Source organism: Corvus kubaryi, unplaced genomic scaffold (assembly GCF_017639235.1).
Source record: "Corvus kubaryi isolate FWS band 111438036 unplaced genomic scaffold, C.kubaryi_AGA036_p1.0 split1-37355, whole genome shotgun sequence".
NCBI classification, from domain to species: domain Eukaryota; kingdom Metazoa; phylum Chordata; class Aves; order Passeriformes; family Corvidae; genus Corvus; species Corvus kubaryi.
The window spans coordinates 107-68607 of NW_024582078.1; the positions used below are offsets into that span (position 1 = coordinate 107).

The 68501-nt window shown below is 54.9% G+C and overlaps 3 protein-coding genes across 5 annotated transcripts; all 3 read right to left on the minus strand.

The window, feature by feature from the left end:
* Positions 1–2771: 2771 nt before the first annotated feature.
* Positions 2772–50406, minus strand: CACNA1S (calcium voltage-gated channel subunit alpha1 S). Of its 3 annotated transcripts, XM_042013506.1 has the most exons (45): positions 50148–50406; positions 48117–48256; positions 43960–44065; positions 34643–34782; positions 34008–34141; positions 33281–33433; positions 32829–33034; positions 32164–32267; positions 30408–30556; positions 29376–29457; positions 28715–28875; positions 27903–28128; positions 27135–27342; positions 26720–26840; positions 26166–26280; positions 25946–26039; positions 25144–25213; positions 24784–24916; positions 24401–24530; positions 23619–23678; positions 22909–23015; positions 22401–22488; positions 22107–22214; positions 21225–21277; positions 20827–20973; positions 20367–20568; positions 18862–19020; positions 18003–18113; positions 17444–17527; positions 14704–14760; positions 12763–12891; positions 12100–12165; positions 11478–11569; positions 10832–10991; positions 10276–10403; positions 9766–9862; positions 8305–8407; positions 7385–7486; positions 7141–7265; positions 6002–6130; positions 5176–5375; positions 4673–4737; positions 4173–4267; positions 3479–3595; positions 2772–3247 (listed from the first exon to the last, which is right to left on the minus strand). In XM_042013506.1, exons 3-45 carry the CDS (start codon positions 43996–43998, stop codon positions 2987–2989), a joined length of 5310 nt encoding a protein of 1769 aa, XP_041869440.1. In that variant the 5' UTR covers positions 43999–44065; positions 48117–48256; positions 50148–50406; the 3' UTR covers positions 2772–2986. The 3 variants fall into 3 exon arrangements, with proteins under 3 accessions (XP_041869440.1, XP_041869438.1, XP_041869439.1); XM_042013504.1 differs by lacking the exon at positions 50148–50406 and having other exon boundaries at positions 48117–48362; XM_042013505.1 differs by lacking the exons at positions 14704–14760; positions 50148–50406 and having other exon boundaries at positions 48117–48362.
* Positions 50407–56161: 5755 nt separating this feature from the next.
* LYZ (lysozyme) lies at positions 56162–58527 on the minus strand. Its single transcript, XM_042013539.1, has 4 exons — positions 58298–58527; positions 57809–57967; positions 57534–57612; positions 56162–57126 (listed from the first exon to the last, which is right to left on the minus strand). Exons 1-4 carry the CDS (start codon positions 58449–58451, stop codon positions 57066–57068), a joined length of 453 nt encoding a protein of 150 aa, XP_041869473.1. The 5' UTR covers positions 58452–58527; the 3' UTR covers positions 56162–57065.
* Positions 58528–62651: 4124 nt separating this feature from the next.
* Positions 62652–66928, minus strand: LOC121657611 (sperm-associated antigen 4 protein-like). Its single transcript, XM_042013500.1, has 7 exons — positions 66806–66928; positions 66472–66559; positions 66189–66249; positions 65704–65816; positions 64957–65124; positions 64514–64603; positions 62652–63758 (listed from the first exon to the last, which is right to left on the minus strand). Exons 1-7 carry the CDS (start codon positions 66865–66867, stop codon positions 63612–63614), a joined length of 729 nt encoding a protein of 242 aa, XP_041869434.1. The 5' UTR covers positions 66868–66928; the 3' UTR covers positions 62652–63611.
* Positions 66929–68501: the final 1573 nt, after the last annotated feature.

The window sequence follows — 68501 nt, forward strand, 5'->3', positions numbered from 1 at the left end:
GGATCGCGCTCGGAGGGGGGAGGCGCGCGCACGGACACACGGACACACGGACACACGGACACAGCTGGCACTCGCACTCACTCACGCTCACTCACACTCGTCATTCCGTGCTGCCCCCTGCCAGGCCCGCGGCCCCACCGCCGCCTGCGCTGCTCCGGGATCTTCTGGGATTTACCGGAGCTGTACCGGGGCTGTACTGAGGGCTGTTCCGGGCTGTACCGAATGGCGTGTTTCCCCGTGGTTGGCATCACTCAGACACCTCCTTGGCTCCGCTGGATCCCGTCCCCTCTGTGTGGTGTTGGGGGTGGCACCATGGAGCAGCAGGATACAAAGCAGGGCGGGGGTGAGCTCAGTGCTCCGGACAGAGCCCCTGGGCCGGGAGTCTGGTAACCCTCTGGGCTGTGCAAGGCTGTGGTGAGGGTCATTCCTAAGAGGACAGGGCATGGGGCCGGTGGCACGGCAGGATGGTGGCCAGGTGCCAGTACGGCTCTCCAGCGTGCACAGTCCGTACTGCGGCGCTGGGGTCCCACACAGCTCCGGGCACTGCCCACAGAGCCGTGCCCACAGGGCCATTGGCTCCATCCTAGGAGCTGGTCCTGGGAGGCTGGTGAGGGAGACACATCCAGAGGCCATCAGGGAGCAGGACTGGAGACGGGCAAGCACTGGGGAGCTGAAGGAGCTTACGGCTTTCCTGAGCTGCATTCGCGTTGCCGGGGCTGATGGCAGCCTGATGCAGACAGGCCCTGGCTCAGCAGGAGAAAGCATCTTCCAGCAGCTGTGGGACCTACAGGGGACTCCGAGCTCTGCAGGTTGGTGTCAATGTCAGGGCAAAGAGCAATGGAGCGTGAGGGCAAACTGAGGCACACAGAGGTTTCTTTTGAGGAGTCCAGGCTGTACCCTGGGAGAAGGATAGCCAGGACATTCCAGCACTGGTGGCCGACAGCCAGTGAGGCAGTGCTGCGCTTGGCCCAGAGCCCAGCGCCTGCCCTCTGTTCTGGAGTCTGGTACCTTCACTTCAGCAGCACTGGCCCTTCACCCCATCCACTCGTGCTCCTCCCAAGGTGTCAGGACCACGGGCCACGTGCGCACAGGACTCTGCATCCCGCAGGAGCTCCTCAGTTCTGCTGGGATGGGTAAGTCCCAGGGCACCGTATGTGGTACAAAATCATGGGGATGAGCAGGACATGGCCTGTCTGTCTTCCTGCAAGGATGTGAGGAGCTAATGTTCCTCTTTCTTTGTCCCATATTTGCAAGGACACCTGGTCCATGGTGCAGTTCCCACCCTGAGCTGCTGGTTTTCCTGAGGCTGGACTCTTCCCCACTGAAGCTCTAGGCAGAGAGGGGCAGTGACTGTGCCGTGATGTTGCTCTCTTCCTACTCCCACCCATGTGCCAGCTGTACCACAAATCACATCTGTCCCCCAGTCCAGCTAGAATCACTTTGAGACACACCACACACACCACATGAGATGGAGCAAATCATCCACTGTGCAGCCCCAGGAGAGGGTGCAGAGGCCCCACCACAGTGGGATTGTCCCCACCATAGTGTCACCCTTCATGTTTAGTCTCCAGTGAGCACTCACTTGTCTTGGCAAGTGACACACACAGTCCTGCACCTCCCTAAACCCACCAGGAGACCACGACCCCTCACCCCAAAACATGTCCTTGACATCCCCTGGCAGAGCAGCTGCCAGAGCCGAAGTGCCAACCCCCGTGCACCTCCATCAGCAGTGGGTGTGAGGGTATGGGTGTGAAAGGGCGCAGGTCCTGCCCCAGGGCAAAGAAGCAAGAGGAAGGGATGCAGCAGTTTCCCCCACAGCATCCATCTCTGCTGGCTGCGTGCTGTAGTGGAAGCTGCACTGCCATGGCCAGGCACCAGGCTGGCTCTGGTGCTCAGGCTGCAGCTGGAACTCAGACTGAGTTAATAAAAGCCATGCTGGGGAGCAGGCTGGCTCATTGATCTGCTCCTCCCCTGGGACCCATCCACTCTCCGCATTTTAATATATATTAGGTGCTCAAGAGTCCCCCAGTTCCCAGTCAGGCTGGGCCAGGGGCCCTCGGGAGCCAGATCCCACCAAAGAGCTGGGCTGGGAGATGGGGCTGCCCCAGTGCTCAGCACCCAGATCCCATGGGGGCACTGTGATCTCTAACACAACGCCTGGGCAGCCCCGAGAGGAATAACCTCGGCTGCTGCTCGGCACCAGCGCAGGCAGTGCTGGGAGCACTGCAGGAACAGCTCCACACTCTCCTGGCCCGTGCCCCGCTGAGCTGTGGGGATGGACATCATGGGCTGAACCTTCCCAGAGACTGGGATGGATGCCTGACCCCAAGAGCACAGTGTGGAAATAGTGGAAGGGGCAGAAATGGCATCACAGTGTCCAACTCTCCTCTTGGCCAGCCCCCAGGGCTGCTGCCCCAGCCTGAACGTGCTTTCACACCTCTGCCCCATACCCAGGTTCATACACAGCTGGGACAAGGAGCCAAGAAGCCCCCAGGCCCCATTTTGCTGCCCAGCCCATGGCACATCTCCTCCTCACAGGCCAGACTTGGCTGCAGGCAGGAGGCTGCAGGCTCCAGCAGAGATATGAGGATGCAGGGTCCAGTGCTGGGATATCAGGAGACCCCCAGAGCTTGGCAACCTCAAAATGACTGGACTGGAGGCTGCCACGTGAATCTCTGCCAGCTCTGGCTACACGTGGTCTCGCATTTGCAACCCCCTCCACTGGCTGTGCAGGCAGGGCAGCAGAGGAAGGAGGGGAGGGCGATCCAGAGTCACACAGCAGGAACACTTTAATGACCTGTCCAGCTCTTGCAAGACCCCGCTGGAACAGCACTGTCCTGTTCTGCACCAGCATCCCAGAGACCTGTCCCAAAAATAATGCCACAGCTGGCCAGAGGACCTCAGGACCACAGGCAGCAGCAGGGAACAGTGTGGCTCTGCTCCAGCACCCCCTGTGACAGGACGCTGGGCTATTGCAGCGGGCAGCTCACAGGCGAGTGGCAGCAACAGTCTTTTGGGAGGGGGCTGCACCGAGCCCTGGGGAGCTGCCTGGCAGCACGGCTGAGGTGTCCAGTGGGGCAGAGCGAGTTTTTGTGCCCTGCAGTGTTTCTCTTCCCTTTAGCAGCTCCACGGCTGCTTTCTCCACTTCATCCATCTCCAGCTGGCTGCTGGCCGCCATCTCGTCCCTGGTCACTGCTACAAATGATGAGTCACGGGCCAGAGCCTCGAGGCCTCCGGAGATCAGAGCCTGTGCAGAAGAGGAGAGCACAGCCTGGGTGCTCAGCCTGGGGAGCTGCCCTGGCTGCAGGCACCCACCCTCTTCTCCTTCCTTCTGCCCTCAGGGCTGGCACATACCTGCTGCTTGCCCTTGCAGCTAAGCTTTGCCCCCCAGTCTCCCATCGTGGCATAAGCATGGTATCCCTGGAACTTCCTGTCTCATCCCTGCTGTTCCCTCCGCCAGGCTGTGCCCTTGCCTTACCTCCTGAATGAGGAAGGTGATGGCTGGGGTGGAGGATGTTCCTGGCTGACCAGTTTCTGCATGCTGGAACCTTGAGCTGGATGCTGTTCCTGTCACAGTGCCATCCTCTGTGGGCAGCTGGATGAGAGTAGCACAGAGCTGCAACCTGGGCTGGGACACTGCCCAGGGAAGATCTCTCCCATGTTAGTGTGGGGGCTGCAGGTTCTGTCCCCTGTCCCTGTCCAGGGCCTGGACAGGCAATGCCATCCTGCTGGAGCTCCTGGGTCCAGGGCACCCCCAAAATGGGACCAGCAGGGCCATGTGAACAGAGAGCTGGGAACCAGCCCCAGCCCCCTGCCCTGGCACGTGCTGGGCATGAGGCACTGTGCCCAGCAAAGGGAGCATGGGGGCAAATCCGATGCGCCCCTTCTGCCTGCCCTGGCTCTGGAGGCTGATGGGGAGCCAGAGGAATGTGCTTGCAGCTGTTCCAGCTTCCAGGAGCTCCCCAGGACTGCTACAGCAGTGGGGTGGGAGCCCAGCTCCATCTCCAGGCTGATCCAAGAGAAAAGCTCTGGCAAGGCTGGATTCACACAGTGAGCCCTGGAGTGTGGCTCTGTCCCAGCACAGCTGTGACAGCCTTTCCCAGGATGGGAGGGAGGTTCCCCCGTGTCCCCCACATTACACATCCCCTCTGGACATGCACTGACCCTTTTACCTGCTGGGGGAGGAGTGGTCCTGGTGATGAGGGACCCCCAGAGGTGGCCCCTCGCCTCCTGCTCAGCCTCTCCATGGGTATGGGGCGGCTGTGCTCTGTGGGAGGGAAAGGTAGGGACATTAGATGGGTACAAGAGCAAGGACACCACTGCCAGAGATGGGAATGGGCTCGCTAGACTGGGGGAAACAAAGGATTTAGAAGTTCAGCAGCACCCAAAGTCCCTGTCTGAGGAGGTCTTGTGGCCCTGCTGCCCTGGGATGGCCAGTGCTCCCCCAGCCTGAGGCACTGTCTCCGTGTTCCATCTCCCCAAACGGTAGAAGGAGGAGAAGAGTCTCCTGGAGCTCTCCAGAGAGGTCCTGCTGTGCTCAGTGCTCTCAGCAAACCTCCAGCTTACTGGGGCCTGCATCTCCTCCTTCCACCCATCCACATCAGACCCTTCCCCCTGCCCTGGCCCCTGGGCTGGTCCCAGTCCTGCAGAAGAACAACGAAGCCAGACTCACCCCACGCTGGGCGCCTGCGTGCTGCTGGTACCGTCTTCCTCAGCACCTCATCCTCATACTGCACCCTGGCAAGGGCAGGCAGGTGGGTCAGCCTGAGCAGGGCCCACGCACTGAGCCCAGCTCCCCCTGGGGGTGCAGCCCTCCCCACCTTCTCCACCCTGGGGGGACAGACCTGTAGGGACAACTGGAATGGATGAACAGGGTGGAGACCCCAAGAAGCAGGACTAAGCACACTGGTAATCTTTGTCCCTTCTGCCTGTGCCCAGGCATGTGCTGGTGGCCCCAGCCTGGGCCTTGGCCCTCAGGTAAGGGGGAGGGATGGTTCCTGCAGTCCCTGGAGCCCTGCTGTCCACCTCCATCCACATGGCACTGAGATGAAGGGGTGATGGGATGGGAGCCCCTGGGTAGGCCAGGGTGCAGCCAGCTGCCAGGACAGCCCAGGGCAGTGTGGCACGGCCAGCACTGCCCCTCTTTGCCCATGCACTGAGGCTGACTGCCCTTACCCCTCCAGCCAGCTGCTGCTGTTGGCATTGTTGATGTTGGTGTTGCCTTCCTGGGGGAAGTCATCAAGGAACACGGGAGAGTCGAGATCCTCATTGCCCACCTCAGTGAACTGCAGGGGCCTCTGGCTGGCCACCTGGGGCTGCAGTGGGCTGCTGGGCTCCATGAAGCTGTCGACCTGGCCAAACAAGCCACCTGTCCTCTGCAACCAACAGGGAGGGCATCAGGGGAAGCCTGGAGCTGCAGGCTGCTCTGGGACCATTCCCATGTCAGAACAGCGATTGCTCTGCTCAGGCCTTGCAGACCCAAAAGCCTCATGGCCCAGGTGGGAAAACTGAGGCACTGAGGGTCGATGGCCATGCAACAGCACTGGGATAAGCCAGCCCATGACAAATCCTGTCACCTCTGTGGGACAGCCTGAGGTGGTGGCACCTCTGGACACAGAAGGAGGTGCAACGCTGCAACTCCACAGCTGCCCAGGCTGTGTCTGAGACTCCCAGGGAGTGGGCAGTGAATCAGCTCCTGTGACACCAGAGCTGTCCTGCCTTAGCCTGGCAGAAGGTGTGAGTGGGAACCTCCAAACCAGCAGGTAAACATCCAGCACAACTCTGCCAGGCACATGGGCTGGGTCCTTTCACAGAGGGGAGACTGAGGCAGAGAGCAGCTTGCCCAAGATGACACAACCAGGATGTCCTGATGCTCACAGAAAGAGGTGCTGATCATCCTTGCAGACTGCCCCCCAGTGCTAGTAGCCAAGCTGACCCACCAGCACCACTCTGAAATCAGGGCTGGGTGGGACCACCAAACCACCCTGAGGGCTGAACTCACCCTGTATATCCCTTCCTCCATGGCAGCCTCCACCATGGCTCTTTCCAGCTCCTCCTCAGCAGTCAAGTCCCCAGAAATGGCCCGATGGATTTCAGGAGCAGCTTCTTCTTCAATGCTCCTCAGCCCAGCCTGGAGGGGACAGGAAGGCAGGGCTGATGTGGCTGTGCCCCACCACCCCTCTCACCTTGGTCTTGGGAAAAGGAAACATGACAAGGCCTGCTCACCTTGCCAGGTGTCCTACCAAGGACAGGCCAGGGCTCACACCCTGCAGCTGGCTCTGTGCTTGGTGGAAGTGCTTCTGGGCTCAGGCTGTCCCACAGCTGCCCCACAGCTTCTGGGCTCAGGCTGTCCCACAAAAGGGAATGCCAGGGGCAGCCTGGCAGAGGGTCAGGCTGGTGACAGCCGAGGGCAGGCTGGGCCTCTATCCTGATCTGGGACCTGGCTCTTTTCCTTGCTTTGCACCTTTGGGGCTTGGTCTTTTATCTCTACAGGTGATTTCCTCCCTATAAAGTCAGGGGAGTCTAGGGGCATCCCATCCTTCTGGCCAGGCACAGAAATCCTCCACCAGCACCCCTCAGGCCTGCTGTGCAGGCGTCTCTGTGGTCCCACTCAAAGCCAGCCACATTGACTCCCCTCCACCTGATGCTCCACGAGGCTGAGAGAACAGAGACCACCAGGCACATGGAGCTATCCAGACACTGCTAAGGGGAGAAGAGGGAGAAGGCCCTGGGATTGGAGCAGAGCAGGTGGGTAAGGGCTTGGATGGGCAGCATTTGGCACAGACAATCGTCTGTGGTGGGAGTTTCCAGGTCTGAAAACTCCTTGGTGAGGCACCAGATCCTGCCAAGCCCTCTCTACAACTGGAGTCAGTGGAGCAGAGAGTCAAAACCCTCCTCTTCTTTCTGAGCCACCTGCACCCTGGACACTGAGGTCACGCTCAGCGCTGGGGTCTCATGGCCGGTTCAGTGTTGGTTTACCTGGGGCTCACCTCACTTCCAGAGGCCTGAGGCACAGGGGTCTCTGCCACTCTCTGAGTCACCCTGGACTTCCCCAGGCTGGGGGAGCCTCTTCCCTGACCTACAGAATTCCTTGCCTGCCTCCAGAAGGAATCATCCCTCTGGCACCACCCACACACCAACCTGGATCTCCACAGGGTTTTTCTTGGGCCGGTACCCGTAATATTCCTCCTGGCGCTTCATGAACTTTCTGAAATGCTCTTGGATCAGGAAAGTAGCATAGAATTTGCCCACTGTCACCTCATCATCTGGAGGGAGGAAACCAACATGATGATTCTGCCTGTCACAGGACCCCAAGTGGCTGGAGCAGCGAGACCCTGACCAGGAGGGGCTCTGTCCCTCTGGGAAGTGCCACCCGGTGACATACCTCCAATAGGTGGGATAACCTGGTCCAAAAGCTTCATACTTGTTCGCTTCCAGATTTTTTTGATAATAGCTCTGAGCTCCTCATTGGCCTGTTCAAAATTACCTGTGAGGAAAGCGAGCAGGACAGAGCAGTTCATTCCCAGGGATGTGAACAGGAGTGAAGCAAAGCATGTGAACACCTGGCCAACCTCCTCGAGGGTGTGGCAGCTCCTCTCTGTCTCCCCACCCAACAAAAATGAGCTTAGTAAGACAGAGGCTTTGATTTTAGCCAAAATACTTGACAGATTTTGACCTCCCCTTTGATGCTCCCACAGGGTTCATCATTCCTGAAATCCCAGTCTATCCCCAAGATCTCCTGGGCTTCTCCCAGGCTGCCATGTTCCCACCCCAGCCAGAGGGATGCACCATGCCACACTGCTGGAAGATGCTGATCCCAGCAGCTCACCACTGCCTGGCCTCGGCTCCTGCCACAGCCCAGAGCTGCTCATGGCACAGGCACAGCCCACAGGCACAGGAACAAGCTGGTGGGACACCTTCCCACAGCAAGGCTCAGCAAACTGTGCTGCTGGCAAGGAAGGGGTGAAAGCAACTCCTCCCCAGCACAGCTCAGTTCAGAGGATGGGAGCTGGAGCAGCCCCACTCCCAAGCTGTTCAGGGTGGCACTGGTTCACTCCTCAGAGCTGCAACACGTGGGCCTTCAGCTAAAACCATCCTCCAGGCTCAGCCTGAGCAGTGCAACGCCCACACCCAGGGCTCTGGTGCCAAGAGATGGGCAATGAACACAGAGCTGAGGGTTTGTCCAGAGGCTCTGATCCCACGGACAAGTGCCCTGAGATCCCTGCCCAGGGGTGTGGAACCCGCACCCAGCACCACGAGGAAGGTCCCTGTCAGGCTGTAGAGGCAGACAAGATCACTGCTTACCTTCTGTCTTGATCTTGAGGGCCGTCCTCACCAGCGCAAAGAGGGTGGCGTTGAAGGTGACGGTGCCGTCGCTGTTCAGGGGCATGTTCATGCACACCAGACGCTGCACAGCAAACCAGCACCTGTGACCCCAGGCGGCAGAGGAGGCTGGCAGCCCCCAGACTCAGGGCCTGTCTTGGCCAGAGGCTCTGCTCAGGGCATGGAGCTCTCCCAGCCCTACCTGCCCTGGCCCAGGGGCTCTGCACCACCCCTGCTACCACAACTGCCAGAGGCAGGGACATCCCTTGTCCCAGCCAGCTGAACCAGGGCAAGGGATGGGTAGAGCCAGGGGAAATAACCTATAGGGGCATGGGTGCCATGGGAGAAAATCATGGAATCACACAATTGTTGTTTGGCCAGGTCGACAGCTTCATGGAGCCCAGCAGCCTGCTGCAGCCCCAGGTAGACAGAATCACAGAATTTAGGTTGGAAAAGATCTGTAAGATCATCAGGTTCCTCCAGCACTGCCAAGGCCACCAGAAATACCATGTACACAAGTGCCACACCCACACAGCTTTTAAATCCCTCCAGGGTGACCCACGACTGCCCTGGACCGCCTGTCCCCGAGCCTAACCAATCTTTCGGCGAAAAATTTTCCCTAGTATCCATCCTAAACCTCTCATCCTGCAACTTGAGACTGTTTCCTCTTGTACTGTCACTTGTTACTTGAGAGTAGAGACCGACTCCCACTTGGCTTCAGCCTCCTGTCAGGGAGCTGTAGAGAGCAAGAAGGTCCCCTCTGAGCCCCCTCTTTCTGCAGGCTGAATCCCCCCAGCTGCTTCCAGAGAGACAGGAATCATTTTGTTTTGTGCTCTCCACTCCAAAACACGCTCCAGGCTGCTGTGAGGAATCCGGGGATCAAATTTCCCGATGTGTTTGCCCAAAACCAGGAGGGGTGGCACCAGTGCCTGAGCTCCTGCCCATGCATGTTACACACAAGCCTCACATACGCCCTGGATTTGTTCAGAAGGAGCTGAGCCAGGAAAAGTGTATTTCTGCCAAGAACGTTGGGGTTTCCTGCTCCCTAAGCGCCATCAGCTCTTGGAAACAAGCTCTGCAGCCCAGCTGACATGGCCACACGCTCAGGCCCTGCACTGCCCTCCTGCACCAGCTGCACAGGGGAGGCCTGGCACTCCCCTGCACGGAGCGCTGCGGGCAGAGCCAGCCCTTCAGTGCCACACCTTTGAGGCAGGAGGTGAGCACAGGTAAGTTCTGATCTTCAGGAGCCTGAACCACACCAGCAGCACCTCTCCTTGCCCCCCGAATACACCCCTTCACTAAAAAGGAGAGGTCAGGGCAGAGTGTAAGCCATGGCACTGGGAAGCTGGCTGAGTGTCACTCTCAGCCTCCTGTGAGGACACAGTGACAGCTTGGGGAAGGTGTCCCTGTGCTCACACACCTTGTCACCCCCTTGGCTCTTACCTTACAAGCTACACGGTGTGGGCAGAACTTTCCAAAGCCCAGGGGAGGTTGGATACGCCTCAGCAGAGTCACCACATCCAAGTGTTTGATTCTGCCCCTGCAGAGGGAACACACCAGCTCAGCAGACCTGCTTAACGATGGCCTGGGGAGGTGCTCTGGGAGCTCATCCCTGGGATCTCCCCCGTGCTTCTGCACTGGGCAAATCCCTGCTCTTCCCTGTGCTCCCCCTGGGGAAAGCAGCTGCTCCCTTTGGCTCCAGGGAGGAGGGAGAGGTGTGCAGTGGCATGGGAAGAGCTGGCGGCCTCACCACAGCTGGATGAAGAGGGAACTGAAAGTCTTATGTTCCCAAATATCCCGATGGCTTTTATCAGATTTGGACCAACTCTGGCAAGCCCACATCCACCTCTGAGATGCTGGAACCTAACTCGCAGGCAGTGCCACAGCCTACCCTGCCATGCAGGTTTCCCACTCCATGGAACACCCTCTCCTTGCTCACCCACTGGCACTCACTTGGCCTCGGGGTCGTACTCAGCCCAGATCCGTTTGAACTCGTCCAGGTGATGTGGCCCGAGGATGGACCAGTCCCGTGTCAGGTAGTCAAAGTTGTCCATGATGACAGCCACGAAGAGGTTAATGATCTGAGGGCAGAGGAATGGATGGGAAGGACCCAGTTAGGGGAGAGAGACCCAGGCAGCAGCACGAAAACATGGGAGGATGTGTTCTGGAGCAGAAGGGGCTTGGGACCTCCTGGAATCAGGGGATGCTGGGGGAGGGTCTTCCCATGCAGAGAGGAACCCCCTGCTCAAGCAGGGCTTGTGAAAGGACAGGCACATCGGCATCTTGTCCCTCTCCACCCTAGCAAAGGCCAACACAAACATCTGGAAGGCAGCACACGGAGGCTGTGGGAAGAAACTAAAAGGGGCTCCTGGGTCCCCCAGGAGTGCAGTGCCAGTTTCCAGCATGGCTGGGTAGGTGGGTTGGGGGCTCACCCCATGGGACACACAGCCAACAACAGCCTGTTATTGTTAACAGGGGTGCCAGAGGGGCCCTGTGGGAGCCAGCGTACCAGGAAGGCACAGAGCATGTAGAAGCTGATGAAATAGAAGTAGGCAAAGCCGGTGCCACAGGTGTACTCCTCGCCCTCGGCATAGTCCGACTCTGGGTCACAGCGCCGGCCGTAGCTGCAGTCCAGCAGGATCTCCTGCCAGGCCTCACCGGTTGCACACCTGGGAAGAGGGGACAGCTGCTGGTCCCTGCCTGCCCTGGGCAGGAGCTGGGCATGCAGGGAGGGCTGAGGCCGGTCCAGTGCACAGGGGAATGGGAAGCTGCTGGGAAAGGAGCAGTCAGGATTCTGGGCTTGCTGCTGTAGGGCCACTGAAAGCTTCCAAGTGAAGCATCTGGAGTCAAGAAAAGCCTTGGGCCGAGCTCCGGCTTCCCATGAGTTTCCTCACAATTCACAAATTAAAATCCAGTCTGGGAAGGAAATATTCAGAATAGCAGCCCCAAAATGCCCCTCTCTCCGGCAGCCCAGCCACACCAGGTTAACCCACGGCCTCTCCTGAAACGCTCCCACTGCTGCAGGAGCCTTTCTGTGGGACAAAAAAGAAATCAGCTACTGCAATGCTGGTGCTCCCTCACTCCAAGCTGGGCATTCCCACAGGCTCAGAGCCCGGCTCCCTTTGGAGCTGCTCACACAACAGGACAAGACTGACCTGAAGAGCAGCAGCACAGCTTGTGGAAAGGTCTGGAAGTTGTTGTTTCGGTTGATCTGGGTCCCATCCACCATGGCAATCTTCCCAAACATCTGTAAGTCCCAGTGTGAGGTCTCCAGGGTGCCATCCCTTCTAAGGCACCAACCACCCTCCAGAGCACCTCTGGTGCCTGAGCTCCCCTTCCTCTTGTTTATTTGGCTTTGGGCATGCCCAAAAGAGATTGAGATTGGGGTGTGGGAGCTCTGGGGCTTAGAAGCTACTTGGACATTCCTGCCAGTTCTGAAAACACCCCTGACTACAACTGCACTCCATCTGGGCCAAGGAGACAAGGTCTCCTGAGCCAGCACGAGCACTGGTGCCTGTGTGTCTGGGCCGTGCCACTGACTCCCCAAGCGCTCTTTGCCATGTGCCTCAGCTGCCCTGGCTAAAACCCAGGGATGGGCGGCTGCTGGGGTGGCAAACATCCTTGCAGACCAGGGTAAACAGGTCCCATCATGTGCAAAGTCCCAGAGAAGGCCTGGCAGAGGAACCAGTCCCTCCCTGTCCCACCTCCCCAGGTGCCATCAGGCTCAGGGCATCTGATGAAGACCAATTCCCACCCCCCTGCCCCTGTGTCCCTCACCTGCATCCCAATCACAGCATAGATGAAGAAAAGCATCACAATCAGCAGGGCCACGTACGGCAGAGCCTACGACAAAAGGACCACGGCTTGTGTGAGACACAACCCAGGGACAGGGCTCAGCTCTGGAGGTGCTGCAGGAGGCCAGCATCAAGGTCCCTGTGTGGGGAGGGACAGCTTACCTGCTCCTCTCACCACCCTCCTGCTGGCCCCTTCTCTGGGGTTCATGGGAGGCTGATGGCAGCCCCCACGGGGTCTCGCTGGCTGGACAGAGGCTCAGCACACCCCAGGGCTGCCCAGGGCTGAGGGAACTGCCCAGGTCAGGGCTGTGAGCTGATGCTGCAGCGTGCCCTGAGGTACCCACCTGCAGATCCCAGCCAGCTGGGACCAGGACAAATGGGCCCAGGCAGGTCCTGCCAGCACCTGGCCCAGCTCTGACACACAGTGCTGTCAGCCAGGGAGTCCCACAAACCTTTCCCCCACATGGGCAATGTTCTACACACCACAAGCCCCCGGCCCAATCTGAGGTCAGCAGCCTGCCAGTGCTGGAGCTTTCTGCCCTGCCTGCTGAGGACAGGCTGCTCGTGCTACCAGCCTGAGGACCAGCCACTGCTGCCAGCCCCGGGCCTGTGTGTGTTTGGGAGAGGAGCACTGCTCCTGACACACCTGAAAGGACTTGATGAAGGTCCACAGGAGGGTCCTGACACCTTCACCCCGGCTCAGCAGCTTCACCAGACGCATCACCCGGAAGAGCCGGAAAAAAGTGATGGAGACGCGGGAGTTGTCATCAGAGTCCTGCAGGCAGAGCACAGCAGCTGCAGGACAGGGAGTGCTGAAGCCTCCAGGCTTTCGAGGCAGGGGGGGTCCAGGTCCTGGGGTGAGGAAGGGTAAGGAGACCCCACCCCCAGGCATCCGTCACGGTGCCCACAGCCCTTCCCTGCACACAGGATCAGACTGCAAGGAAGATGTGCTGGTGCTTTTCCCCCTGGCACTTCTCCCCCCGGCACTTCTCCCCCCAGCCTTCCCAGGGATCTCATCTCCCCAGGCCCCCATGCTCACACCTTTGACACTGGGATAACGCAGGAAGGAAGACATGCTGCCACACGGGGACTGGGAGAGCTGTGAGGGCCACAGGGCCACCACACACAGGCTGAGTCCCACCAGGCTGTTGCCCAGCACATCCTGTATTTGCAGGGTGAGGTGTAGGGTGGGCACCAGGCACAGGAGGGGGTAATGACAGCTGTTTAAGCAGAGAAGGGCTGTTTTGAGAATGTTCCAGCAGGACTTTAACCAAAGGAGGGACTGAAGAGAGGAGTCTCTGGGGGGTGCTGCCCAGCGTCACCCATGCAGTGATGCCTCCTCTCTGTGGGTATCCCCCTTGAAGGGGGAACAGCCATTTTCCCAGGGGTTCAGGGTGGAGTGGGCAGGCAGGAGGTGAGCCATGAGGCATGGCTCCTGGCCTGAAAGGACCAGGTTTTGTCTGGGAGCACCTAACAGTGGTGGTTGGAGATGCTGGGGGCTTGGTCACCTGTGCCCTTGAGAGCTCCAGCATGGCACAGCCTCAGCCACAGTCTCTGCCACCAGCAGCCCTCCTGGCACAGACCCTCCTGGCACTGTCTGTCTGGACTCTGGCACTGCTTGGGATGCTTTTCCCACTGCCCCCTTAGCCTCCCAGGGCTTTACTGCTGCCACTGGATCCCTCTCACTCCCATCACTCAGGCCACCCACTCCCAGCTATTTCAGGGCAACAAAATCCAGCTGTAAATGCCCCTCCCAGCAGCTCTGCTTTCCTCAGCATCACACTTCTGAGTTCCCAGGGCTGCACTGAACAACTCCATCTCCTCTCCCACCTCTTTCTTTTGCCTGTCACTCTCCCGGTGCCTCGTGCCCATCCAGTGAGCGCAGTGGTCACGAACATCCCATCAGCCCCAGGGCACCACGTCCCCACCACTGGGATCTGGGCAGTGTCCTGTGCAGACCACCTTGCACCCTGCAGTTCCCAGCACCAGGGCCCTGGGAAGAGGCTCTGGCACGTCCCTGCAGTCAGCTCCCTCCACATTTTCAGACCAACCCAGGACACCCCATTGCCACTGCACCCCCTTGGTGATCTTTGGCCACCGGTGCAGGGCTTGGCTCACTCAGCCCTCCAGGACATTGGGCTGCACCCAGGGGACACAGCCAGCTCTGGGGGAAGGCACAGTGCAGGGATCACCCCTTTAGCCATTTCTCTGGCTGTCAGAGGCTGCATCCCTCCAGGCTTTAGGCAGCCAGGGTGATGGGCAGGAGGACCAAGGCCAGTTTTCCTGCCCCTTACAGCTGGAGAGGTCCTCCAATATGGCAGTTCCAGGGGATGGGATGGTGAAGGGCAGGGCTGGGCTTTCAGATGGGCCCAGGAGGGCTGGGGAACAGCTTTGCACCTCTCAGGGTGGGAAGGGGGGTCTGTGTGGGTGGGGTGTCACCCCAAATCCCTCTCAGCGAGGGCAGAGTTACACCCCAGAGAGAACAGCTGGCTCTGGTGTGCCTCAGGGACATGCAGGGCACATGCAAACGCTGGCCACAGGCAGAGAGGAGCGGAGAGCACAGCAGGCACATGCAGCTGATATTTACAATGCCATCACAGCCTCCACCGAGGCAGTACAATCCGCCACTGGGTGCAAGAATAGTCTGTCAAGAGAACAAGAGAGTCAGCACAAGAGAGGCAGGAAGGACAGGGAGGGAGGGGTGGTTACACAAGAAGATGGAAATTGGAGAGGAGGGGAACAGTAAAGGGCAGGCAGAGGCCCTCCATCCCTTGGGCCCAGGGACAAGGTGATGTGACTGCTGGTAGGCAGAGGCAGCATCTGGGTGAGCAAGGAAACACACAGACCATGAGGGGCTCACCCACCGCTGTGCCTGCTGTGACACACCCTCAAAGGGGCAGGGCTGTGCCCAGGACAGCTGGGCCAACCCTCAGGAATTCTGCTGCCTCCCATGGTCAGGCCCAGGGATCTGGAGGCAGCTGACCTCCTCTGCAGCCAACACACGGCTCCTCTGCAGCCAGCTGGGCTGCTCCCAGCATGGCAGCTTGGACACGCAGCCTGGCAGTGCCAGGGGTGGGCAGCAGGCAAACCCCCTGGGGCTCCTCAAAGCCAGTCGGAGACACGCTCCTCTCTGCCCGGGATACTCTGGGGCAGGGGGCTCAACACCAACCCCTGACTCCAGCCCCTGTGCTCCCTGCTCAGCCCAGGCTCATTCTTGGGGTCCCAGCCAGCAACTGGGGAGTGGGCAGGTTGTAGGGGTTGGCCCTTGCCAGGGGCTGAGCTTCCAGGGCAGTGACAGGAGCAACACAGCAGCAGGAGCACTCCAGTCTCCCACATTTCAGAGCCTGGGGTAGCACTGCCAGTGGGGCCCCCATCCCTGCTTCCCTCAGACCTCCCAATACCCCCGGGGATCTGGGGAACTCAGACGGGGACTGAAGAGCCATGAGGACCTGGGAGAGGAGAGGAGAGGAGAGGAGAGGAGAGGAGAGGAGAGGAGAGGAGACTTTTCAGAAGGGAAGGTGAGGTTGCCCCCACCCCCTCTCTCCATGCCTCCTAATCCTAATCACAACCCCCTGCACATCACCAGATGGCTGAGAAACACTTGGCAGTGCTGGGAGAGATGTGGGAAATGAGAAGACAGCACATCAGGAAAGCCCTGAGGGGACAGAGATGAACACTGCCAGAGCAGGGCTGGCTGTGACAGGGGTCCCTGAAGATCTTGGGGGACTGGGGAAGGAGACCAGTGCCCTTAGTGCTCCTGCACACAGACCCAGCAGAAAGGATCTAGGAAGCTCAGGCCACATAGAACATTCCCAAAATTCTGCCTGGCCTTCTGCACAGCCCTGCTGCTGTCAACAGTGCTGCAGCACACAGAGCACAGTACCTGGGTCAGTCCTTGCCAGCCCCGTCAGGGCACCAGACCCCTCCCAGTGCCTGGGATCTGTGTCCTGGGCATCCCCACAGACGCTCAGCCAAGGACAGCAGGATTTTGGTACCCGTGACAAGTGGTCTCTTGCTCCAGAGGGACTGAAAACCACTGCCCAGTCCAGGGCCTGGAGCACGCCTTGAACTGCATCTGAGTGGCAGCAGGCTGGGGAAGGAGGCCCGGCAGGAAACCAAGTCACAGGTGCAGAGAGCTGGTGGGCAAGGATGAGGAGGAGCCGATGACAGATGAAAGCTGTTGGCACTTGCATGAAATCTGGGAGCCCATGAAGGCTGAGAAGCCCAGAGGATGGCTGTCCTGATGGGCAGGACTGTGCAGAGGGACACAGGGCTCTCACAGGAGAGGAAGGTGGATGGTTTTTGCTCATCCCAGCTCTGTGACACCTGGACCACCCTACAGAGAAGAAGGTGACTGCTCCCAAGGGCCTCACCTTCCTGCACAGGGAACATCTGAAGGTGACCCTGTGCAGGGGCGGCAGAGGCAGCAGCAGTGCCAGACCCAGCCCTGCAGTACAGCACAGCTGGCAAGCCCTGCCCCTTTGAGGAGGCACTGCCAAGTCACTGGAGAGGGTTAATCCATCATCTGCCCCATTCTACAGCTGCTCCTGGAGCTGCCGTCAGGGCTGCTGAAGGAAGCACACACCTCCCACAGCAGGGGGGCATTTTCAGGGCCAGACACAGGTGTGGATGTCCCCGTGCTGTGGAAGGCAGGGGCATGCTGGCTTCCTAGCACTGCTTTGAAAATGCTCCCAGCAGAGCACTCACCATGCAGGCACTGCCTGAGGCACCAGCCCCACGGGTTACACAGTGCAGAGCTCCTGCAGGGATGTCTGCAGCTCACACAGGCACACAGACACCACCGGTGTGGGTATGTGTACAGGCCACTGTGTAAAGGGACACACACAAAGCAAATGTCTGAAATCTGATGTGTCTGATCGTTCCTGTGGGGACAGCGAGCTGTGGGAACCCTTTTACTCCCACCTGCACTGATCTGAGGCTGGATGTGTGGATCCAGGCATGCACAGAGTGAGTGGGGCAGGGGCTGGCACACAGCCTGCTGCTTACAGTCCTGAGCAACTGCTTTCCACAGGAGTGCAGTGCCTACAGATTCAGGAGACCAGAGGGGAGGGGGCAATGTGACATGCTGGGCAGTTGGGGATGTTTGAATAGGGCTTCAATGCTCCAAGGGCCACAGCTGTGCTCTCCATGCACTCATGCCAGGTGCTGATCCTGGCTTGTCCCTCCTCAGAACCAAGCAGAGCAGGGAGAGAGGAGAGGACACCATCCCCCTGCAGAGCTGGACACCATCCCAGCACTGGTGCCTCGTCCCAGGGCAGGTGCTACAGTGCAGCCTCGGGTGGGGACCCGAGCCCCCCGGCACTTACGTCAATCTCACTGAGGATGACATCGATGATGCTGCCAATCACTATGAGGAAGTCAAAGACATTCCAGGGGTCTCCGAAGTAGCCCTGTCAGGGAGGAGCCAGAGAAGAGTGAACATGCAAGCGTGTAAGTCAAGGAGGAGACAGATGCTGGAGCCCAGAGGAAGGGGTACAGAAGGTTCTTCAGTGACTGTGACCCTCAGAAGAAGGGATGGTAGCCAGACCTGGCACCCTCTGCTCAGTTATTTGGTCCTGTCTTGCAGTGGAGGGGAATGAGGAGGGTGGGTCAGGATGGCTAAAGCTGACCCCACTAGTGACCCTGAAGATGGGAATAATGGCCAGCTGGACTGGGTGGGATTTGGCTAGCAAGGGTAGCCCTGACAAGCAGCAGTCCCCCCAGAAACTCCAAGGTCCTGCACATGGGGGTCCCTAAAGGTCTCACAAGGAGAAGTTTTCTGGAGCTGCAGGGCTAGGGGTGCTTGTCTTCAAGAGACGCCAAATGCAGGATAAATGGATCCCCTGGCCTGGCCTGCTTTCCATGCCAATCGTGCTCTTCTCTCACCTTGACTTTAAAGGCCATGAGCTTGAGGACCATCTCCAGGGTGAAGAGGATGGTGAAGGCCACGTTGAGGATATCTGAGATGTGGTTCATTTCTGCAGACTGGTTGTAATGCTGAGGGTAAGGCAGAAGGAGCCATCAGCTGACAGCAGATCCAGCCTCCATTGTGAGCTCAGAGGTGTGTGCTGGATGCAGATCCCCCTCCCATAGACAGGCCTGTGGCTCAGGAAAAAGGAGATTTCCCCCCTACAGGCCCTTCTCTGGGGTCCCCACATCCCACTGATGCCACGATGATTTTTTGCCTTTTATACCCCTGTTATACTTTTTATAACTTCTGTATTCCTAGTGCTTTTTCCCTACATTCTTGGCCTTGTTTGTCAACCTAAGAGACTAAACATTTTAGAAGCTTCGTAGCTGAGGATTAGTGTGCCCCAGAGCCCAAGGTCCTCTCCAGAACACATTCTGTAAACCAAGATAGAACCATCCAGGGCAAGGCTCCTTGGGGAGCGAGGCTCACTCGAGCCTCTCATTGGGGAATCTTTGATAGATATGCTAATTAGTAACACCTATAATGTGAATCCAGATCTTTTGGGGGTGCATTGCAGTGGGCACTGAGGTGCATTCGACCTGGACGTGGTGCACCTAAGGACTCTTAAAATAAATACCAAGGTAAAATCCCTTTTTCCCTTCTAACCATGTCTGACTCTTGATTTTAAGACCAGGAAAAGGCATCACCACCAGTCCCATTTTGCCCCTATCACACCATAAGCAAGTACCTCCTATCAGGAGGCTCCCTTGGGGATCACTGGGCTGAGCCAGCCTGTGCACTTCCAGACACCCCTCCACCACCCTGTGCCCTTACCTGCATGCCCAGGCAGATGGTGTTCAGCAGGATCAGGAAGAACATGAGGTACTCGAAGTAGGAGGAGGTGACCACGTACCAGATCTGGTACTGGTAGGGGTTCTTGGGGATGTAGCGGCGCAGCGGGCGAGCCTTCAGCGCATACTGCACGCACTGGCGCTGGGGAGGGAGGGAGGGAGGTGTGATCCCACTGCAGGGCACACACTCAGCACCACCAGCAATGCTGCACACCCCCCCCAGAACCAGGCTGGATCACCCTTCTCTCCCAGCCCAACCACATGGGCCAGGTACAGCAGTGGGGCATGCAACCACTGTGCTTCCTGCAAAAACACCCCGGAGCACCCACAGGGGACAAATTTCCAAAGTCATCTTTTGCCTCTAACGATGGCCATCTGCCCTTGGCCTGACCCCTCCAGCCCAGAGCCTGCCTGCTTATCCCAGCATTTCCCCAGGGTCTCTCAGGACCAGCTTAGAGCACCCTGAAGACATCAGATGAACCAGGGGTGAAGGGGGCACTGAGATGGCTGCACAGGCCTGTCCCTCCCCAGCAGCCCAGGGCCATCTCTGCTGCGTTTCTGTGTGGTTCACATCACCCTGGCACCCCCAGCTCGAGCTGCCCCTCCTGCCTCAGTGCAGGAGCGTGACAGCACTCCTGGGCCAGCAGCCACTCCTGTCCAATGTCCTCCCCAGTGTGTCCCACATCCTCTGCCAATGCCTCTGCTGCTTTCAGCCTTGCTGTCCCCAGCCAGAAGGATGGCATGACAGCATCACAGAAGGGCTGGCAGCAGAAGGTACCTCTGGAGCTGGTCTAGTCACAGCTTCCTGCCCAAAGCAGGGCCAACTGCAGCATGCTGCTCAGGACACTTGACTTTTGAATAGCTCCAAAGATGGAGGCTTCACAGCCTCTCTGGGCAACCTGTTCCAGTGCTTGATCACCATCACCATTTTAAAAAGGGCTTTTTTAATGTTTAAATGGAATTTCTTGTTTTCTTCAGTTTGTGTCCATTGCATTTTTTCCTGTCACTGGGCACAACTGAAAAGAGCCTGGCTCAGCCTCCTCTGTGCCTTCCCATTGGTGTTTATACCCATAGGTAAGATCCCCATGAGCCTTCTCAACACCAGACTTGACTCCCAGACCCTCCTTAGATGCTCCAGACCCTCCATCACCACCTTTGTTGGACTCACTCCAGTACATCTACGTTGCTTTTGTGCTGGGGGGCCCAGAACTGGGCACAGCCCTCTGCTCCAGCTCACTCTGGACACCCTACCTGTCCAGGGAGACCCACTCCCTGTTTCTGGTCCCCTCTGCCCTTCCCTCAGAAGGCTTGTTTTGTGCTAGACATGGGTCCAGCTGGCCCTGCCCCAGCAGCAAACAGACCTGGGGCAGGTGCAACTCATCTGTGTCAGCAGTGTCACCACAAAGAAGGGCTGATCCAAACCATCCAGCCCCAGCAGTGCCAGACCCAGGGCTGGTCCTCCTTCTCCTGTTCCAGCACTCCCATTACCTGGTTCTTGTCCAGCTCACAGTTCTTGTACTCATTCTCCCCTTGCTCCTGGAAGGTGACGATGACAAAGCCCACAAAGATGTTCATCATGAAGAAGGCAATGAGGATGATGTAGATGATGAAGAACATTGCAATCTCCACCCGGTAGTTGTAGATAGGGCCTACGTCCTCAGCATTGGTGTCAATGGCCATGTACAGCAGCCTACAGGAGGGAAATGGAGGCAACAGAAATCCTAAGTGGGTGGGAAAGACCATGTCTCCTCTTGAAGGTTACAGAGAGCTTTGGGGACATCCAACAGCGGTGGGACAGGGTTGCTTGGGTAACCTTGCCAACTGCACAGCCACTGCCAGGGTGAGCAGTCCTGCTTCTCAACCTGGATAGCTCTCCTTTCTCTACCCTGGCCAAGGCCCATGGCAGTGCTCTGCTCCCAGCACAGACCTTCCCTCAGCACAGACTCACTGTGGCCAGCCCTCGAAGGTGGAGACTGTGAAAAGCGACATCATGGCTGAGAAGACGTTGTTGAAGTGGAAGTCGCTGTGCACCCAGACCCGCTGCTGGACCTCAATCTGCGTGGGGTCCGCGTCCACATAGTTGATGAACTGACCCCTGCAGCAGAAGGGACACAGTGCAGGGCCCCCCTCAGCCCACGTGCTGCAGCACTGGCCTCGGTCCCTGGGAGGGGAGGACAGCCCTGTGCTTGCTCCCGATTTACCCCAGGGTGAGGGAGAACACGACGACACCTCAGGTCCACTTTTTGGATGCAACATTCCCATGCAGGAACACAAGCATCCCCCACCACATCCCCCCAGCTCCCACCCCTGGCCTCTGCCCACCTGGGAGCTGCAGAGAGCTCTTACCTGCACTCCTTCTCTGTCAGCTTGGATGGGTCTGTGCACATGTAGAACTTGCCCTGCATTCAACAGAGACCAGAAGTGGTGTTGCTTTGACTTCAGAAGCCCTGGGGAGTTTTGACTTTTTCCCAGCCCTCAGTCAGTCTCTCCCCCACCATCTCCATGCAGCTTCCCACCCTGGCCCACCACCACCACTGGCCTCCCCACTGTGCCTGCCAACACAGCCCAGTGCACAAGGGGTTTCCAGAGTCATGGCAGACCTGGGGTCAATCCCAGGCTGAGATCAAGAAGCACTGCCTGGTGATGGGAACAAACCTTCCATGGCCCTGAGCTGAGGCCTACCTAGCTCACCCTATCTGGGAGTCAACTATTTGGAAAATAGGGAAGAAAGCAGTAACCAGAGAATTAACTAAAATCTACGGTATGCTGACAGGTCTGCTCAGTCTGCTGGGTGTCCTGAAAGCTCTTCCCACATCAGCTCAGAATTTAAGCTCAGTTATTAGAATAAAACTGAGCTCAGCCAGGGCCAGCTCTGCCTTAGAGCAGCCGAGGCCCAGAGAGCAGGAGTGGTGCCCTGAGAAAGGAAACCCTTCACAATCAAAGCACAGAGGAAATCAGTCAGAAGCACCAGCTGCCTTAGAAAGAGGAAACTGAGGCACGAAGTGAGGTGAGGCAGTTGGCCCCTTTGCAGGTGCAGGGCCTGGCAGTACCCTGGGTGCTTCCTGCCCTCCTCTCACTGCCAGGCCTGGAGCAGGCGGGTCCCCTCACAGAGCACCGAGAGCACAGCCTGTGCTGACCCCAGCACCGGCAGACACCATCCCCAGGTGATGTCCAGGACAGCCTGGCCAGGATGTGCTCGAGCAGAAGCCCACTTGAGGCACCGCTCACCTTGAAGAGCTGAACTCCGATGCAGGCAAACATGAACTGCAGCAGTGTCGTGACAACCACAATGTTACCTATGGTCTTGATGGCCACGAACACACACTGGACCACGTGCTGCAGAGGTGAAGGACAGTGCAGGTGTGACCACGTTTGGGGCAAGCCCCTGCTCTGTATCCCACACCCAAGGGCAGAGGGAGTGGGCAGAGCCCTTCACAGACGGGTGGTGGGAATCGGGAACAGGGCACGATGCCTGCCACATACCCACGGGAAGAGGTCCCCCAGTCCCAGCCTCTCGCTTACCTTCAGCCCCTTCGCCCTGTTAATGGCTCGCAGAGGCCTCAGCACCCTCAGCACCCGTAGGATCTTCACCACAGAGATGGTACTGGACCTGGGGAGGAAGGCACAGCTGAGACGAGGTGACCTCCCTGCCCAGGCCAGGCTGGCACAGCCCCACCAAGCAGCCATGGAGGGCAGGCTGGGGCCAGCAGTGAGGGACAAGGGGTGGCAGAGACACGCGGATGTCACCGGCTATCACCCCACGTAAGGCCAGGTGACACTGGCAGCTGGAGAAAGCAGATCCAAACTGAATTTCTACCCATAGACCTTTGACACTCAAGGAGTGTCCTTTGACCTCCTTGACCTTTGACACTCAAGGAGTTTGCGGGCAGCTGTCCGTGTCCCCTAAACGTGACATTACGAACACATGGGCAGTCATTGGGCCAGCTGCTCCTCCTCCACCCACCATCCCCAGCTGCCCCACCAGCCTGAAGAGACCAGTGCCCACTCTGTGGCACATGGAGGTGCTTACTCGATTCCCATGGAGATGAGGGAGACAGCGACCACCAGTAAGTCAAGGATATTGAAGGAGTTCCTGCAGAAGGAGCCTTTGTGCAGGAAAGCACCATAGGTTGTCATCTGGGGAGCAGAAGGAGTTAGGAAAGAGGCCAGGGAGGGCTCAGGGGCATGGTCCCTCCACAGGGGGAAGGGTGGACAAGGCACAAGGCCCCAGCTCCATGGCCTGGGGACCCTGCCCTGCTCAGACCTCTGCAGGTGACTTCAGGTGGAAATCCTCTGTGCAGCACTGGCTGGAGACAAAACTCTCCCAGTCAGTCAGCAAATTAAAGAAGAGAATAGTAAAGACTCTTGGAGTGGAACAACATGTGGCAGCAGCTTGGGTTACGACTTTGGTCCACAGGTTTTCACTGCTTTCTCTTTCTCTCTTTTTCTTAATGGCACGTCAGAATGAAAAAGCTGGTGCCACGGCTGATGTGTTCCCGTGTCACAGCACAGCTGACTTAGCTGCTGGACCCCACTAGAGAGGACACATGGCCTCTGGGACAGGTCATGCACTACCCAGAGTGCACGAAGGAACTCTCGGAGAGGATCAGCTGGCAGCTCCTCCTCACTGAGACCTTCAGGAGCATGAATGCCTAAAGAGTGTGAGTGTCCATGGCCACAACAGTCTAGACCTATGTGCTTGGCCATGCTCATGGCAGGACCATGGGGCAAAGGACTCACCTTCAAGACAATTTCGACTGTGAAGACAGAGGTGAAGCCGATGTCAAAGTATCCGAGAATCTGGGGACAGAGACACCAATACTGGATGAGATTTGGGTGACCTGGGAAATGCTTCAGTGTGTTCAAACATCCTGGAATTGTCCACTCTGTGGACTAGGGAGCCCATCCAGCTCAACAGTCTCTAAGCCCAGTACCAAGAAGACTCCAGAACTTTTCCCAGCTTTGCTGATTTTCTCCAGTGCATGATCCAACCTGCAGCTGGGACAAAGCTCTCCCTTTCCAGGTGAGTTAGGCTTGACCTGATTCACCTGAAAGCATCTGATCCCCAAAAACCCCAAGGGCCCTGGGAGGCTGTCTCATGTGAGATCCCCCAGTCCCTGCCAGACCCACTGGTACCTTGCAGGACAGGAGCCGTGGCTCCAACCACTGCATGCCAGCAGCATCCGAGGGCACTGCACACACCAAAGATCCAGTTTGCCACCTCACAGCATGTCTCTTTCCCCAGTAAGTCACCACAGTTTCAAACAAAAATAATCTTGCACACCCTGTCTGGTGGATCTCTTCACCCAGAAGTAAACTGAGACATGGAGCAGTAAAACGCTGTCCCAACTGCACCCAGAATGGAAAGCACATCCTGCCAGAGGGCACTGCCCTCCCAGGGGCAGGGCTGCAATCCCAGGCTAGGCACAGCATCTGGCAAGTAAGTCCCTGCTTGCTGGGGGGCTGGGAGTCTCCACGAGGTCTCCCCCACCCATCCCAACCCTCTACATCTCCACGGGCACCTTGTTGCGGAAGGACTCGGCCCGGATGGGATCCTCAGCCGCCAGGGAAATGCTGCTGAGCAGGATGAAGAGCAGGATGAAGTTGGTGAACCAGGTGGCATTAACAGTCCTGTGGCACAGGACCCGAAACCTGCCAGGGACAGAAATGCCTTGAGATGCTGCAAGGGGCCAGAGGGACATGAGATGGGGTCATGGCAGCATGGCAGAGGGTTATGGCTAAACCCTGAGCACAGGAAGGCCCCAGGCATGGAAGGATGTCTGTGAGCTGGTTCCCTTCAGAACTGGCTGTCATGCACAAACAGGACCCCGCTGTGAGCACTTGGTGCCAGAGGCACCTGGGCCATGCCTGGCCCTACAGGGCAGGGACAAGGGCCAGTGCCTACTTGTTGGTTGGGCTGAAGATGAAGAAGGAGCTGGCTTCAGGCATGGGCACAGCCTTCTCCTTCAGCTGTAGCTCTGCAAGGGGACGTGGCCGAGGACTCAGGGGGATTTCAGGCTCATCTTCCTCATCATCACCTGCAGGGTGGCCATGAGAAGGGAAAAGAAAACAATCATCCAGAGTGGGAAAGGGAATACAACCTCATGGACAAGCTTCCGATCCCAAAATCTTGATCTGGCATGCAAGCCACAGGGACCTCAGTACCCCAAGGCTGGTGAAAGGTCACCACATCCTTTGCTCCTCACACACATCCCTCTGCAGTGCCTGCCCAGCCTTCCTGCTGCCCTGCAGGGACAAGTCTTACCTGGGAAGTCTGCAGAAGGGTAGGGGTCTTTGATCTCATTGACATTGGATTCAAATTCATCCACTTTCAACTGAAACAAGGGAGAGACAGAGAGGAGGATGTGCCAGCTGGCCAGACCCTCTCATCCTGGAAGCCATGTGGGATAAGCAGCATCTCTACATTTGGCCAACAGAGCACCAGGCACATGGAGTGCTGGCCCAGGCTGGAGCTGGGTGAGGGGATGCTGCAATCGAGGGAAAGAGGATGGGAAATGGGAATGTGTGCTGAGCAAGAGCCTGGAGCCACGCAAATATGCCAGGGGTGGAGTAAGATATGGAGCAACTCCTGTGTGAGTTTCTAAGGGCATCTCTGCAAAGTGGACAGGGAAGTAGCTGCTGGCCAGATGCTCCTCAGGGGCAGCTCAGCACGCAGCCAGCACGGCTGAACAGAGGGGGTTGCCTATGGAGGGGCTGGTGTGGGCGTAAGGGAGGTCTGGGATGCTGCTGACTTGCTTTGCTCCACTCCACACTGGTGTGCACCAGACCATCTCAGCCACTGACCACTGGCTATGGGCAAGGAAATGGATCTGAGAAAAAGGATCCCCAGCAATGGAGCTGTGTCACCAGGCAACGTGTCCTGCCTGGGCCCAGAGAGCCCCCATCACCAACAGCACCCATCACCAGTGGATGCTACAACGAGGAGTGATTCTGGTCAAGAGCCCAGACCCAGGCTGGCTCCAAGCCTCTGTCTGTCCTGGCTGGTGGGAGAAGGAGCCTGGGCCCTCCCCAGGAGCTCTCCAAGGTTCACCTCCACCAGAACTGACCTTGGCTGTTGTGGGAATCCCTTCTCCCTTTGCTTTCTGCTCCAGTTTCTTTGCCATCATCTGCTTCTCCTCTTCAGTCTTCTCTGGGTAACCTCTAAGCAGAGAGGAGGGGAGAGCAGGAACTGAAGTTTGGGCAGGGGCCACAGGAAAGGTCATTCTGTCCCCTCATACCCAAGCACCTCGTTTGGGAGCTCCCATGGCTGGGGATGGCAGCGCTCACCTGGACATCTTCCGCCGTTTGCGTTCCTCTGCTTTGGCCTTCTGGGCTAAAGTCAGGCTCTCAGCCTCAGCCAGGTTATCGACGGCGATGGCCAGGAAAACATTGAGGAGGATATCTGGGAGAACAGTGCTAAGGACACGGACTTGGTTCCTGTCTGGGGGATGTGGCCAGAGCCATCCATGGTCTCCAGGGTGCCCTTAGAAACCCTCCTGGAGCTTGGCCCTTGTGATAACCGTGGCTGGTGATCCCTAACCAGCATCCATCCCTTGTGAGCACTGAGCTCTGAGCTGGCTGCCCTCTGTGGCTGAATCTCTGCCTGCCAGACATCCAGACCTGCTCCAGATGTGCTTTCCTCCAGACCCCAGCCTTCAGCCACCACCAGTGCAAGCCCTGAAGCCCGTGGTTTATTCCACTGCTGTTCAGAACCGAAAAGCTTAAGGCAAGCATTGAATCACTGAGGGGAGCCCCTGTTTCCCCCCTTCCCAGTCCTGTGCAGCTGATGCTATGGGGCTGGGTGCAGGGGGCCTGGGCCTGGCTTTGCAGGCAGAGGATACAGTTCCCACAAACAAAGAGGATGATGAAGTAGATGCAGACCAGCATGCCAGGAAAGGATGGGCCCCCGTAGGCCATGATCCCATCATACATGATGGAATTCCAGTCCTCTCCAGTCAGGATCTGGGAGCAGAGCAGTAATAAAGACTCAGGAGCATTCACAGCAGAGCATGACAGAACCCCACAGACTGATCCTACCCTGCTGGCTCCAGCCCCAAACCTTCACAGCCCCTCCAGCCCCATGGTCAAACCCTCCTTTCTGCTCAGCCCTGAACCTGAACTACAGCTCATGACTCCAGTTGCATTTCCCTGCTCCTGTCCCAAAGCCACATCACTCCCACAAACCCACATCCCCCTGAGACCTAACTCCTGCCTGGAGACCCCCAGCCCCCCGCTGTCCTTCCCACAGCCCCAAACCTGGAAGACACTGATGAGGGCCTGGGGAAAGTTGTCAAATGTGCTGCGGCGCACTTCCATGTCCTCGAAATCAAACTTGCCCCCAAAGAGCTGCATGCCCAGCAGGGCAAAAACTATGATAAAGAGGAAGAGGAGGAGGAGCAGAGAGGCAATGGAGCGGACTGAGTTGAGCAGAGAGGCCACCAGGTTGCTCAAAGATGTCCAGTACCTGGGAAGAGGAGAGATAGGGGCATGTGGGAGGTGAAAGAGTGGGGAAGGCTGTGGGCAGGACCAGGCAGGCACAGGGAATCTAGCCAAAGAGACCAAGGTGATGTGTCAGCAGCCCAACAAGGGGGACTCTGGACCCAGGCTGGGCTCTGGGACTGCTCCAGGCAGGCTCCAAGAGGAAGAAACGAAGCTGCAGACATGGTGTGACAAGCAAGATAACGCTGCTGCCTGCACAGGGCACCAGCAAGCAGGATGGGGAAGAGGGGTGAACACAGTGGGTTGGGGCCACAAAGAAGAGCTACGAGTCCTGGCCCACAGCACCCCCATTCACAACATCCTAGAACCCCGAGCTAGAGTGGGGCCTCAGCTCTGTCCTACTCGCCACTCCCAGTAAACCATGGCCTGGAGACAAATCCCCAGTTCGGCCTAGTTCCTCCACCCAGCAGCCACCAGCTCTGTTCACGCTGCAGCCTCCCCTGGGGACGGGGCCAGTGATGCCCAGGAACTGTGAGTGATGCCTGGGCACCGTGAGCTGCCAGTACCTACAGCTCCCTCCCCAACCTGGTGATCTTGAAGATGCGGAGGAGTCGGATGCAGCGCAGCACCGAGATGCCCAGCGGGGACAAGGTGCCCAGCTCCACGAGGATGGTCTCCAGGATCCCCGAGCACACCACAAAGCAGTCGAAGCGGTTGAAGAGCGACATGAAGTACTGGCGCAGCCCCAGCGCGTACATCTTCAGCAGCATCTCGGCCACAAAGAGGGCAAGCAGCAACCGGTTGGCATTGTCTGGGGTGGGAGATCCGGCCTGTCAGAGCAGGGGCCTCAATCCCAGCATGGCTGGGCAGGCAGGGAAGGAGGGCAGGGCTGCTCACCCTCCTCTGGCCCACCCAGCCCTGAGCTGCTGTTTTTCGCAGACCACACGGGAGGAAGGTGAGGGGGTGATGTGCAACTGTGTGCTGGTGTGTGTGAGCACACGGCTGTACAGCACCCGTGAGTCCTTGCAGGGTGGGCACGTGGGGTGTGCGTGTGCACGTGGGGCTGAGCTGTGTGTGTGTGTGCACACCTGTGCTCCATGTGCCTCTGGGTGTGTGTGGGTGAGTGGAGGTGCAGTGGCTGCACTGCTCAAGTGCGTGCCACATGTGTTCATGTGCAGAGGTGCCATGGACACACTGTGTGTGTGCTCACCAGGCAAGATCATGTCCCTAAGAGTACACACGCATGGTCAGTGTGAGTTGTGTGGCAACAAGGCTCTGTGTGTGTCTAAGAGCCTCTGTGCAGTGCCGCTGTGGCTGTGCACTCACAGCAGTTCACACAAGTCTCTGGGGCAGCAGGGTGTCCTGGGCCCTCCTTCTCTCTTAGGCTCTTTGCTTACCTTGCACTTGTGTCAGCCAGTCTGGCTGTAAGTGGTGCTCAGAGGCGATGGAGAGGGTGTTCAGTGCCACCATCAGGATGACAAGCCAGTAGAAGAACTTGGACTTCACCACATCCCTGCACTTCCTACGAAACATTCGGTTCCAACGCCTCCACTGACGGCTGGAGAGATGGCAAAGGATCAGCAGAGCTGGCCAGACCCAGGCTCCTGGGCTGTGCCTGCAGGGCAAAGCCACCCCTGCTCCCTCTTCTGAGTGCCTTCCCTGAAAAGGGATGAGGACCACAACCTGCCCCTGGAACTCAGTGCATTCACTCAGGCACTGCAGGTCATTCACCCTCCTGGCTTAATTTTGGCCTCCAGCACCTCTGGTTAGGAGCTGCAGGCACAGCTCCTGAATTACATGCCGTGCTGCACAGGCCATGGGAGGATGCTTGGAGCCTGGTCCCACAGCAAGGACACTGTTCACCTTGAAAAGCTTTTTGCCAGTACCAGCCAAATTCCCTGTTCACTGCCCGATGTTTGCATCTTCCCCCAAGCACCAGTCCCTGTCTCTCTGCCAGAAACTGGTGGCTGACCAGGAAAGCCTGGCCCAGCTGGGCCAGCAAGTGAGAGGCAGTGGAAGCCCACATACAAGCAGATGGTTCAGCCAGAGCACACTTACAAGAAGAGAATCCACTTGTTCATGCCCTCAATTTCATACAAGCTCCCTGTCTCTGACCCTCCTTCATCCGATGCCATCATACCTAGAGGGAAGGACATTTACAGGCTTTTCTTGGAGCCCTTGGGAAGAACATGTAGGAGGGAACCTCTTCCAGAAGTACACCAGGAAGAGCTTCCCCATCAGAAGGGAACTCAAAACAATGCCATCCCAGGGAGTCAGCAACCAAAAGTTGGGCAAAAGGCTCTGATCAGGTGCAAACCAAGCACGAAGCACCAGGAATCCCTGCCCTACAGGAAGAGCAGAGGCAGCCCAGAGATGGACAGCAGAAGGTACCCCAGCATGGAAAAAACTGGGGCCAGTTGGGATCTGAGCAAAGGCTGAACAGAACACGGGCCACAGCTCTGGAAGAGGCATTTTGTCTGTCCCAGTGTTTCCCAAGGCTCTTTGCACACATGCATCACTCAGCTCGAGGCATTTAAAGTGCTTTCACCAGGCAGGGTGGCACGGCAGACACTGTGGCTCTGTGGTAGAGCTCCCCAGGCTTTGCTGAGCTTTTTTAGATGCCTGTATATCCACCTCCTTCCCTGAGGTGGATATACAGGCTAACCCCTTCTAACCCCTTGAAATTGTCAAGTGATGGCAAGAAATTCATACATCTGCTAGTGTGAGAGCTTGTGGCCCTGCACGGCACCCCTGCACACCAGGGGCACACGCTCCTCATGGCCATTTAAGTGCCTCTTGCCAAAGGAGACTCAGGCCTTGCTTGGGGTCTGCAGATATTAAATACTGTGGTTGAGGTGGAGGATTAGCACCAGGGATAAATCATTGCTAGTTTGGGTCAGATCCAGCAAAATTAAAAAAAGAAGAGGAGGGAAACTGTTCTGCAGAAGCCAAAGCATTTTGTTTCATGGGTCTTTTAGGCAAAATGAGTCTTTGTGACTTCTTCAGAGATTCCCACCTTGCCTCTCTAGGTGGCCAGCATTAGGAACCCAACTCCCCCACTAAGGGTCTGTGACCAAGCAGAGCTGGTACCTTCTCCCATGGCCCGATCACTGTCCATGACCTCAGCGTGGGTGATCCAGTCCATGTAGCCCTTCAGATCCTCCTCCAGCTGCTGCTTCTCCCGCAGCTTCTGGAACGTGCCCCGCGACTTGGCCTTCTCGCGCTCCTTGGTGAACTCTCTGCGACAAGGCAAGCAGCACAGGCTCAGAGGATGGCGTGGAGGTCAGGAACCACAGCTCTGTGCCAGGCCAGCCCTTGTAGAAAGTCCTGAAGTACCCTGCCACCAGCGCTGCCCCTCCACTGCTCCGGTGACTTTCCTCTTTCTTGGCCCACGATGCAGGGTCATGGGGCCATCACCTGATGGCAGGCAGGGCTCCTTCCCCACCACTGCTGCTCTTTGGGAGCTCCTCGCTGCGGGGTGCTGCAGCTGGACACCAGATGCTGGAGGCCAGGGCAGTTCCCCTGTCCTGCTAAGCATCAGAGTGGGGTCTCACCCATCCTGGGGCCAAAAATGTGCCCCAAGCTCTCCACATGGAGAGAAGGTAAGCTCATCACATGGCAGGTAAACAGGACACTCTTTTCATGGTAACATGGAAAGGACAGGTCTGCCAATGTCCTTGCCCACTCTTCCTGCTCTCTTTCAATTAATTTCTTTTCTCTCCTGGTGTCTGGCAGGACTGTGGACCTGCTGCCCAGCCGTGCTGGTGGTGCCTGTGTTAGTAATAGGTCTCAGACATGGTAAAAATAATTTTCCTGATCTCAAACATAATTTAGCTGTATTTGCAATATTATTTCAGAACCTTTACCATGCCAGCAACTTACTCCAGGATCAGATGACTGTAGTCCAGCTTGTCCTGCTGTTACAGCCAACCCTATACAAGAGTCAGGTTCCTGTGGTTTATCTTGTGCTTTTTAACTTGTTTTAGTTATAGTAATACCCAATTTGTTTTAATGTTGCAGTGGCATGGCTCTTGTCATACTAGAGGCCTAACAAATCCAAGTAATTAGGGTATAACCAACCCTGTGAACTAACAGAGATGACAAGAGTGATCCACTTGCACAAACAAGGATTGAAACACATAAAAAAGACCCTGACCCTACACAGACTTGAGAAGAAAAGCCCCCCTCATTTCCCAGGACAACACATATTTCCAAGCAACAAAACTGGGATGGTAGCAGTCCCACAGCAATGCTTGATAGGTTGAGCGTAACATCTCAGGTTTTAACTGTACCACTGGGGGAATTAACACTAATTGAATTTGGCCTAGACTGTCATAACAGACTGATGACAGCTCATTGGTGTACTTGGACGAGGCTGTTGAAGCAGTAATTAGACTAACAATCATTCTCTTGGATCCCTTGCACTCATCAAAGATGTTCTCCTTAGGCTGGCCATGAGAAAACTGTGTGCGCTCACAGCAGGAGGGCAGCTGGAGGGACCAGTGAGGAGTGTCCAGACCCACAGCCGTGGAGTGACCACTGCTGCCCGCTCAGCTCCTTTTGCTGGGTGTGCTGGCAGAACATACCACAACCCACGTGCTCCCAGGCTGGGCTTGCTGACAGCTGCTTGTGCCACAGGGAAAAGATTTCTGTGTTGAGTGTTGAGCTAAAACGTCAGAAAGCCATGGACACTAACACAAAACGTAACTCACGGCTCAGTGTTTCTAAGCATGCAAAACAAAAAAAGGGTGAGGAATGAGAGAGGAAAAAGAACAGAACTTTTCCAGGCTTCTTTCTTGTATAGTTAAAACTCCTCTGCTGGCAGAAAGGGTAGGGTGGCACTTACCCACTGAGCACCCCCAGCACCAGGTTGAGCACGAAGAAGGAGCCAAGTAAGATAAGGCTGACAAAGTAGATCCAGGGCCATTCATTCCCCATGGCATCATTTACCTGGCAAGGAGAGATGCAGGTGAAATATTCTGAAGGCACTGTCCGCTGTCTGCTTCCCCTTAGAGCCCCTCAACAGCCTCTGGGATCTTTGCCCCGTCCAAAGGGAGTGCTTGGGATGGCGGCACATAAACCTGGCTCCAAGTCCTGGCTGCCTAGAACACTGTGTCTGGTTTACAGCTGGACCCAAGCATTTTGGGAGCAGACTTAAACATCAGCCCCAAGCCTAAGCTTCAGCACGACTGTCTCCCAAGGACTGCAAAACATGGGCTTTGCTGGAGGAGCATCCACAGGCATTGCTGTGCCTGGCCCACACGAGGGTGGGAGCTGGAGCAATCTCCTGTCTACCTGGAGAGCAAGGACAGCTCAGGCAGTGCCTGCAGGGACGCAGAGACATGACTGGTGTGTTATGGGATGTGCATCTCAGTAAGAAGGTTGGTGGGGGCAGAAGTCTTTCACAGGTAGAGTCCTGCCACGGGGTGCTGTCTCCAGGAGGGCATTCCCTGCCCTGAGCCAAGACCAGGATCACCTCCACCAAACTGGGCACAAAGTGCTGCAGCCTACCCAGTAGAGAACTTCAGTCCAGCCCTCCATGGTGATGCACTGGTAGACAGTGAGCATGGCAAAGCCGAAGTTATCGAAGTGGGTGATGCCGTTGTTGGGCCCTGGCCAGCCACTGCGGCACTCGGTGCCATTGATGGTGCAGTGTCGCCCGTGGCCGGAGCTGGTGCATGGGGCTGGCTTCTCTGATGCCACCGTGGCGATCACATCTGAGGAGCAAAGCCATGGTGTGAGCAGCAGGCCAAACACAGCAGCCCACACTTCCTCCCCTTCCAAATGGCGCCTCTTTCACCACCCCTCACGCCCAGCTTCAGCTGTTTCACACATCCCTCAGTCCTGCCGCGCTCCCAGGCCTGATGCTGGCAAGGCCACGCTTTCTGCTGAACACAGAATCCCTGCGGTCTCACAGCAGCCACACAGAGACGCCTCTGCTGCATCCTCCCACCACACTCTACCTGTCCCAAGGTAGTAGCAGGTCTTGTGCATCCGGCCCTTGAAGAGCTCCTGCCCGACGATGGCGTAGATGATGATCATGAAGAGGACCAGCAAGGCGATGTGGAGCAGGGGCACCATGGCCTTGATGATGGAGTTCAGGACGACCTGAAGGCCTGCACAAAGATGAAGGGAGAGGAGGTCAACCACTTCCTAAACAGCTTTGGGTGCACCTTGCATCCCTGCCAGCCCACCAACAAGCAGCCTTTGAAATGCCCCTTGCCAAGGGAAGAGGGGCACAGGTGGGGCGGGACTGAAATCTCTGAAGCAGGAAATCCTTTCTTCTACCCACCATGAAAGCACATGGAAGAGCACAACAGAGCCAGGCAGTGCTGAAGGCTGCTTCATGCCCCTCCCTTTGTTCTGGTGCTCTCATCCTGGCTGTATTCACAGCAGTTACGGAAGAACAAGATCCCTGCTCTGAGAAATTTGAGCGAGATCCTGGCCACACAAAGGCACTGACGCTGAGCCCTGGAGGCAGCCACATGTGTGCCAACCTGCAGATCCCCAGGGCTGACAACTACCACCTGGAGGAACAAGCAAGGACCTGTGCCTCCTTTACACCTACTTTGTGGCTGGGCTTGATCCAGCAGCAACAAGAAACCCGTCCCATGGCTCCCCACCCTGGCCAGGCCCAGAGGTCCCGTCCAGCCACCAGCCCTTCCTGACAGCAGGGCACCCAGCACCCACTCGGCACTCCGGACACCAGGCGCAGGGGTCTCAGCACACGGAACGCTCGCAGGGCCTTCACGTCAAAGCCGCCTTTTCCCCCCGAAGGCCCTCCCTGCTTCACGTTGACCTGCTCCAGGGTCATGGTGATGAGCCTGAAAGAGCCAGGGCATAGGGAGGGAAGGAGGAGAAGCAGAAGGAAGGACAAGGAAAAAGAGAAGAGCATGAGAATGGAGACCAAGGAATCTGAGCTAAGGATTCAGAGCTCTGCAGGCAGAAAAGCGAGGCCAGGACTGCCAGCTGTGCTCAGCCTCACCCAGGGGGCAGCTCTTGGCAAGTCCAGCTCCTGGGCACAGCTCCACTGCTGACAGCCTGGGACCTCCCACCCTGTGCGCAAACCCTGGAGGACCCCATGCCACCCCCTTTCTCCAGGGGACCTAAGAAGCATGAAGGAGTCAAGACAGGAAGAAACAGGAGTGAGAGAGGATCCCAGTGGATGTCAGAGCAGGAAAAGGGAGCCCATGGGAGAAGGCCATGAACTTAGTCAAGGAGTTATCCCCAAACACATTGCAATCACCAGAAAAACCAGTCCCTGACTGGCTGTGGAACAGGCCTGGCACAAGCCGAACAGCAGCAGCCTTCCCACTTTTCCTTACCCTAGGGTCACAATGGAAAAGTCGAGCACATTCCAGCCGTTCCGGAGATAGGCATCCGTGTGGAAAAGAAAGCCGTAGGCAATTATCTTGAGCATCGCCTCGATGGCAAAGAAGATGAGGAAGGCATATTCAATCTTCTCCTGGGGATTGCAAAGGCAAGCAGGAGAGAATGCTTCATCAGACCAGACTGTCACCTCCCCTGGGGTTCTCACCGTGCACAGTCACCCCCTGTGACTCCGGCTCAGTCCCTGCTGCCACCCCATCTGTACCCCCCTACACACCCCAACCAGCACCCTGACGACAAGGGGTGGCACCAGTGCTGAGCCACCACATGCAGCTCTCTGGCCTGCAGCATGCCCCCCATCCCTTTAATGTCCCCCTGCCACTCTCTGGCCTGCAGCATGGCCCTCCCATCCCTTTAATGTCCCCCTGCCACTCTCTGGCCTGCAGCATGACCCTCCCATCCCTTTAACAGCCCCTGCCAGGACCCTGCCCTGAGCCTATTCCTACAAACTGCTCCAGCAAAGCCACCTAAAGGTGCCTGGCCCAAGGCACTGCTCCTCTGTGCCTCTCCTCCCTGCTGCTCATCTCTCATTCCCTCACAGCCTTCCTCCTACAGGCAGCACTGACCTCACCTTCTCATCCTCTCCAGCTGAGGGCTTGCTGGGTCTGTCCTGGAGACCCTGCACAGTCACTGTGGGACAAGCCAGCTGTATCAGGCATTCCCTTTTGTCTGGGGTGATAAGGAAGCTCCCAGGGTATGGAGGCCTTGGGCTCAAGACCTCCTGCCTAATGCCAGACATTTGCCTGGCAAAGTGACCTGCTAGAAATGGGCCTGGGGCTCACTGGGCAGAGGTGCTGCACCCCCTCCCAGGCAGGAGCTGGCACCCCACTGCAGGGGCTTGGCACAGCCCTGCAGCTGCAGGGCCAGGATGGCTCATCTGTCCCTGGAGCGCAGCCAAGAGCTGCCTGTGCCCAGCTGGCACTGCCCATCACTGCCATCCCTGCCCTTGCTGCCCATGTCCCTTCCAGACTGGGATTAGAAGCCTTCTGAAGCAGCCAGGTGGATGGGGCTATTTATATTTCTGGTGTTCCCTGGTCCCTCTCCTCAGCCTATATCCCCTGAAGGGCAAAGAGCATCCCTGCTTGGGATCTCCAGGGAATCACCCTCAGAAAGGCACAAACGTCTCTCTGAGACCAAACTGGGAGTGGGTCTCCACTGGGGAATGCTGTAGTGCTGTGAGCACACCTTTCTCCCAGGGTCCCCATGCCCTGCCAAATGGAAAATCCTCTCCTTTTACAAAGCCAGGGCCAGAGCCCAAGACAGAAGCATTGCTCACTCAGTTACCATGTCCAAAAGCAGTGAGCATGCTGCGTGTCCCCAGGTGACTGTCACCCACACAATGCCAGTTTCTTGTTGGCTCTGAGGGCAGAGATCTTGGCATTGCCTCTGTCTTCAAGGTTTCAGCTATGGCAACTCAACACTGCTCACCTCCCCCCCTTAGGGGACAAATGCCCCCTGGACTGTCCCCCAAAGCCTGTCCTTGCTAATCCCATGCAAATAAAACTGCCATGAGGATCATTTCAGGTACAGAGGGGCTGCAGAGCCATGCCAGCAGCCAGTGGTGTGGTGGGGTGCCCCCCCAGCTGCAGAGGAAAAGCAGGAAAGTCCACTGCAAGCTACAGCAGCCCTGCAGCTGCTGAGGCTGGTGAGTGTCAGGATCCAGCCTGGAGCAGGATGCAACTGCTGAGGCTGATGTCAGGATCCAGCACTGCAAAAAGTCAATTCCATGCCCTGATTTTCCAGCAGAACAGACTCAGGCTCCAGGGTCTCTCACAAGAAGGGATCTCCCTCTGAAAACCCCTTGCCCAGAATCAAAAGGTGACTTGCTCTTCCTCAGAGCTCCCTTTGAGAAGCCCACAGCAGATGAATGGTGCTTTGGACAGCTTCAAGGGTATTTGCTCACCAGGTCCAGCCAGTGAGCAGCAAGGTTCAAACCTGGGCCAAGGAAGAGGCAGCAGGCAGCCCCCTGCTCCCAGTCACCCTCCCCCAGCCTGGGAGGGACAGAACAGCAAATTCCAGCTTCTCTGGGCAGCCTGTGCCAGGGCCTCACCACCCTCAGTGTATTACATTTTTTTCTTATAACTAATCTAAATCTACCCTCTTTCAGTTTAAAACCGTCACCCTCTGTCCTACTGCAACACACCCTGCTATAAAGTTTGTCTCAATCTTTCTTATAAGCCCTCTCCAAGTACTAGAAGGCTGCAATGAGGCCTCAGAGCCTCCTCTTCTCCAGGTGAACACCCCCAGCTCTCCCAGCCTGGCTCCAGAGCAGAGGGGCTCCAGGCTTAGAGCATCTTTGTGGCCTTCTCTGGACCTGCTCCAACAGCTCCAGGTCCTTCCCGTGCTGGAACCCAGGGCTGGAGGCAGCTCTGCAGGTGGGGTCTCACCTGAGCGGGGCACAGGGCCAGAATCCCCACCAGTACCTGCATCCCCTCCCTGCTGTGGGGGTGAGCCCAGGCCATGGGTGGCTTTTTGGGCTGCGATCAAGTACAGTACTGGCAATTAAACTTACATGGCTACAATGCAGCAGCCTAAGCCAGGGCAAACTTAGTGCAGCCTCCAAAGACCAGCAGGAAGAAGCTGAAGGATATTTCATCCTGGCAGATTTCACACCAGGTCAGGGACCACACGTCCCTCACTGGTGCAGACCCCACTTCCTGTGCCCAGGCTGGTTTGAGAAGAAATCACCCAGTGCTTCCTCCAGCCCTGGTGCTGCCCAGGCTGCAGGTCAGCACAGGGACTGCACTCACGGCCCAGTCGCCACCCCGTGCCCATGCCATGAGGGCCACACTGCACAGCCTGCACGTGCCATGGACAGACACAGCTCTGCTGGCTTCACTGAAGCCCTGGTCAGCTTCTGGCAGCTGGGGACCCACACTCTGTGCCACTGCCACCCACTGTCCCCTCCTCACCCCAGAACTCAGGGCTGGCTCCCCACTGAGGGATGCTTAGGGCAGGGCACAGGGCTGTCTGGCACAGCTGGCATTGGGGGTGTGAAGAGCCAAAAAGCCACTAGGAAGAGATACAGGTCTCTGTAACCCTCTGGGCACACAGGAACCCCACCCATGGTGCTGGATGAGCCGTGGGCAGCAGGGTGACAGTGTGCACCACGCTGATGTGACACAACATCACAGACACAGCCCCAGCCTGCTCAGCATCGTCAGCTCCCAGTCCCAGCAGCCACACGGGACTCTGGAACGAGCCCCACTTTATGTCCCTTGATGCCTTAGGTTTTAACTTTTATATTTTTCAAATCCTGTACTGCCCAGTGTGTAACTCTGAAGTTTCTTGCAGCCTGTTCACTTCTGCTCTCTCGTGCTGGGTAGACATAACAAAGCCTCTCCGGGCCTGCTCTTCAAGGACACCCAGACCGTCCTAGGCCCAAAAAGTATAAACCAAAAGCCTCTAAAGGGGGGGTAAGCTTGGGGAAATAACATCATTAACTGAAGCTTTAATTGGAGAATTAACCCTGCTATGCAAATGAACCAAACCTATAAAAGTGTGAAGAACTCATGACCTGTCGTCCATCTCGGGGTCCATTTTGAGAACGGCCTCTGGCTCCCCAGGGGTACCTTTGAAGGCCTTTCAAATAAATACCTACCTTTATTCCCTTACTCCTGTCTAGTCTCTGTTTTTAGGTGGCCTCTCAAGGCATCACCTGGGGCCCTCTCCCAGGGAGCAGGGGAAGCAGGGTCTGAATGGAGTCTCCCAGCTGGGCAAAGTGGGGCATAGGTGGTGAGGGCACAGCATGACCACAGGTGGAGAGTTACCCCTGCTACATCCACCTGCAACAAGACCTCACAGCCCTCACCCTCCCCATTGACTCCTCCAAACTGTCTCCAGCTCTCTGCCCTTCTCCGTGCCATTTGCTCCTGTGCCATCAGCCCTGCACCTCCCCCTGAGCCTCCCAGTCCCAGCTGGGCCCTGCTCCCCTTCTCCCCTGCAGCTCCAGCCCACCCTAATAGAAACATTTTTTGGAGGTGCAGCAATGGGTTGACCAGGACACAGGCACGGGATGCCAGCACCAGGACATGCAGGACAGGGAACTGCACTGCTCAAGTCTTTCTAAGCCCTTTGTAACCATAAAACATCTGTAAAGGTGTTCCCCAGAGGCTTGCAGCAATCATCCTCTGCAAAACAGAGCAGCTCAGAGTCCTTCTCCTATTCCCCGAATGGAGGTGAACGAAACCCTGCAGATGTGGGACAGAGAAGGGGACAGGACAGGTAATGCATGGAAATACATTTACAGCAATCTCACAGGATCCCCTTCCTTTGGAAAACAAGATGAAAGTGAGAGCTGGAGCCAAGGAAGTCTCCCCTGAGCGGTGGGAAACCCTGGCACCCAGCTTGGGAAGGGCACAGTGGAAGGCAGGCAGGGTTTGGGACTGCTGCAGACCACAGCCAGGACGAGACATCAAGAGAAACACTTCTGCTCTCCACAATGGCCTCTGTCACAGCACAGGAAGTACTTGGGATGGGAAGACGTGCAGGAAAGAATTTGGGAGAATTTTTGAATTGTTTGCACAGATTTTTTAGAGCGGGTAGTTGGAGCAGATCATCTCCAGAGGTCACTCCACCCCTAGCTGCTCTGCAATGCTGTGACTTGCCTGCCACATTCTCCAGCCACAGCTCCTCCTTTCCCACAAACAAGAGACACATCAGGGCTGCAGACACAGGAACCAGGAAAGCCATAACCCCCCTACAGCAGCTCTGAGAGCTCAGAGTGGACAGGTCCTACAAGTTGTTCTCCACTGCATCTCCCTCGCTGGCTATCCAGAGCTCCTCACTGCCTCACGTCACACCAGCTGTCCCACAACTGTTCCCACGTCTGTGAGACACCTTGGTGGCATTCCCGAGGCTTCTCCCTGCACTAGATGTCTTAGGTCTGCTTGGTTTGAAAAGGCTTTGGTGGGTGCTACCAGCTCAGTCACCAAAACCAGACGGATTTGACTGCAGTATGAACAAGGGCTCAGTGGTGCCTGTCAGACCCAGGGCATGGAGAGCCCAGCTGGAAGAACAGAAATCTCAAGAAGCTGCAGCCAACCCAGCCTCCTCCAGGGCTGGGAGCAGAGGGGCAGCAAGGTCCTTTCCAAGGAAGCCTTGCCATGGAGCTGGGGACCGCAGGACAAGCAAGGTCCTTTCCAAGGAAGCCTTGCTGTGGAGCTGGGGACCCCAGGGCAAGGAGGCTGTGGTGTTGTGAGTGACACTCAGGATGAGCAGTGAGCTCTGGAGGGTGAGATGAGAGGGGCCCGGCCCATCTGCCTACCCAAAACCCCAGGGTGACCACAGAGGTGGCCAAGCCACAAGCTGGGCAGGGTGCCAGCCCTTGCCAGTGGCCCCAGGCCAGAGTGAGGGGAAGGAGGGAGGCAGGGGTGGCTCACACAGCTGCATGTGCACCCCTCCAGGTGCCAGCAGCAGAGCAGCAGCAGTTTCTGCAGCTCAGGCATCGAGTCTGTGCGTGCAGACATGCGGGGTGTTGCCTGTTGTCACAGCTGCTGGAAGGCTCCAGGAGATCCAGGGTGACCCCAAGCTCTAGGAAAGCCACATGCAATCACGACTCTCCAGCAGCAAGGAACCCATGCCAACCTCCAGGCACAGGCCCCAACAGCTCCTCAAAACCAGCAATGGGCCAGCAAACTGTGCTCAGGGACTGTGGGACACGAGCCAGCTGCCCAAATGCAGCTGTTCCTGTGTTCCTGGAGACGCCCATGACACAGCCCTGGGGTGACAGACATCATGCAGGACTCACAAGTAACTACAGCTCTCCAGAGCAGATGAAAAGCTGGGACTCCTGCAACTGCATCAGACGCCCATATTCCTGTCACCGAGTTGCACCTGAGGCTATGTTCAGGCTTTAAAAGCACTGAATTCCCTGACCCCAGGGCTGAGATACAGCCCAAAATGGTGGGATTTTCAGAAGCATACTCCTCAGCATCAAACATTCATTCTGCCTGAACAGCACCTAAAGCCATCACGTGTGACACAGCAGCGTGCCTGCACAGAGACCACTACCTGTGCTGCTTGAATTGTCTTCTTGACAGTCCGAGCTCCAGCTCTGTCCCCCACTCCCTGGGCCCCATGTCCTACCTGGTTCTCCTACAAAGCCCACAGGACTCAGGACAGCTGCTTTTTGGTGGTCTGAAAGGCTGGCCTCCCTCCAAGCAGCCACCCTTGAATCCCACTGGCGGGGAAACACTTTGAAGAGAGTTGGCTTTAAATTGACAGAGAGTAGATTTAAATATTAGGAAAAAATTCTCCCCTGTGAGGGTGGGGAGGCCCTGGCACAGAGCAGCTGGGGCTGCCCCATCCCTGGAAGTATCCAAGGCCAGGCTGGACGGGGCTTGGAGCAACCTGGGATAGTGGGAGGTGTCCCTGCCATGGCAGAGGGTGGAATGAGCCTCCTGGCCCAAACCATACAACAATTCTATGATCCTATGAAAACCAGATATTTCAGTGTGTGCAGTGTGTCAAACACCACCCACTGGAACTGCAGGAATGGCTCAACTGCCCTGGGAGATGAACTGTACTCTAAATTCAGCTTTATTTCTTCTCTGCTCATAAACAGAGGTCAGGCAGCCAGGTCACACAGAGCCACCTGTATTTTCTTGGGGGAATCCCTGTGAATAACCTGCCTTGCTAAACACACTCTGAAGCTGCTTGCTCCTGGAGTAAGGTGTCCGGTGAAAAACAGTGGGATTTGAAACTCTGGAAACTCAAGTAGAAGTCCAAATAAATGCTGTGAATTATTGAACAAGTTGAAAAGTCAAAATCCTTTCATCAGGGTTGAAGAAAATAATTTGATTCCATTAGGAAAAGATAAAAACAGGGTTAAAAAAACCCTTCTGGATCTAAAGAAATCTAATATAGAAAGAATAATAATGAAATGTGCTGAAATTAAACAACTGTGCTTCTTCCAGGACAAAGCAAAATGGATTCTTAGAAAATTTATGGATTATTTAATTTCACTATTTTCATTTTTATGGTATTGCGTTTTTTCACCCCCCAAAAATGAGTGCTGATTAACCAAGCTTTCATGAGCCTAATTCTAAACCCAGTGTAAACTCTGACTGCACCTCTTCCCTGGCTGGTCCTGCAAACACAGAGTGGGGCTGCTCTCCAGGTGTTCCAACCTTGCAGGGAGGCAGTGGCAGCAGAGGTCTCCTAGGTCTCCAGAGGTCTCTCCTCCTGAGACTCTCCTTGCTGGAGAGCTTTGAAGCAGAGTGGCTGTCACTGCTCTGAGGGCCTGGGCTGCAGGAGGCTCCCTGGATGAGAGGGAACCTCACTCCTGCCTCCACAAACAATGTGGGGCAACGTCCTCACTGCTCTGACTCAGTTTCCCCTCATACATTTTGCCTTCTCAATAATTTCAACGCCTTTTTATAAACTCAACCCTCTCCAGAGAGGATTGGGTAATGAAGAGAGCCAGAAAAGGGACAGGGAGAGATGAAATGCATCACAGCACCTCTCTGCTGCAGGAAAATGCCTCAGCAAGCCTTTCCTCACTACCTGCAGGATGCCCCAGGCGATGGGTCCCTGGCTAAATTCTCAGCTGGGTTTGCTCCTGCAAAGCCACCAGAACGTGGTGACAAAGGGACAGCCAGCAGGGATGAAAGAACAGCAGCCTGGGGCTGCCTCTGGCTCTTGATACCACGGGCTGTTGGCATGGCAACAGGCTGAAAAATCGCCCAGCAGGGTACAGCATAAGTCATCTAATGTACAATAAATAAAACCAGATGGAATTTCATTCATGCATCACTTGGTCCTTGCCCACCTGCCTCTTGCTCATGGAAGAGGTCCTTGGGCAGCTCTGGGAGCCCTGAGAGGCCGCTGCCACTTCATGCCCTTATCCCCACACGCCGCTGGGCTTCCCCCAGCTCTGCCCTCACTGGGCTCAGCCACATCCCGAGCCCCCCCAGAGGGAAGCCCCCATCCCCACTGGCCCTGTGGATGCTGAAAGCTTGATGCAGAGAAATTTTCCAGCTTTCTGCCAGAATCCATGTGGAAGTTTCGCTTTCACACGCACGCTAGCTGGGAACAGTGAGAGGTTTTTGTAAACAATACTTTTATCTTGCCACCTGCAGCTTGTTATGCAGTATTGTTAGGATACTGACTGGAGAAATATTTTGAAATGGGTGTTGTAGGGTTTAATCAATCATCCTGAGAGGTGGATGATCAAAGGACAATAACCTTATGTCATTCAAGTGAACCAGGTTATAGAAACGAGTTTGGAAATTAATAAATAATCCCATCCCCTTCCTCTGGATCGAAGTATGCCGCTTTTTTCACCATTCCCGGTACAACAGCAACATGTCCCCATCTCCTGCTTCCCATGGTCAGCCTGCCCAGCTTTGCCTCTTTAACCTCTCCCCTGAGGTAACTGCACCTACCAAACCCTGCTATGCTCCCCCAGCCAGGGAAGAATCCAAAACCAGTGCGAGGGGTTGGGGAAGCTGGTCAGACCGGCCAGGAGGCTGAAGGAACACCCCAGGAACTGCCCCTCCGTGGGCATTTACCCTGAGGAGCCCTGAAACCAGCAGGAGAGAGCATTTCATTAAAAGGAGGGATTGAGACGTTTTGATTCAATCACCCTCAGTCTCTCAATGGAAATCAATGTGGATTGAACCACAGCGGGGATCTGAAGAGTAGAAAGGAGTGGTAAACTAAAAATAGTGCAGACTGTTGATTTGGGTCACATCAAAACATCGTATTCCAGGAAAACTGGAGCGACTGAGGAAGAAAATGGAATGATTGGAAAGGAGTAATCTTTCTGCCTAACAGAAACAGGTTTTTTCCCCCTCTTAAATAAAAAGTAGCCAAATTAAAATACAGTTTTGAAAGGAAAGGCCAGAAGAATTTACTCCAAAACACTGAAACAAACCATTTGAGCCTTTCTGGAACAGAATGTTTCCCTTTGAAAGTGTGATTTTAAAAAATCAGTGGGATTTTTTTATTTTAATTGGCATCAATTCTTCCTTCACATGTACTTCACACACCGACCTGCTGCCTTTGACCTCAGCCCAGAGGTGGTTTCAGCCCCTCTGAAAACCCATTTAGCAGCCACTTCTTCCCATCCCTGCCTGCCTTTGACTGCAGCAGCTTTGGCTGGACCCACACTTGCCTGACTGCACCCCTGGGGCAGCAGATGCCCCCAGAACAGGTATTGCCAGCCTGTACCCGTGTCACACCAAGCGAGCAGCTCTGCAGAGCCCTCGGCCACCCGGGGCCACGGGCAGGGGTCCCAACTGTTCCTTACCAGGCTGGAGTTGGCGATGTTGGTGTCATCTTCAGGCATGGGCAGGTAGATGGCCAGCGCAACACAGTTGGCAAAGATGGTGAGGAGGATGATGATCTCAAAGGGTCTGAGAGGAAGTGTTAAGGAGTGGAGACAGGAAAGCAAAAGCAGGTACCATCCCACCCCTGCCCTGTCCTGTCCTGCTGGGGTGTGGGTGGAGAACCAGCCCCCCACGGGGGCAGAGCACAGAGAGCAGCCAGACCTCAGCCTCAGCACATCCTCAGGTGCTGCAGGGCCTGGACACTCAGTGCATGGCTGCTGCAGAGGGTCAGCTGTGGCACAGGACAAAGGGACAGGAGAGCTGGTGGCTTCCCCCTCCTCATCCTTCAGTGAACCATCACGAAGGGTCAGGACCGGTTTGCACAATGTAGGCACTGAACCTAAGCACCTGCACTCAGCATCCTCGAGGGAGACTCCTGCTGCTCAGGCCTCACAAGGGCTGTATGGCCCTAGCTGGAAGGTATCCAGGGGCAAACCAGCTCATCCAGGGTCTCCTCTGGCAGAACAGCCCCAGGTGTCCTTCCAGCCTCGGTGCCCCAGGACAGGCAGCGCTCCTGCGACTGTCCCCAGGAGTGCCTGGGGCTGGGAGAGAACAGAGTGCTCAGCCTGGGACTGTACCACCCCCTTTGAGAGAGAAACTCTGCTGTTTGACATCTCAGAAGGAAAGGGATGACTTACTATTACCCCATGAAGACCCTGGGACAAGCACTTGGTCACTCGCAGGCTCCTGCTGCTGTCACTGCTCTGCTTGGACAAGCTTCAGCTATCACTTTCCTGAAGCCTCCAAAGAGCTCAAACTCTGGCTCCAGGGCATCATTTGCAGCCAGGCTCTCCCTCCAGGGACCCCCACTCTCTGCTTCCCCCAGCACTCACCCTTGAGGGCTGCCTTGGGCTCTGGTGGCCATACCAGTGTCCAGTCCAGCATCACAGAGCGAGGGGCACCTGGGCAGCATGCCATCCACAATGGCCAGCTGAGCTGGCTGAGTGCTGTCAGCTGTGTCCTGGGCTCATCACAGGCTTTTTCTCCTTTTCTGAACCTTTCTATCCATCAACCTGATGACACGTTAAAAACTGAAGTCAGCTGGAAAAGCTGCTCCCCTTTGTGGCCAGGTAATGAATGAGGCAGAGCCCAGGGGTTGGAGGCTTCCCTGCCTGCTTGGACAGAGCAAGACAAGCCCTCCTTGAAGGGTGACCTCGGCTGGAGCTCCTGTAACTGGAATCCACTTGCTGCTTGTGGTTCTTCAAGTCTGGCACAGTTATGAGGTAGAAATGCAGTGGGAATCAAACAAATTGAACCAAAACCCAGACATGAAGTGTGACCAGGTACAGTGTCTCTGCCTCCTGCCACTGACCCAGAGCATCCTCCTCATCTCCTTGTCCTGCAATTTGACTTCTTTCTCTCCAGTGTGCTCCCCCCACACAGCATCCAAGGGTCCCCACATCTCCCTTGCAGCAGGAATTAGGCCTTTGCCTCTTGCAGCTCTGTGGCCCTCCAGGGTCCCCAGACTCCTCGCCCATCTGTCTTAAGTTCTCTTGGCTGCAAAATGACCTGAAATACCAGAATGGCGTCACAAAGTGAGACACATCCCAACAACCACCAAGCTGTTGGACTGGCTGTCATGCACACAACACCCAGTAAGCTGCACAACATTCAGATTTCCTTGTTCTAATGAGCATGGGTTTTTTGAGATGAGAGCAAATTTCAGCATAAAACCCCCTCTGCCTCAAGTCAGCCTGACTTTCACCCACTCTGGGCTGAGTGGAGTGATGGCACCCACCCTTTAACTACTTGAAAAAGACCCTGGCCTGATGCCTTAGGTTTTAACCTTTATATTTTTCAAATTCTGTACTGCTTGCTGTGTGATTCTGAAGTTTCTTGTAGCCTGTTAATTTCTGCTCTCTCATGCTAGGTGACATAACAAAGCCTCTCCAGCCCTGCTTTCCAACGACACCCAGACTGTCCTAGGCCAAAAGTATAAACCAAAGAGCCTCAAAAGAGGGGTAAGCTGAGGGGAAAACTGAAGCTTTCATTGGAGAATTAACCCTGCTATGAAAATGAACCAAACCTATAAAAGTGTGAAGAATTTGTGACCTGGGGTCCATCTTGGGATCCATTTCGAGAACAGCTTCAGGCTCCCCAGGGTGTACCTTTGAAGGCCTTTCAAATAAATACCTCTTATTCCCTTATTCCTGTCTAGTCTCTGATTCTAGGAGGCCTCTTAAGGCATCAGTTCTTAGGCAGCACCAGAAAGGACATCTTAAGGCATCAGGCCCACTCTTGTGGCTCAGCTTTGTACCCTGACAGCAGCAGCTACACAGCAGTGATGGGCCCAAGGAGCAGGAATACGTACTGCCACACTGAACCCACAGCCCTGGTATCCGCACAGAAGAGGGTCACAGCTAATCTCCCCTCAGCAGCCTGCATGTCCCTGCAGACCATAATAACCCACAGGAACTGGAACGACCTGACCCTGTCACGCCTCGCATACCCTGATCCCTGAGTGAGGGCAGCCAGGTGCATCTGGGTATAAATACAGCCAGGGGCTGGAGAAACCTGACTCCCTGGATCACTTGTCCTGCACAGGTCAGAACCACCTGCACATGCCACCTTTCTGCTGGGGCACCCACTTATCCCCACCCTTCTGCCCTTCCAGAGAGCCCTGATGCAGGAAAGATCCCCCCACTGTGCCATGCATTTGCTCTGGCATGTGCTGGCCCCGGAGGAAGAACGTGTTTGAGCCTGCTGGAAGATGTAAGTCCTATTTCCAGCTCCTCCCCTGCCACTCGGGTGCACACACGAGTTTCTTCCCTACTCAGTGCCTGTTTAAGACACAGGCACAGCTCCCTTCTGTGTGCCCACAGAACCATCGTTTCTCTTGCCAGAGACACATAAAATGAGAACCCCCCAATTTTGGCTCTGCTCCTACTCCCTGAAGGGCAGAGAGTCCCTTTGCAGTACAGGAAAGAGGCCTCAAACTCAGCACCACCAGAGCTGTGAGCATGACCTCACGCCTGCCAAGGGCTCCCTGGGCTTTGGACAAAGCAGCATCTCTGGGCATGGTTTTGGTATCCCCACAGCAACACATCCAGCCTAAAGTGACCAAGCCACCTCCTAGAGTAAAGCCTGGCCAGGGCTGGGATCATCCTGCCAAGGCCAGGAATACAAAGATAAGAGAATATGAGAAAAGTTGTGGTGGAAGAACTTGATTCCATTCCCCAGTCCATCATTTTTGCTAGAGCCCAAATGTTTTGCTGAAATCAAAGTGAAATATTTCATCTCCCACTCTCTTCCTTTACATAAAATACAGGTGAACAAAGTGATAGTTCCTGGATGCATGGCAGAAACATGACTTTTTGGTATTTCTGAGCTACAGTGCCCCAGTGAAAAGGTCAAAAAGCAACACCCACGCTACAACAGTAAGCCAAAGGCACAAAGAAAGACCATCCCTCTGAACAGTATCACCTACAAAAGCCTTCACCTGTGACAGCAGTACCAGGGAGGGATGAGAAAGGGAGCTGAGAGGCCAATTATGTCAGCAAGGATTTGGTGGAGCCCCCCACCAGGGCACAGCACAGCTGTGGGATCAGGCAAATGGTGATACACACAAAGAGCCATCCCAAGTGACCCACCATGGTCTCACTACCCACCCCCAAACCTCTCTCCCAGGGTGTCACCTTGTCCCCAGCCCTCACTCCCCCAGCCTGACCCCACCCCCGCCCCAGGATGGGCACTGTGCCCCCTCCTGACACACCAAACCCCCTCCCCTCTCAACAGCCTGTCCCCCATTTCTCCCCAGCACACAACACGCACAGCACATTCACTCCCACAAGTCCCTTGCCCCCAGGCTGTCCCTGCCTGTCCCTGTCCTACCCCACCAAAGGCCCCGTGGCCTGACCCGCTCCTCAGCCCCAGCTTTCCCCACCAGCCTATTCATGCCCCAGTTTGCACAGCCATTGCCTAGGCCAGGGCTCCCTGAGTGCCTCGCTGCCTTTTACAGGCCTGATGGGACAGTCAGCACGAGCCTGGGACAGGCTGACAGCTCTCATGCCCCCCAGCACCCGTGCCATGCTCACAGGCACCCACACACTGCCCCCAAGCCCCCGCAGCCAGAGGATACTTCCACTCCACGATGCTGATGCACGCCTTCCGCAGAGGGTTTTCCAGGGTTAAGCAGAACAGAGCCCTGGGTGGACGAGGAGCTATCGGTGGTACCGGCTTCTTGGACTTCTCCTTCTGTTGCCTCTTCTTCACGTCACCCTGGGGAGAAGCAGGCTCCATGGTGTTGCTCCCCTAGCTGTCTCTCCCCCTCCTCCCCTGCAGTCGAGCCCCCCTTCCCCAGGTCCCAGCCAGCTGGAGCTCCTCTGGGTCTCTGTCTGCTCCCTGCAGCAGGGGAGGTGGTGGGGGAGTGGGGGCTGGAGCCTGCGCTCGCATGTACAAACACACAAAGCACGAGTTTAAATTTAGATCCCGGCCCGACTCTGGGTGCTGTCCCAGCTCCTGAGGCAGCAGAAGGGCCCCTGCAGCTGTTCCCTCTTTACCAGCACATGGGGAGTCGGGCGAGTGCTTGGCGTGCCACTGGCTGGGCTGGGGGTGGGACAGGCTGCCCGTGCTGGGCACTGTCTCCGAAAGAGAAGTGCCTGTGTCCCAGGTCAGCTCTGTCCCCAGCGTCCCCCCTGCACTGGGAAGCAGCCTGGGGCTACCTGCATTTGCTGAATCACAGCAGGGGGAGATGGAGAAGCCAGCTCCGGCCAGTGTCCCCCCTTCATCCCATCTGCAGTTCTCTGCAGGATTTCACCATCAGCCGGTGCACACTGGTCACCTGAGCCCTGGGCCGTGTGGTACTGGGGGGCTACAGGGTCTTTGAGGCTGGGTCCATTTCACTGGCTGGAGATCCAATCTCAGAGCTCCAGGGAATCCTGGTGAGTCCAAAAAGTGCTCAGGCTTGCTCTTCTGGAGGCACAGAGGAAACCCTTGGCTGGCACCAGTCACTCAACCACTTGCTCAGCCTTACAGAGGTAAGTCCTGCATGCAGGGTATGGAGGATGTCTGGGGATGCAGGAACCCAGCAAGGGGTTGGATTTGTGTCCTGCCAAGCCCTGCTGGCCTTGGGAAAGCCTAACTGGATGAATGGTATGGTAACTCCCGAGCTGAGGTAAGGAGAGAGGCGGGTTATCAGCACCTTCCACAGCAGGGGACTGAGGCACCAGAAGTGTTATTCATGGGGGTTTTCCTGGGGTTTTCTAGACTGTCAGCAAAATAACTGCAGAGATCTAATTGCTTACAGCAATGTCCCACAGCAAATGGCCTCCCTGGTGCACAGATGTTACAGCTGTTGTGACTGACCAGTGAGCCCCACTCCACCTCCTGCACCCCAGGGTGCTGCTCCACCCACGGGACTGTGCTGCCCTGCTCGCAGCTTCGTGGGGTCATTCTGCTGGCGAGGGAAATGCTTGCCAGGAGTGCAGCCGGCTGTGCTGGGGGCCAGAAAGGAGTGATCGGGGAGCCCACGGCAGGGAGAGCAACTCCTGCAGCTGCTCCAGCCAGTGTTGGTGTACTTTGGAGGAAGGTGGCCTCGGTTGTAAAGGGGCTCATAGAATCCCGGAGTAGCTTGGGTTGGAAGGGACTTTGAAGATTATCTCGTCCCACCCCCCTGCCGTGGCCAAGGGCACCTTTCACTAGGGTTAAATTAGCAATCTGCCCCCTTCTACACCATTCTGTTGCGTTTTGTGCAAATCAGAGTCCATTTCTGCCGCGGGATCCAGCCCCGCCTCCGCGTGAGGCAGATCCCTCTTCTCACTTAGCCGTCATTTGCCCCCTCAACCCTAAGTGGAAGCCAGGAGCCACATTCCCGCTGCTGCCTGTGCAGAAGAACCTGTCCAGGGACCGCAAAGCCGCGGGGCCCATCTAGTGGGGATCTCCGGGAGGAACATCTGCCTGGGACGCCCGGGGACCTCGAGGAGGAGGGGGACGGGGGCTGCGAGCGAGGAGCGGGCAGGGGCTGTGGGAGGGATCCCCGAAGCCCCTCTGGGTTCGCAGACCCCCGGAGCCGCCCCTCGCCCGGCCGGGAGCGGTTCGCACGGGGCACCCCCGGACCCGGCACGGCTCCCGCACACGCTGCAGCGCTCTGCCCGACGGAGCCGCTTCTCACCTGCTGGGCAGCGAGAGACTGCTTCCTCGTGAAACCCCCTCACAGCCCTTCTCCTCTTCCTCGCACACTTCCTGGGCCTGCATGTCCCTCTCCCGCTCCATCACCGCACTGGCACGGCCTTGGGAAGGGTCCCAAGGGGAGCTGGGCCGTGATGGGGGTCTGACTCCCGCAGGTGCCATCTCCTGCCGCCGAGCCGAGCCAAAAACTGCCGTACGCCGCTCTCCGACCCGTTCTGCCGCTCGTCCGGCGCCGCTGCCAGCCACACTCCCTCCCCATCCTCTCCCGGCTCCCTCTCCCGGTCCCGGTCCCTCTGCGGCCCCGCTGCCCGCCCCTCTCCCCGCCCCGCTGCCGTCCCGGCGGTCGGTCCGGAGCTGCTGCGCTGCCGGGCGGTTCCGTGCCCGCACGGCCCCCGACTCGCTCCCGGGAGCGGAGCAGGGCCTCGGGCCGCCTTCGGGTGGGAATTCACGGGGGACAGCGAGTGCTGGTGTTTGCGGGTGGCCGCAAGTGGAGAGACGGGGCGAGATCCAGGGAGAGCTGCCGGGCAGGCGGAGAGGCTGAGCTGGCTTCTGCACACCGCGTGTGCACAAGGGATCTGCACGCGTGTGTGCATGGACCTACACGCGTCTGGGGGGGTGTGTGTGTATTCTTCCAGTCAAGGACTGAGGGACTGGTTAGCCAGCGGGGAGCAGCATGAGGCTTTGATGCTGCTGGTGATGTTCCTGTGAGGGCTCCATCTCTGTGGCCAGACTCACATATGGGTATATCCACACGTGTATGGAGTTGTGTGTGCCCACTGGTGTCACCGGTGAATGGTTTGGGCACTCAAAGGTGATGACAAAAAGTAGATTTTAATACAAAGGTGATGACAAAAAGCATATTTTAATACAAATTTGTGAAAGTGCAACTTAAGGGAGTTCAATTACGATGTTCACCCTGTTACTGACTACATGGCTGAAGTATGCATAGGAAAATCAGACTGGAATCCATTTAGGATGATTTACATGGAGACCGAGGATGCAAAAGAGTCAGGGTGCAAAAGAGTTTTGCAGCACTCAGTCATGGACTGATTTAACAATTAAACATTCAATAGCATTGGCTACATTTTAACAGTGACTTAATAACAGGCTCACAACAAAAGCACTCATAGCATAATCAATTCACACACATGCAGAGACGTGTACATCTGTGCTGATCCCTGCAGAGGAGTCTGCCAAAAGTTCCCCTCAGGTTCAGGGACATATGTCACATCCCTTAGTGAATTTCAACAGGTGGGGCTTGCACCTTGAGGAGTGTGGTGGGGGGATCAGCCAAGGCCTCCTCAGCCTCCATCTTTCCAAACTTGAGGGTTCATGACTGTTATCACAAACTTGAGGGTTCATGAACTCCCATTCCAAGGCAGGTGCAGGTGCAGCCACTGTGGTCCAGGAGAGCTCCAAAGGCTCCGGACCTCAGCTGGTAGGGTCACAAAATGATTGGCTTTAGTCACCCATAAGTTAGATATGACAGAAGTACACTGGCACAGGTTGCCAAGAGAAGCTGTGGCTGCCCCATCCCTGGAAGTGTTCAAGGTTGGACAGGGCTTGGAGGGTCCTGGTCTAGTGGAAGTTGTCCCTGCCCATGGTGTCAGAAATGATACAACTTTCAAAACTTTTTATGTAACTTTAGTCAGGAGTTTGCTCAGCTTTGCCCAGGGGGAGGGGAATTGCAGTTTCTCTTCAAAAGACTCTGTTCACCCGGCAAGGCCTGATGAGCTTAATATCTACGGGTTGGGAGTAGCCAGAAGATACACATAAATGGACATAAATGACTATTCATGAACTTACCCCCAGGGGTGCAGCCGGCAACATCTGGTCTGGGAAAAGATTGATAAGGGAACCAAAGAATGAAGACCAAACTAGCATTGAAGGCAAAGGGATCAATAACCAATAGGAGATTGAATACTAAGAATTGTGTAATTTAAGACCAATGAACAAGAATTTCTTTGTGGTTTTGTATGTATAAATATGTGAAAAGTCTGGTAAAGATGCATGTGTGATGGAATGAATTTCACTGCACAACCCAGGCATGTGTGGATGAAATAATTTCTGTTGTACATCCTGGCCAGAATAAAGTAATGCCTAAATTCTCTTTCCTATCACATCTTTCCTATCAATTCCAAGTTTCCATCCTGGCCATAACCCAAGCTGGGAACAATGGTACCATTCTACTCAAGTGAGAAGTCAGATAAATGATTTACCAAGGCTAAAAGGATAACTGCTTATCCTTTTTTCTCCACCTTGGTTGGTCACGGAAGACTCCTGTACAGTCAGAATCATTCCCACCTTTACCATGCTCTGGATACAGTCAGCGACACTTCACTGCCCAACTGGTACAGTCAAGGCGATGCCTTAAGAACCTACAAATGAAACAACACACGCTTTTGGGATAATATTAGTATAGGAGGTAATATAAAAGCTGGTCTTTATTGGAGGCCTCCAGGGGCAGTTATGGAAAAATGTCCATAGAAGCCCACCTCCCACGGGGTGAACACAGTTTGTAAGCTTAGCAAATTAGCATAATTGACAAGAATTCCCAATTAGAAGCACAGGTGATGAGGTAATTCCCCCTTCTGGTCCAACCCTTTTGTGGAGCCCCCACCTTGGTACTAGATGTACTTTGTTCATGAAAATGTGTCTCGAAGAGCTGTGTTCAACCTTGGTAGCCAGGGAGAACCAAGATAGGATGGGGGCCCTTGGAATGTGTTTTGTCTTTCTGCCTAAGGAAAGGGCATGGAAAACTACTGGGAAAACCAGCCACTAATACAAGAATAGGCTACAAATACATGTGTAAAGAATACCTAGAATATATAAAAGAAAAAGGCAAAAATCAGCACAGCATCCAAGGCTTATGAGCAGCTGCTGAGGTGAAGAGTAGGCCCAAGGAGGAGGGCACAGGGGAGGATGCACCACCAAAACCTGGGCACCTGTGCTCAGCCTTGCTCCTGCTTGGACATGCAGGTATGGAGCTGCAGCAGGATTCATCAGCCCAAAGCAGGGACATGTTTTCATTTGCTAAGAGTTTACTTCCACACCCCCTGATCTTTTCCTGTTGAGTATGGCCCCTGGAGATGCACGCATGGCCTTCAGTATTTACATAGAAAGAAAGCACCCCTTTACCAGGGTTGCACCTACAAGTCAAAACCCCAGATAAGAAGTTGTCACGGAAACTTGGGAAGAAGAAAAAGCCTCCAAGACCAAGACCAAGACGGGCGCCTTGCCATGCCCATCCTGCTGCCTCTCTCCTGCCACGAGGAAGATGCTGAACACAGACGAGCTGCCAGGCCGTTGGCTGCCACTGGAATTGCTCCGTGAGCTCCTGCCTTACTGGCAAGGATCTGACACCATCTGGTCCCTTTGTCCTTCAAGCCACGTGGCTGCCCCTGCCTGGTGCCATCTTGGGAAGGGCATTTTCGGGCATTGCGGGTCTCTCTTTGCTCCTGTGGGGTTTGTGAGTTTTAGCAATTTTGTATCTAGCAGTTATTCACTGTTATTTTTTGCCTGTTGCTGTTCCGTTTGTTAGTGAACTGTTACTTTTTCACTTATATCCACTCATATTCCATTCCTCAGTGGTGGAAAGGTTGGAATTAAGGTGAGGTTACTCATTTTAGAGTGCCCACCTCTTTAAATTTTCTTAAACCAGAACAACGCCAGCATGTAAAATAGCTCTGCCTTGAGTTACCTGATGAGAGAATGAACTTGTCTGGGTCACAGCAGGCAAAAAAGCCACCACCTGCCCTGGAGCTGGGAAGAGGAGAAGAGGCTGGGTGTCTTGGTTTGAAAGACAGGTGTCAGCCGAGGAAGATGGGAACCTCCCTTGGAATGGAAAATATGACCCCTTTCCCTCCGAATTATTATAACTTTGAAATTACGGGGCTTTCAGGCAAAGCTATGGAAAAGGAATAACAGTTCTTTATTAGTGTATATATGTATAACAAGACAAACAAACAACAGCAGTGGCAGCAACGCCAGACAGAACCAGAACCTAGTGCCAGAACCAGAACCCGGTGCCAGAACCAGAACCCGATGCCGGAACCAGACCCGGTTCCAGACCCAGTGCCGGTTCCAGACCCAGTGCCAGACCCCAGTGCCGGTTCCAGACCCGGTGCCAGACCCAGTACCAGACTCGGTGCCAGTACCAGACCCCGGTGCCGGTACCAGACCCGGTGCCGGTTCAAGAACTCGGTGCCGGTGCCAGACCCAGAGCCGGTGCCAGATCCCGGTGCCCATTCCAGACCCGGTGCCCGTTCCAGACCCCGGTGCCGGTGCCAGACCCGGTTCCCGTTCCAGACCCGGTGCCGGTCCCAGACCCCAGTGCCGGTTCCAGACCCGGTTCCCGTTCCAGACCCGGTGCCGGTACCAGACCCGGTGCCAGACCCAGTTCCCATTCCAGACCCGGTTCCCGTTCCAGACCCGGTGCCAGACCCGGTTCCCGTTCCAGACCCGGTTCCAGACCCGGTGCCCGTTCCAGACCCGGTGCCGGTTCCAGACCCGGTGCCAGACCCAGTGCCAGACCCGGTTCCCGTTCCAGACCCGGTTCCAGACCCGGTGCCCGTTCCAGACCCGGTGCCGGTTCCAGACCCGGTTCCAGACCCGGTTCCAGACCCGGTGCCGGTTCCAGACCCGGTGCCGGTGCCAGACCCGGTTCCCGTTCCAGACCCGGTGCCGGTTCCAGACCCGGTTCCAGACCCCGGTGCCGGTTCCAGACCCGGTGCCGGTTCCAGACCCGGTTCCAGACGCGGTGCCGGTTCCAGACCCGGTTCCAGACCCGGTGCCCGTTCCAGACCCGGTGCCGGTACCAGACCCCGGTGCCAGACCCGGTTCCCGTTCCAGACCCGGTGCCGGTTCCAGACCCGGTTCCAGACGCGGTGCCGGTTCCAGACCCGGTGCCAGACCCGGTGCCGGTTCCAGACCCGGTGCCGGTTCCAGACCCGGTTCCGCCTCTCCCGCCGCGGGCCCGTTCCCCTCGCTGCAGTTCCTCTCGCGGCCGCCAGGGGCGCTGGCGGCTCCCGGCCGGGCAGGGCGGGTGCGGTGATTCCCCCGCGCCGGCAGGGGGCGCTGTGGCGCGAGCTCGGCCGCGTCTCCCCTCAGGCGGCGATGGCGGCTCGGCCGGCGGGAGGGATGGAAAAGCGGCTTCCTTTACAAACCCATGGGGCAGCTGAGCCCGGTGCCCCTCGGGATGGCAGAATGGGCTGTAGCAGGAACCCCGGAGCGGCGGCTGGAACAGCAGAGGCGGCCACAGCCGGGGTGACAAACAAAATGCAGCAGAAACTCTGGGGCCGTGCCAGGCGCTGCGGGGGTCAGGCGGACGCGGGGTGCTGGATTAAAGTGTAGCAAAAAACCCTGAAGGAACGGCAGAAAACAGCGGGGCTGGGCAGTGGCTTCCGCACGCAGCTGGGAGATGCTCCCTCCGGAGGGGGGGGAAGGGGGTTGGGGTCCCCTTTCCAGTGAGGTCGGGTGTTGGAAAAGGCCCCAGTTCAACAGCTGCTCTTGTGAGCACAGGCTCACCTACGGTAAGGAGAAGCCGTGAAGGACAAAAACTCCACAGTAACAGCGAATCCTCTGGGCACTAACAGGCCAGCACCAAAACCACACCTGTCCCCACTCTGATCCTGAGACAGAGAGAGCTGAGCCCAGTACCTGAACCCCCAGGAAAACCTCTCGGTATCTCTTCACTTCCCAAGAGAAAACCCCCCAGCTAAGAAACGGTAGCAAACTGCACCCCTTCCCCCTTCCCTGGCCACATTGGCTACATCATCTCTGTCTCTTAAGTAGCTGTTGTTCCCATTTCTCAGGCAAGAAATGGGAGAAAAATTCCATGAGAGAAAGAAAATATGAAGGAAAAATCCTAACCTCCAACACTGGGGAAGAGGGTTTTCTGGAAAGGCTTACTTTGCGCTTTTTTTGGTTGTTTTTTTTTAGATGCAGCCATCTAAACAAACATGCCTTTAATGTTGATTTATACATTCACACAAAACACAAGTTTAAGCATCCCTTTATTGCATAAGCACCAAAGAGGTCACTGCTCCCCTAGCAGCAGCAGAAAGCACATGAAGAAGCAAACGTGGTTTCAGTGTTAGCACCTTTCATTTATGCCCTGTTTCTGAATTCAGCTTTCATTTGGAAGAAGGACTTGTGAGCTCAACAGCAAAACATTTCCCTTTCCCAATCGGCTTTCCAACCCATAGTTTCCTCACAGAGATGCTGCCTGCATTCTAGGCTGTGTTTGATCAGCTTCCTCAAAGAATAAGAAAGGTTGTATTCACCCAGGCCAGATGCCCATACCTTTCAGTGTCCTATCCCTCATACCAGCCAGGAGCAGATGCTCAGATAAATTTAAGGAGCAAGGTCACGTTTCAGCATTGTTTTCTCTCTGTCAGTGAACTGTACTCTCCACCTCCATCAGTGACCGTCCTAGTCATAAGGCAACTCAATTCTGCAGGTCTTACACAGTGTACATTAATTTTTGTCTTTTCTCACTACAGACACTCCAATAAGAATGGGCAAAAAATGAAGGGGAGGGAGGAGAGGAGGAAGGGAGGGGCAAAGAGAACAGAGAAAGATACAAACAGAGAGAGAAACCCTAAATGTTGCTAAACCCTGTTAGTCAGGGCAATAAAGTCTTGAGTCAGGATTATGCAAGTGAACAGCTGAAACTCTACCTGTTGCTAAGCCTCGTTTGTATTAAGTCACAAGTTGTAAGTTCTCTGTTTGCATTGCAGCAGTGTGAAGGCCTCCAGAGTCAGCACTAGCCAGTACTCTATCTTAATAATATACTGCTTTTAATTCCCCACACCTATCCATTTCCGCAGTCTCCTCTCCAAACACCATCATTCTCCACCTCTGGTGATGCTGAGAAGACGACGAGCACCTGTGGAGCAATTTAGCAACCCCTGACATAGGAACTCAGGTTTCTGCCCCGGCAATGGTTTTTCCAGCCGTACCTGGAAAACAAATACATTATGTAATTTGAGGAGTTAGATAATGATTGAATTGGTTATAAAAACAGACTTGGTTAGTCTTTGAGAGTCTTGGGTGAAGACTCTCAAAGATCTCTCTGAAACACATGAATAAATGAAAATTATTACGAGCTCAATCTAAGCGAGCTGGGGGAAGGGGAAGAGAACCAAAAGGAGAGCTCTGGGAGAGGCGGGAAATTTAGGGAATTAGAGCGGGTGCTGTGAGACAGGATTCCTATCTTCTCCTTTCAGCTTTAGGAGAAGGACTGTGCTAAACTCCACCAGATACAGCTTCCCATCCCTTGATCCCCCTGCCTCCCTCAGTCAATAGCACGATTGTCTTTGATCTCCTCTGCCCACTCTTCCCCAGTGTCCACTGCAAATATCCTTACCAGGGACTGAGGCCATGAGCCTCTCGAGCAATCTTCTTGGCACACTGAATATCATCGTCAATGTTATCATTTAGCAATTCTGTAGAGAAGAGAGAAAAGATCAGTACGGAGGAAGAGCAGGGACAGATTGGCAGAAGGAAAGGTGTCCATCAGGAGAAGATCACTGAGAAGATGGATGAATAGAAGGACAGATAGAAATGCCCGGAGCAGCTGCTAGGCAGGTGTCTTTCATGGAATGAACAAAGAAAGGTTCTTTGTTCTGTCCTACCACTTACTTGAGCAACTGATATGGCAGGCATTCTTGGATCCAGCGGTCCTGCCATCATTGCACCAGTACTTGCTGTTGATCTGAAAGATGCCGTAGTCCCTGCTTGGACCATTGTTATTATACGCCTTAGTGTTATAACTACTCTCATGTGCCACCAGGCACACCCCTGCAGAAGGAAGAGAGGAGAACATTAAGGTATACTATGGGTAAATAAGAGGAAAGATATGAAAGGATCTAGGATGAATGAAGTGCTGGAGATCTAATTGAACTGGTGGTATCATAACCTTGAGAACTGGATAGGTAAATTCTTGGAAGAACAAAGCTCTAGATGGGTATTTGTGAACTATAGAAGGGAGCAAGGAAGGGGATGAGGAAGAGAAAAGGTGAAGTCAAAGAAATGGAGGGACAGAATAGTACTGCTGGAAGATGAAAAAGAAGTTGAGAGGGACAAAGGTGGTACAGGCAGAGAGGTGCTGTGGCAGCCCATTATACTCACAGTCAGCAACAGTTGTGCCCTCGAAGCCCTCAAAGCCATTCCGACGTAGGATCCTTGCCATCTCACATCTGGAAAATACTTTTCCCTGGGTGCCTGGCAGAGCCAGCCCAAGGAAAATAAGAAGAAAGCCAAGGAAGAGCATTGACTTTCCCATCACGCAGTCCACAGCAAGATGTGCCAAAGGAACTTGAGCTGTCTGTCTGCCAGGACTGGCTGCAGTGCCAGCTTTTTATTCCTGCTCGCAGGAGGAAGATCAGCTGGTTAAGCAAGCATGTCTGGGAAGTCTGGGCGGTCTTTACAGTAACAAGGCAGTAAGGAAGTGGGCCAAACTCCAAAACAAATTCCTGGAGGGTGCCAGTACCTATTTCACTGCTCCTTCAAGGCTGGGCCGTATGTTTTCCACAGATAATCCAGCAATCCTCATATGGTTTATTTCCTCTAGCTCCAAAGCAAGCTCTTTATCCTTTCATGCTAACAATGCTGCCATACAGCTTTGAAGAAGGAAGGATTGAGGGTGAACAGAGTATTTTTGGGAGGGCGTTGTAGGTGAGGTGTTGAATGGAAGAGCTTCTTTTTTCTTCTCTAGCAGTCATGAGGACATTGCCAGGAGAAATTATTTCATTGGCTTCTTTATGGATTGTTACGCCAACTGACATCACACCTAAGTTGGAGGAAATTGTGCAAAGGCTTCACCTTTGCCGTGAACCCCAGAGAAGAAAGGAGTCCATGCCTCTACAACCCTCTAGCTCAGTGAGGTGCTTCCGGGGGTCCTCTTGTTGGAAATTATATCAATTTAAAATTTGTTACATAACTTTAGTCAGGGGTTTTGTTTGCTTTTGCCCAGATGGAAAGGAGTTGAAGTTTCTTTTTAAAGGACTGTTTCACCACTCCAGGCCTCATGAGTTTAACATCTCAGCAGACTGGGGGTAGCAAAAAAGATACACAAAGGATAATGACCGTTAATGAACATCAACTCCAAACATCACCCCTGGTTGGAGACACCTGGTCTGGGAAAAGATAAATAAGAGGACAAAGAATGAGAACTGAAATAACATCGAAGACAAAGAGATCAATAACCAATAGGAAATCAAATACTAAGAACTGTGTAATGTGGGACCGATGAACATTGAACCAATGAATTTTGATGGGTTTTTACTGTATATGTATGTCAAAAATCTAGTGAAGTGTATGTGTGATGATTTTCTCTGCACATCCTGGGCAATGTGTGGATGAAATGATTTCTGTTGCCCATCCTGGCCTGAATAAAGTAATGCCTTAATTCTGTAACCCTAAAATGTTGTTGGAGAGCTTTTGTTTTTCCTGCAGTTTCGGTGACACAATGAGGACCCAAGTGTAGATGCCACGTGGCAGAACACAAGTCTGACACAGCAGATGACGAACTGCTTAGCTGTAACAAGTCTTAAACTGATTTAAAGGGAAAAACTGATGAAACAAGAAAGCAGGATTTAAAAGCCCTGGCTTGCTGTCCTGATACTGCTCATTTGTATCAGGTGGTTGGGAGTTGCTCACCCTGGTTTTAAGGCTGTAGTGCAATAGTGCCCAATTAAAGCAAAACCAGACCAGGTGCTCTCAGAGAAGCAATAATGTGCTGTGGATGGTCGAGTTTTTTGGGGTAAAGGCATGAAAATAAGTTTATATTAAATAAAGTTAATATTAATAAAGTTATTATTAAATATTTTAAAAATTATTATTAAATAAAGTACATATTAAAAAATAAAGTTTATACCATCGAATTTATCCACTTCTGAAAGGCTCTGTCTGGTGACTGTTAAGTATCAGTGAAGATCAGGGTCTTTTCCTAAGGTGGTGTCTGTGAGATGTTAATCTTTGCGCCCAAGGTGGGCACCCTTATCTTGACAAGTGATTATTGCTCCGGATAAAGAAGTGGGAGGGGGGTGCTGATGGGGGAAGTTTTGCTCTGCCTGATCTGAGAGACTTCTGTGTGCTTGGGATAATGTGTTACAACTTCAGGTGATTGTGCCCTGAGTAACCCAAGTGTTGGTGGGCTTTAAATCATGTTTTGTAATGGTGAGAATTATCTCATGGGAAGGATCTTGTATTCCACTGAGTTTTGTGCCAGTGCAGGACGGCTTTTTAGTCTTCCTCAGAGGACTTCCAGTTTGGTTTTAAATGGTGTCAGTTGGCAGAGGTTTGCCATTCCTTGGGGAGGTGACCTCATATTCTAGTAGATGTCATCATTCTCTCTCCTAAAGCACAGCAGATGTGTATAAAGCTATTTGTGATAAACATCAATGCTGTCAATTTTTATTTTTTGTTTTTATTTCTGGGTGGTTTAGAGCCTGAAGTGTGTGTATGGGGGGTGTAAGATGTATTAAACCCTGTATCAGTGGTTGCTTTTGCCTCGTTTACTGTGACTGTGGTTTTTTCTAGGCAAGTTTTTGTCATTTCTGGGAAAGGGATCTCCTTTACCAAGGCACTTTTAGAAGTGTTGCCTGGAGACAGTTTGTTACTGTAAACTTCAGCACTTGGCTCTACAATTGAGTAAATGATTCTGAAATGAGTGACAGGTATTAGAAAATTTGTAAATAACCGCGAAATATGTACTGTTATTTTATTTACCCTTGTATAGTGCAGAATTTGTTTCCAAGACCTGCTTTGTATAGAAGGTTGGACTTCTTAAAGTTTTGCACAACTTTGTGACTTGAGATTCAACTGTCAGATAAGATTTAAACTTGAAATCTTTTTGGAAATGCAAAAAAAGAGCCTCACATTTCCAACAATAGCTTTCCTACATTATTTGAAGGAACAGTGGGAATTCTTTGGGCAAATGTGACACCTGAATAGCTTTAAGTGCAGCAGGGCTCACTGCTCATTCTATACCATAGTTTGAAGTTGGCTTCCTTACCTGTTGCTGGTGCTTCCATGTCGGATTGCTTTGCTTGTCACATAAAGAAAGTGACAGTTGCACTTGTTAGAGCTTTCACCTCCAGAGGCCTCCTCAGCATCTTCGACTTGAATCTCAACTGAGCAGAGTGAACTACTTCCATATATTGGTCACGTGGAAGAATATTTGTTCTCCGAGTTGATTTTTATGCATGGGTGTGGATACAAATATGCTGCTAGCAAGAATTTTTCTTGCTTCTTTCCAGTCCTGTGAGATATTTTTCTGTCTCGTGGAAGATATTAGTAGAGTTCTATAAGCTATGAACACCTGCGACCTTGAAAAGCTTTGTTTATAGTACAGTAGAAAAATATTTTGACAATGGATGTTTTAGGATTTTAGCCAATCACCCCAAGAGGTGGCTGATCCTTTGTCCAATTAGACTATGAAGAAAAAAGTCTATAAAAGAGTTGTAAAACAATTAAATAAATCAATCTTGCTGCACAATTCCTGCCTGCTGGATCTCTCTTCTCCTCCCTACCACTGTGGGATACCGCGACACATGGGAGTACTAAAAATGGTAGTACCTCACTTCAAAGTTCTGCCATTTATCAATTGAGACTCCAGGTTAAGGGGCAGAATGAAGATAATGCCATAAATAAAATTGTTACCAGATGATAAATGGCCTACACCTGGTTAGCTCACACAAGGCTTGTTCTCCAGAACTACTGGCCTATGCAAAGTGCACAATGCCCATTGTGTGAGGAGGAGGACTGGAAATTCACTGGCCTCAGTGCCCTGCCAACTCAGCCAGGTCACCTGGAACATTGGGGTCTACAACCACCAGGGACCACCAGAGAGACCCCCCCCAGGAGAGAAGAACACATGAGCAAAGGGGAGGGGAAATATGTTAATGATTTTGTGGGAAATGATTATCATATGTATGTTTAGTCTGGAACAATCAATGAATATGTATACAAAGTACAGTATATAAACAGAAACTTTCCTGTACTCAGCATGCCCAGCTTTGGGAGGAGCTGCATCCTGCTTCTTAATGCTACATTGGTGTTAAGGAGGTTTTTTATTTTACCGAATTTCTGGTAACAAAATAATTAAATCCCTGTACTGGATTGTCTTAAGTGACAATAAACCAGCACAAGATTGCTACAACGGGGTTTGCAGAGAATTCCCAGCTAAGAGTCATATGTCCTAAGTCTGATGAGGAGCAGCTGAGGGAGCTGGGAAAGGGGCTCAGGCTGGAGCAGAGGAGGCTCAGGGGGGACCTTGTGGCTCTGCACAAGTCCCTGACAGGAGGGGGCAGCCGGGGGGGCCGGGCTCTGCTCGCAGGGAACAGGGACAGGAGGAGAGGGAATGGCCTCAGGCTGGGCCAGGGGAGGTTCAGGTTGGACATGAGGAAGAATTTCTTCACTGAAAGGGTGGTCAGGCCTTGGAAGGGCCTGCCCAGGGAGGTGGCAGAATCCCCATCCTATACTTCCTTATTTACTGCTTACAGTTCTATTGATCAAACAAAGGTTGAAGTACAACTCCTGGGGCCTATGGCTTTTTTATTTTAGTCAGTAGTGCTAGGCTCTGGCACAAGTTAGTCTCTCACTACACATCCATGGTCAAGGAGTAGAGGTTTCCATGCATTCTGCCATCATCTTAAACCCTGGACTTGTGGCTTCCACTCTGTTTCTGGGACAGGACACATATACCACTGTGTCAGGTGTTTAGAAGAGATGGGTTGGAAACAACCAGTCACAGAATCATAGAATCATAGAACCATGAAACCTAGGACTTGGAAGGGCCTCCTACACCCCTTCTGCCCTGCCTACCCCTCCTGAAGAGCCTGTAACTGTCCGGAAGAAACAGGTGAAGAACCTTTGGCTAAAGAACCTTCTCCTTCTGAGTGAAGAACCAGAACCCAGAACGTGGTCAGGTACTGAAACAGGTTCCCCAGAGAATTGGCTACAGCACCGAGCCAGCTGTCAGACACATGATGTAGTTGTTGGCGTGGTCCTGTACAGGGCCAGGAGTTGCAGGATTTGGACTCAATGATCCTTGTGGGTCCCTTCCAACTCAGCAGATTTTGTGATTCACCCAGAAGATTTTTCGCCCAGAAGGTTCTTTACCCACATGGTTCTTCACTCAAAGGGTGGTTGAGCACTGGAACAGGCTTCCCAGACAAGTGGTCATGGCACTGAGCCAGCTGTCAGACACACAGTGTGATTGTTAGGGCTGTCCTGTGCAGGGCCAGGAGTTGGACTTGATGACCCTTATGGGTCCCTTTCAACAGAGGGATTAAATGATTCTATGATTCCTAATATCTTACGTAAAACTCACCTGACACAGTCCCACATGCATCCTCTAAAATCAACATTGGGCTGCCACATCATTCCCCCCATTTCCCTTCTTCCCTTTGCCCTTTCTTCTTCTTTTGTGTTTTCTTTTTTATTTATGTTGGCCCTCGGTTGAGGCTTTCCGGTTTTCCATCTTTCCATGAACCTGCACTCGGTAAATGCAGGTATACCACGGGTTTCCCCAGTTGCTCTTCACAAGAAGTTTGACATGTGAAAAGGCTCTGGGAAGCAGCATGCTCTGTGAAGAGGGAAAAGGGGGCCATTAAAAGCAACTGTGAAATCAAGATGTCTTACCCTGCCAGCCCTGTTTCTGCTCAGGAACAAGATCCCAAAAGTAGGTGGGAGAAGGAATAGAGATCTGAAGCTCGCTGCTGGTACTGGGGCTGCTGGGGAGACTGGGGACAAGGGAAGGCACTTGGCATCCTCTGCATGCTGGCCCGGCTGGGGCTGCGTCTCCTTTCCCTCTGCCCCCTGCTCTGTGCTGACAGAGGGGTTGGGAAGTGGTCCCGTGCATGGGGCTGGTGTGTGACCCCACTGAGCTCCCACCATCCGCTCTGCCTGCCGTTCTCCTGGCAGGCTGAGAGCCCCGGGAGAAGAGGGGCATGCTGTGCTGGGGCGACACTGTCCGGAGTCAGCAGGGCACAGAGTGGAGCAACAGTGATGCCTGACAGCTTTTGCCACCACTTGTCCCTGTTCCTCCATGGCACAAGGTCCATTTGTTGTTTGGATGGAGGGGCTGCATGTTCATCTGGCTTTTCTGAAGGCAGTGGCTGCAGCCAGGGATCTCTCAGGAGCTGTGTTGCCACAGGCCTGACCCTGTCCTTTGGCTACCACGACCACATGCTATTCAGCCCTCCAAGCCCCACCAGGTCTCTTTTGGCAGTGATCCAGGACTCTCTGCCCAGGGAGGAAACATTCACATCCTCCCTGCCACAGACTTGCAATCAAACCTGTTTTGCTGCCTGGCATCTGGCCCCCACGTGTGGAGCATACCTTCAGAGGGAAAGTCTGAATGGGGTCTTTTTCTGTATTGTAGGTGAACATCCCCAGGAGAGTTTCCTCTTCTCTGTCTGCATCCACTCCCTTGGGGGCAAAGCACAAGGAGAGCAAGTCGGGCTCGTCCGACAAAGAGAGAATGTACAAGCTGGATCAGCCCTCTTAAACACCCAGCCTCTCCCAAGGCTCTGGCAGCAGTCTGGCATTGATTAGGGTAGAGCTCAGTCTCTGCCTTGTGTTTTGGTCAACCCTTAGGTGCTTGGCCAGAACGGGTCTTAAGAAGGATGGAGCTCTCAAGCCCTGGAAGTGTCGCACTGGAGCACGGCAGTGCTCAGGGGAGTGCAGGACACGAAGCTCAGAGGAGGCACAAAAGCAAGCAAGACCCTACCCTGACTTCCCCCCAGGGCCAGATCCCCACCAGAAATGCCCAGCAGACTTACAAAGACAGCGATGTCTTTGGGGGCACTGATGATGGTCCCACTTGGAGAGGCTTCTTTGGTGATGTGCTGCACTGTGATGGCAGTCAGGTGGACTCGTGCTGGCAACCTGATGACAACCTGGCCCTGCTGCCCTTTGAAAGCCCAGCAGTTTCCTGGGAAAACTTTTGGCTGCAACCAGAACGCAAGAGCAATGACGTGTGGGCCAACACAACTGCCCATGTAGCTTGAAGCGTTGGGGCTGACATGCCTGTGGAGTTTATTTCAGCTTGAAAACAAGGGGCAATTGAGGAAATGGACAGAAGCAGAAGGACTTCCCTGCCTGCCAAAGTGGGCTCAGCATGGCAGAACAGAGAATGCTGGTTACGAAACCATCCTAGTCAGGGACAAGGAGAAACACCTCTGCCCAGGGACTCTGTAGGGCATCCCCCCCTCCTCTTGCCTCCACCCTGAAAAGCAGTTCTTAGGGTTGACAGTGGAGACAGGGTCACCAGGTAGAAAGAAAGCCTTTTACCCAGCTGTGGCCGAGGACTGTGGGCAGAATGCAGCAGTACAGCTCAGCTTGGCCCCACTCCCCTCCAGAGAGGAACCACTGCTTCTCAGCAAGCCCAGCCCTGTGTTCTACCTTTGGTTTCAGGAATCCATCTACACCGTGGGCTTGAGCAGTACCACTGGGCTGAGGGGAGACCCCCCGAGAATGGTTCCCAAATCCACAGGAGGGAAGAAAACTGATGATTTCTGCTAACATACCTGCAGAATAGTATCAGGAGGGCTGGCAGTCCAGAATAAGCGTAAAATCCTGCAGAGACCGCTGTCTTTGCAGTCATAGGTCTGGGAAGTTCTCTGTGTGTCAATGGTGGCTCCTGTAAGGAAGGGAGAGCAAAAGGCTGCAAGCAGCTACAGCCTGGGAGGGCTTGGCTCAGACACCATTTCTGATGCCACTGGCCAGCTCCATGTCCACTTGTCCTGTCCACATCTGCAATGACAGCAGCCACATGCCTGGTGACTGCTTCTCCCACAGGGCTGAGTGCTGGGAGGCAGCAAAGGATAACCCAGCCATTCCTTTTCCAGATGCAGCGGAGAGGAGGAAGGCCCCTCCATCCATCCAGGGACATCTGTCATTTCTGTGCCATCCCCACAGGAACGTGTGTGGGGGCAGCCCCAGTCACCCTTGAGGCTGTGGACAGCACACAGAAAAGGGCAAGGCAAGGAGACCGGGCTGCTTGTGTCCTTACCAGAGCTCTTCAGGGCCCAGTCCATCTTGACACAGGATTCCAAAGCCGTCTGGGTCAGTTCCTGGGAAAACCATGAGCAAACACAGGAAAGGACCACATCAGTGGAGAGTTCAGCACGCTGCCATCACCCACAGAGGCAGAGCTCAGTGTCAGCCATGCATGGCAAGGCGTGCCCTCAGAGCTGGGAAACTGTGCTGCTGACATGAGCCACGAGGAGTGAGAACAGCATCTGTGGCCACAACATTCTGACCCCACCAACAATGCCAAGGAGAGCTTGGGTCACCTTCAAACCGCTGATCTCCGCCCTCAGCTGAGTGACCTCTTCCAGCAGATTCTGCAACTTTTGGGTTTCAATCAAAGTGTGTGAATTCCTGCAGGAAGAGAAAAGCAGATCTTGTCAAAGCAGCCCATTCCTTCTGTGAAGCACCTGAGCTCAGTGAGGAGACACACATGCTTTCCCTGCTTTGCCAGTGCTTCCTTCCAGCCCAAGCTGAGCAAAAGGCAAAGGCAGGATGGAAATATGGGAGCCTTTGCTGTTTGGAAACTGAGCACAGGTAGCACAAGGTTAGCTGACACTTCTGCACAGACACAGTTCCAGTTCAGGAAATCTCTCTTACCAGAGGGTTTTCAGTCCTGCTGGAAATACACTTGTCAGCTCCTGAAAGAGAAAATTCTCCATTAGAACCTCTACTGCCAGAGCCACTGTGGCTTCCCAGGGAAGACTACACAATCTGCTTCTTCTTCGGGTCATGCCATGTGGAAGCAGAAGAGCCGGAGATTTATCCAGCAACCCTCCCTTGCAGGAGGTGTCTGTCCCACAACAGTCACTAACCTCCATCATTCCCTTTGTCCACGGTAACCATCCTGGCACGGCAGTCCCGCAGAAAACAACAGCTGCAAATCACATCACCGAGAGGCAGTTACTGGACTGGGGTTTGCAGCAAACCCCTGGGGCCCATTGTCTCCTCCTCAGCTGCCTTGGGGGTCAGGCAGCAGGTCAGCTGAGGAGCGCAGAATGTGGGGTGCAGAGAGAGGATGCACCTCTGACTGAGGGCCATCAGCCCAGGCTTCAGGGGACATCCCAGCATGGTCTTCAGTTGTGTTTGTTGCCCCAGATCTACTCCCTGTTTCCCCTCGCTTCAGTGAGCACCAAGACCAGGCTGTAGGGGCTAGGGGAGGTACCTCCCCATCCCTCCCCTTGCACAGCCCCTCCCCTCTGGGCATCCCCAGTTCAGCTTTGGAAATACCTATGCCCTTCTCTCTCAACCTTGCAGCAAGCCATCCAGTCCAGTGGCCAGACCAGTAGCATGGCTGTGAGACTACCTGGGAATCTTACTGGTGGTCCACAAGCCAGTCCCAGTCAAGGGCACACTCAGGAAGCCCTTGGGCCACAGGAGTTTCCACACCTAATGGCCCCGAAGGAAAGCTGGTGTCCAGCACAGCCAGGCTGTCACTCTCAGTTTTTTGCTCATGAAAACTCACCAAGAGCCACTGAGAACAACAAGATGAAGACTTTAAAGCTCTTCTTCTGCTGGACCATCTTTTGCCTGAAAGACAGGGAGCCCTGCTGCTGTCAATTACCTGAGCCTTAGGCAAACCCCTTCACAGCAAGGAAGCACAGGAGCTTCGTCTGACTTTGGTCCCAGAGCTCTCCCACACCTGCACAAACTCTTACCAGAGCTGGGGAAAACCCTTTCCCTGCAGATGCGTGGCTCTCCCCCGAGCACCTGGCTAGGCAGCAGTTTGTCCTACTGCAGCCAAAGCTGGAGGCTCTGGCTCTGGTGTGCCAGTGACGCTGCCAAGGGGCTTTGCTCTTGGCTCTGCTGGAGACTGGCCTCAGCACAAGCAGTGCTCAAGCTTCATCATCCAAGTGAGAGCACCAGGCTGCTGGTTAGGGAACACCCTCTGCTCTCCCCTTGGCTTGCACTGGCCCTCAGGCATTCCCATCCTGTCCCCTGTCTAGAGTAGAAACATGTAGTATGTACTCTGTGAGGATGGCATGTGCTCAGAAGATTTCTCCCCAGGGAGACAAGGGCACCTGCCAGTTGCCAAATAAGCTTGAAGAGCATCCCTTGGAAAAGAAACCAGAGAAAAGTTAAGCCTGTCTCTTGAGTCTCTTCTCTTCTTCAGCTGGGACCCATCCCCACAGAAAGGGGACTTAACACATCACAGGGCTGGTCTTCAGAAAACCTGTCAGCTTCCCCAGGCTGCTCTAACCCCACTGACCTCGTTACACCACACCCATCCTACTGTTCCAACCTGACACCCTGGGCAGGAGCAGCCCACTTCATACCAGCTCATTGGGCAGCTGCT

Bases quoted from the DNA above. Each gene is read 5' to 3' on its own strand.
- CACNA1S (XM_042013504.1), bottom strand. From the start codon at position 48,277: ATGGAGCCTGCTTCTCCCCAGGGTGACGTGAAGAAGAGGCAACAGAAG. The intron at 21,278-22,106 runs GTGAGCGGTGCC...TGTTGAATGCAG, and splicing joins TCGGAGTTCAGCTCTTCAAG to GGCAAGTTCTACATGTGCAC. The intron at 14,761-17,443 runs GTAAGTGCCGGG...TTCTCTTGACAG, and splicing joins TCATCCTCAGTGAGATTGAC to ACTATTCTTGCACCCAGTGG.
- LYZ (XM_042013539.1), bottom strand. From the start codon at position 58,451: ATGGGAAAGTCAATGCTCTTCCTTGGCTTTCTTCTTATTTTCCTTGGG. The intron at 57,613-57,808 runs GTAAGTGGTAGG...TCTTCTCTACAG, and splicing joins CTGCCATATCAGTTGCTCAA to AATTGCTAAATGATAACATT. The intron at 57,127-57,533 runs GTAAGGATATTT...TTTGTTTTCCAG, and splicing joins GCTCATGGCCTCAGTCCCTG to GTACGGCTGGAAAAACCATT.
- LOC121657611 (XM_042013500.1), bottom strand. From the start codon at position 66,867: ATGGAGAATTTTCTCTTTCAGGAGCTGACAAGTGTATTTCCAGCAGGA. The intron at 66,250-66,471 runs GTGACCCAAGCT...TGGTTTTCCCAG, and splicing joins CGGAGATCAGCGGTTTGAAG to GAACTGACCCAGACGGCTTT. The intron at 65,125-65,703 runs GTATGTTAGCAG...TTCTGGTTGCAG, and splicing joins CTCCTGATACTATTCTGCAG to CCAAAAGTTTTCCCAGGAAA.